The sequence below is a fragment of the Phasianus colchicus genome, chromosome Z (assembly GCF_987193195.1).
Source record: "Phasianus colchicus chromosome Z, bPhaCol1.hap1.1, whole genome shotgun sequence".
NCBI lineage: Eukaryota > Metazoa > Chordata > Aves > Galliformes > Phasianidae > Phasianus > Phasianus colchicus.
This window is the reverse complement of record NC_143476.1, coordinates 34,956,579-35,028,667: the sequence shown is the minus strand read 5'-3', so window position 1 is coordinate 35,028,667 and position 72,089 is coordinate 34,956,579. Positions and strand designations below refer to the sequence as shown.

At 37.5% G+C, this 72,089-nt stretch overlaps 2 long non-coding RNA genes across 2 annotated transcripts; both read left to right on the top strand.

The window, feature by feature from the left end:
- The first annotated feature begins 37,372 nt into the window (after nt 1-37,372).
- Nucleotides 37,373-46,684, top strand: LOC149912847 (uncharacterized). The gene is made up of 4 exons (XR_016462185.1): nt 37,373-37,708; nt 43,255-43,421; nt 45,169-45,238; nt 46,538-46,684. It is a non-coding gene; the product is annotated as an uncharacterized LOC149912847 (long non-coding RNA).
- Nucleotides 40,095-42,091, top strand: LOC149912848 (uncharacterized). Its single transcript, XR_016462263.1, has 3 exons — nt 40,095-40,195; nt 40,292-40,754; nt 41,659-42,091. It is a non-coding gene; the product is annotated as an uncharacterized LOC149912848 (long non-coding RNA).
- Nucleotides 46,685-72,089: the final 25,405 nt, after the last annotated feature.

The following is a 72,089-nucleotide window of genomic DNA, read 5'->3' as shown; positions in this document are numbered from 1 at the left end:
GGTTCCACTTATCTGAAGTGTTTGAAAGTTTCTTTTTTTCTCACTTGCTGGTGTGTCAAGAGACCTGTGAAAGATGTATCCTACCATAAAACAATTCCAGGCTTAATCCCTCTAACTCTGTTTACAAGTGAAGCATGGGTCTTTTCTGCATAGAGCAAGATCTAGAACATGCTTTGATGTTGGACAATGGATCAGTCCTAAATCTAAGTCCTGGCTGTGAATAACCTGAGCAACACAGATTATATTTATAAATAGTTCATTGACATCTATGGTAGTTTTTGCTACTAAGGGCAGATGTCTTTGTGCTTTTGTGTAAGGTTTCAGGCAAAAGCATTCTCTGAGAAGTTAGAGGTATTAGAGGTACTTTATGAAGATACAGTTGGACTGGCAGTCAGAAAACCATCACAGTTCCAGTCATGGATCAGCAGATCTTTCCGTGTTTGAAATTGCATTAGACAGCCCTGCTTGTCACAAAATAATACATTTTAGATTAAGTGTTGAAATTTACTTGAGAAGTTTGTCCTTAGAAATGGAGGACCATGGTGGAGGAGTTGTGATTTTTCACTTGTGGTCACCAACATTGTAAGGGACAAATTGTATCAGCTCATGGGTCCACAGACCTCAATGGGATTTACTCCAGAGTGCAGAATTATAGCTGGATCCCTATCAACAATTTACTAAAATTTTTGGGCAACTGGGGAGATTCCTGCTGATATTAAAAAATTAAGGTACACTTTAGGAAAAAAAGAGCCTTTTTTGTAAGATGAATTACATCACCACAAATCTCTCAGCTGTCTGTCTGGAGTGACTGGGATTTCTGCAGTTCACAGTTCACTGGAAGGTATCATTAAGTCCTTTGCAGTCCTCTGATCAATAGAATTAGATCAGTATGTCTCCATCCAATATTACCTGTGAAGAATGTGCAGCGTCTATTGTGTCTCAGATAAATACTTAATAGGAATCTTGTTATTTCCTCTATACTAACCATGAATAAGCAATTCAAGTGTGGGATTTATTTTCCACTTTTCAAAATGCGTTGTATATACCAGTACTCACAATGGAACAAAATAATATTCATCTTGTGTTGGACCCAAAATGCCTATATTTTAATTAGAAATATTACTCTGCATATGAGAATGAAAAATACTGAGCAGTTATCTTGTTAATCAGTTGTCATATTCACAAAACAAGACAAAAATCCCACATGCACACACACAAAAAAACAAACTAAAACCACAAAGCAAACTGTTCTGTTGTATTGCCTGCAGATTTTTTTTAGTCACTCAGAAATACCAGACAATAGCTTCTGGAGAAAAAATTCTTATCAATTTAACAAGTTATTGCATGTTATCATTGCTCGTGGATGACACCATACTGTTAGCAAAATTTCAGTTCAGATTTCAGAGCTGCAAGAGTGATAGGTGTTAACAGTGTAATGCCTTCTGAAAGATAAAGCACCAAAATGAAATCTGATCAAGAAGCAGAATTTCCATTCTTCCAGAGATTCTGATATTTCAGACTATTATTTTTTGTACCTGTGACACTGAAGTGACTGTTAGACTGCTTAAAGAGTGTAACTGATAATTCATATGAAGTACTGAAAAGTAGCGCTGTGTCAGTTCAATACACATTTGAGCCAATTAGAGCTCCTGTGAAATCTCATGATGCTCAGGAATTCTGGCTCCGGTTATATATATATATAAGGTTATATGCATATATATATATATATATATGTATGTATGCATTTGTGAATTTGTCTTGCAAAGTAAAAAAATCCTCCTGTTGTATCTTATCCGATATGAAATGAAGTGTCTTAAAACTCCAGTAAGTCATGTTTAACACCATCTTAACATTAAACAAATGTCACTCCTATTTCATTTCTGAAGCAATTCCGTTCACTCTCAATGAATAATTAGTGAAGTAAAGATTAGAGTAGCACAGCATCTTGAGTTCTATATTTAAATTTGAGGAGCAGAGAACTTGACATAAATCAGTTGGAGATGCTGTATGCTGCAGCTCAGATAAGTTAAACTCTTCCAGATCCCCTCATTCAGCTTGACCACAAAGCTTTCATATGAAGGAAACACAATACACTGCAATGTCCAAATCATATTACAGCAAAGTTTGCTGCAGACTGCAGTGGACTACAGCATTGCCCTTTGTAGTAATGTGATTATGTGATGAGCTCTCTTATTTTTTTTCATTAAAAAAAAAAAAAAAAAAGAGCACTTCAATCAGAATACAAGCAACAGTTTTGTAAATATTCACACAGGAAGGGAAGGGAACCTGATGAAGACTACTGAAAATTAGAAGACACAAGACAATTTGAGTTGAAACAGAAAATGCACAACATTTAACCTGCCTAAACATTTTATACGAACTGTAATTTTGATATTTAGTGAATCTGGATATGAATAACCAAGGAAGAAAGACATTTTGAAACATAGATCACTAGTAGTTCAACATTTACTGAGAATCTCAGAAGAGAATGTAGAGAGATCCTCTCATCTTCAAGAAAGACAGACTGAAGGAATGACCTTCAGAGATTCTGTAGAGGATAAGGGAAGATGATCTTTAAAATATTATTGCAAATAGAAGCAGTGCTTTTAAAACATTTTTTAATGTTGATAGATTTAGGCATGGTAGATATTCATCATATAAAATTGCCTGATGTGTTTTAGTTTTGAATTAAGCTGCTCAGTTTAGTAAACTTCTTTGCAGTAATGGAGAATAATTTTTTAACATTCTGATTGTGTTCCTTAATTGCAGCAAGGCAAAAGTGACATATGATAAGGCCTTTGTTACTGAAACTTGATCCATGAATAATTACTTGCCAAAACTTTCCTGGGTAATTCAATAGGAGGTGTTTGATTCAAAACTAAAGCCTCATTATCTAGGTAAGGGGCTATTTCCAGAAAATTAATTAGAAAATAATGCTTGTAATTGCAGATTTGGGATTGAATAAAGGCAGCTGTGCACATTTGGCCATAACATCTTTGAAATAGGTGTTAATTTCCCATCATAAAGTGATTGCTCTGCACACAACAGAAATTTCTTTCTTTGTTTTTACTTAGAAAATTCTTTTCCTTATTTCTTTAGAAGAGTTCATGCAGTCCTGTTTGTCATTGTTGTCTGAAGCATATATTAAAAAGGTTTTTTGTTTGTTTGTTTGTTTGGTTTTTTGGTTTTGTTTTGTTTTGTTTTTTGGTAAGCATAATTCATACAAGAGAAATGTGTGGGATTTTTGTTTTGTTTCTTCTTCATGGACCTGTATCCCATAATACTTGAGCCCGAAATCATCCATTTAAAAACCATAGGCACATATCATGAAGTGTATTTAAGTTTCGTTAATGGCAAATTTCTTGAGACAGTCGTATATGTTGGCCATTTTTTACTTAGGGGTTTATACATTGATCAGATAATAGTTTCCAAGCACATAGCTGCTGTATTGCCTCTTGCATGGGAATTTTTTTTCCCCACTATCTTTTCCTGTTACTTTTTCAACTTCTCTGTCTATTTCCAAAATATAATGTATCTTAAATTATGAAGAGATCAGAGGTGGCAAAGGCTTGTCCTTCAATATCAGCTTCTGTGGATGTGAACAGAAGCAGAAAAAAATTGTTGTGCTATATAGGGATTTCCAACCTGTCCTTAAGTTTCATTATGTTTTCATAGCATCATACCACAGACTTGGTATGTGTACAAATCTTGAATAAAGAAACAGAGCGATTGGTGCTAGCTAAAACTCTTCTGTCAGTTCTCATCATGCAGCAGTGAAAGATTTGCAAGCAGCTGCTGCTGAATAAAATACATGCCAGTTAATAAAAATATATCAGTGAATAAAGAAATATAGTGAATAAAATGTGGCACCTAATCAAGTATAGTGAATGAAATATAAGTTCAATGGTCCTTTTCATTTTAGTGGAATCAAGAAATCAATTTTAACTTCTTTTGTGGTACCCACTGTTGAGTTTTGAATTTAGAACATTTGAAAATGATTGGAATACCTTTTGCTTTTGATTATTTTTCAGGTTTTTTTTTTTCTCTACATGCTTAATTTTTGTATTTTCCCTTTAAAAATATCAAGCATTTTCAAATATTTATTATGAGAGACTTAACAGTATCACATATCCAAACTGCACTGATTGATCATTGTGTGATTTCAGTCACAATACCTCTCGCTCTCTCTCACTCAGTGCTGGGCCACTTTCTTTGGAGTTGTGAAGATTGTCTCCACCTCAGGGTGACAAGTAGTGAAAGCTTCTGGCAGCCTTCTGGATGGACAGGGCTGATCTGAACCCAGACATGCTGAGAGTAGTGACAGTTCTGATGTCAGTGCTAGTTTTGTGTCTTTCTTTTACTGCAGAGAACTGCTAGTAATGTATTTTCCCTGTGTTGCCCAGCATTTTGAGAAGGAGTGGTGCCTTCCAACTTGCAGAATCTCTGTGCTCTGGCAGTTCTCCTCAGCATATGAAGCCCCAGTGCATCTCTGATTGTCTCCCTGCAAGACTAAGTAGCTTCAATTGGTGCATATTCCCTCATCTAAAAAGAGGGCTCAACATGTTCCACAAAAGACAATGTGGAACAATATCAATCCACATTTGAAGAATATACTAAATGATGAAATATTTCAAGAAAGAGACCTTAGATTGATTTGTGACCTTTTAAATAAGAAATCAATACTGTGCAATTAGTAGTATTTTAAAATGTCTATCACTAAAACAATCTGACAGTATAATGACTAGTAAATGCATTGTTTTCTTTCCCACAGAAATTGGAGATTGAAAATCTGTGTTTGTAGAATAATTATTTTCTTTGTTACTTGACTAAGGCATAAGGTGACTAAAAACTTATAATAAGGATTGATAAAAGGAAATTGTGCATTTTTGTTTCACGATTAGTTGACAGGTGAACTAAATACGCAGTTTTTGTTCAAACATACCAATTCTCACATCTGAAATTAATATTCACAGGTTAAAGGTCATGAAGTTTAACTCTTGCTTGAACTGAAAGCTAATTTTGTGAAAAGTGTTATTTTACAAACAGCAAAAAGACAATTTGGGTAAAAGGTTTTTTGAGGCAAAAATTGCATTTCTTTGTGAAAATGCATTAATTCTTAAGTATATTTTCTCCTCTGGAACAGGAGACTACTTTTTATTTTTGCATGAATTATGATTTGCAATTTTTTTCCTTTTCAACGCCTTTCTTTCTTGATCTTAATTACATCCTTTCTGATATATCATTAGCATTAAGAAAATGCTAACAGCCCACAGATGAGTTTGACAGAATGTATACATGATTTTAGACCTACATTACACATTACACAGGAATCAGAACAGGCAGGCCCTTCTGGCTAAATTACAGCAGGTCAGGATATTACTCTTGAAATCTGGTCGTGGGCAAGAAAATATATACACTTCCTATGTGAAGCCAAAAAATTATTTTCATTCCAATTCCAAGATTTAGTGGTATGACCAAAATAAATTACGTGATTATAATGAACAGCCCTGTTACAAAGATATTGACAATTGAAGTCTAAATTGTCTAGCTTATAGAAAACAATTATCAATACTGACACTGTGGTAAAAAAATCCTCTTAGAACATAGTCCTGATGATTTACTGTCCATTCGAATGCTCCCCAAGAGTCAGAGGTCTTTGGGTGAACCGTGAAGTGGGAATTGTGATTAGCTGACTGCATCCCAAATTTGTCACGGAGATTTTATAACAGGAATTTCTTTTTCCTTAGTCTTGAATCTACTTGAATTTACACCTGGGTTAATTTTTACAGTTTCTTAATAAGCTTTTTATGTGTGAACACATTCAGTTCTAGGCTTTAGGTTTTTGATACTGCCTCCCACAGCATTCTACTGGAGAAGCTGTCAGCTCATGGTTTGGAAAAAAACTGGCTGGAGGGCCAAGCCCATAGAGTGGTGGTGAATGGAGTTAAATCCAATTAGGGATCAGTCCCTAGAGGTCAATTGTATGAGGTTCAAGACCAAGTGCCATGTCCTGCACTTTGGTCAAAATAACCCTATGAAACGGTGTGTGTTTGGGGCAGAATGTTGTGAAAGGTGCAGAGCAGAAAAACATCTGAGTATGTTAGTCAACTGCCATTTGAAAATGAGCTAGCAGTGTGCCAAGGTTGCCAAGAAAGATAACTGCATCCTAGTTTGTCTCAGAAATAGTGTTGCCATCAGGAGCAGGGAAGCACCCTCTGTACTCAGCACTGGAGAAGCTGCACCTTGAGAGCTGTGTTCAGTTTCGTGCCCTTCACTACTAGAAAGTCGTTGATGCCCTGAAGAATGTACAGAGAAGGGCAATGAAGCTGCTGTGGGGTCTGGAGCGCACGGGGAGATGGTGAGGGAACTGGAAAACATGAGAGATCTTACAGCTCTCCACAACTCCCTGAAAGGAGGTTGCATTGAGGTGGCTGTTGGTCTCTTCTCCCTGGTAAGAGAGATAGGACAAGAGGGAATGGCCTTAAATCATTCCAGGGGTGGTTCAGTTTGGATATTAGGAAAAAATTATTATCTGAAAGAGTGGTAATGCATTGAGGTGGATTGCTCAGAGAGGTGATTGAGTCACATCCCTGGAGCTGTTCAAGAAACATAGATGTAGCACTGAGTGACATGGTTAGTGGGCATGGTGGTAATGGGTTGATAGTTGAACCAGATGATAGCAGTCTTTTCTAACTTTAATGATACTATGATTTTATGAAATTCTTCTTAAATTTTCTTTTTTCTAAAATGTGTACTGCACAGTCCTTGAGTCCTTGTCTACACAGAACAACTACGTGTTATCACTAACCTAAAGTAAAACTAAAGCAAACCTAGAGCATAGATGCCTGACTGTTAGGCAGCTGCTGACACAGCTAAGTAATCTAAAATAATTCGGGCTAACACGAGGCCAAAGATATCTCAAGACTTTGACCTGCCATGCCAACACATGGCTTTGTTGTGCCAAAACTCATGTTTCCTGAGCAACAACAAGAGAAGCAGTGTTGTCTCCATTTTTGCATGCACAACTGAATAGAGACATGGAAATAATATAATGTGATCAGGAAGACACATCTTGCATGAGTCCTGGGTGAGAACCAAGGAGAACAAAATCTTGTGAGTTATCTCTTAGCAGCTCATATGAATCTGCTTTTATTTACAACTGGAAGAAAACAACACACCCCACATCCACAATAAATATACTTTCACATTACATTACTTGTTTTTCTACTACCTGGTGTGAAGCTTAATGACGTCACAAGAAAACACTACACAGTTTACTTCTGAATACAGTGGCAGCTCTGAAGACCAGGGGGAAACTACTGAATGAGATCTTTCAAGATGTGACAAATCTCTGAAATCAAATCTGCCTCCTGCATGATTAACCTGCCCTACTTCTGACAGACTTTCTCACTCTTAAGTAACTTATTTCAATTGAGCTTTTTCTCATTCAGAAGTTATATCCTAGTTTTACTAAAAGTAAACTTATCATTTCTTCCATTTCAAGGAAGAGTTCCATTGTCTTCACTGTAATGGTGGGAGCTTATATTTTCACCTCTATTTTCAGGATTTACCTGAGAATCTGTGGTTTTATTTGAATACTGATGAGAAATGAAATAGTTGCTGTTATAGGGGCTTCCTAATGACAAAGAAAATTTAGCAGTGGGCTTACTTTTTTTCTTTTTTTTCTAGAGAGAAATTAGCAAGGTTACTGATTTTTTAAGCTTTGTCTGTACTGTGATGATGAACCGATTATTTGCTGTAGTCACAGGCTCATAGAATAATTCAGTTTTTATCCTTCTCACAGGAGGCTGAGAGAAGACCCACACACCACAACTGCCCTTTCAGGCTGAAGCCACCCCACTCTTTTTTCCCCTGCTTGCTTCACTGAAAAGCTTGAACCCATTTGCTGTGGCACAGAGGTTATGCAAGCTGTCCCACTGTCTTAAGGTGACCACAGAGGTGATGCATATCTGTAACTTCACAGCAGTTGTTTTTTTCTCTAGCCCTGGGTGTTTTCATACATACCATCAAAATTCTGAGCCCTGTTTCACTGAGCTGGATGTCCTTCATGTTCCTGACTGCTTCTCATACCAATTCAGTGAAGATCAGACATAGGCTTAAGAGCTGGGATATGGTTTAGAATAAGTGATACTTGTGCTGACTTGCCAAGACTTGGTATTAAAAAAGAATGTACTGATGCATTTGTTTTTCTCTTAATAAGAACAGGAAGATGGTATAAAATCAGAGGTTGTTTTTTAAGTCTTTGGCAACAATAGTTTTCTTTCACAGTAATGTCTTCCAACCTCGCTATGAACACTATATATCCTCTGAAAAAATTGTATAACACACTCTGTACATCTCTTTATATCACGTTTTTTTTTTTGTGTGTGTGTGTGTCAAATGATAAAAGGTTCCTCATTTCTTCTAGACATCATGCAATCAGTTAAAACAGCAGAGTCAGAATAAGCAGTCAGTAAATACAAAAAAAGATTATTAGTCTGCTTCATGAGAAATGTAAACTTTAGTGACTCTTTCACTGCAAATTATCCAGATCTAATCACGATCTACATCAACAGGAAGGGATTAGTTGATAGGTAAAACTTTGAAAACAGCTCCTCTGTCATCACTGAGAGGTGCTGGAGAACTTCTTACTACTGCTGTTTATATATGCAGCCCAAAGGCTTTGCTTGTATCTCTGAGACTGAGACCAGCAGAATTACACTCACTGGTCCTTCTGCTTTTGTTAAGAGTTAGTTTTCTTCATTACAGTCATCTCTTTTAAAAGGTTTTTACTGAATGTCTGAAATCAATGTAAGCAAATGGGTTTGTATAGGATAGAGTATCTCAGTGCTCTGATTTTACTCCTATTAAAAACCAGTTCAGCAGATCAATTTTCTGGTTTAAAGAAGTACATTGATCTAATACTTTCACGAAATAATAGTATCTGTACAGAATGAGAGGGATTTTTAAAACCTCAACAAGACCTCAGGCAAAACTATGTCACTATATTGAGGATCTATAGATATTTTATTGTTTGTTATCAGTTAAGCATCCCTGTGTTTATGGTTACTTAGGAAAAAAAAAAAAAAAAAAAAAAAAAAACCAGGCTGGGAGCAGACAACAATAAGCCAGTGAAGAAGGAAAGAAAAGAAGTATCCATTTGGTTGTAGTGTTTCATTTCATATTACAGTTTAAATATTTTCTCCTTTTCTTTTTTGTATTTACATAGATTTCTTTCTTCCTACACTATTCAGTAATTTTTGAATAGCAATTCTAAGCCATTTGAAACTGAAACTGTAGTCTTTGAAACTGAAACTGTAGTCTTTTTACATTATTGGTGAATATTTATCAGTTCAAAGTTAAAGAACAGCTAGCAGTGAAAGTGAAATATATTTTTTCCATTTTATTACATACTATGCTAATGAGCCATTCCAATCAGGAAACATTGCTGACTGTATGTGTGAAGGCACAAAGTACTTGTAATGGCTGTGGGTGAATGATAAAACTGATGGTTGGCCATGAGCCAGCACTGTGTTCTTGTGGCCAAGAAGGCAAGTTGTATCCTGGTGTGAATTAAAAAGAGTGGGACCAACAGGTGGAGGGAAATCATCCTCCCTCTATGTTCTGCAGTGGTGCAAGAGCACTGTGTCCAGTTCTAATCTTCCCAGTTCAAAAAGGACAGGGATCTTCTAGAAGGAGTCCAGTGGAGGGCCACAAAGGTGGTGGGGGGCCTGGATCATCTTCCTTGTGAGGAAAGCCTGAGACACATCAGCCTATTCAACCTGGCACTATTGAACCTGGAGAAGAGAAGACTGAGAGGGTATCTTATCAATGCTTCTATTTATCTAAAGGATGAGAATCAAGCGGGTAGGGCCAGTCCCTTTTTGGTGGTGCTCAGCACCACAAGGGGCAATGGGCACAATTCTTGAAACACAAGACCTTCCTTCTGAATGTGAGAAAGAAGTTCTTTATTGTTTGGGTGACAGAGCACTGGAACAGGCTGCCCAGAAATATCATGGAGTCTCCATCTCTGGAGATACTCAAAACCAGTCTTTCTTGTGCAATCTGCAATAGGGAACTTCTTCAGCAGGAGGAGTTTGAATCTCCGGAGATCTCTTCCAATTCCTATGATTCTGTGATTTTGTGTAATCTTCATTAAGCAATTGCCACAGCACTTGTTGCCTGAGGGTATACTGCTGTTTGACATCTGTTTATCAATAGTCATTGACATTTCAGTGCCAACCTGCATATCCATGTTAATTCATGTTGTATTCCTGTTTTCTTGCTCCAAAAAAGCAATTAATTTCTAGGCAAGGTCCAAACACTTCTTCAGAAATGCCCAGAAGTGTAAGCCCTTGAGAAAGATTTATACCTGCTTCATGTTCATGTTACAATTTTCTCATTAAAAAGTGAGCCTGATTGGTTGAATGTCTTTGTTTTGTGCTACTCAAAGTAAATTGGTGCTCTAAGTAAATTTACCATAAATATGTCACATAGGGATTTCACATATCAAGTTGATTTAAGTTTAAAGTAGAAAAGTAGAAGAGGAAGGAGTAAGAGAGGAAAAAGAAAACACAAATAATGTTCCTGTGTCACTGATAAGGATATTTGCAGTATAAAGCAATTTCATTTTCCAGATCTGGATAAGCTTTCCACACCTGAGCTACACCAGTAATATGATTAACTTCAGTCAGAGGTGCTTTTCTATCTTCTTCCAGATATATTTGCTGTAAGACTATAAAGGTTTTTGTCTTCACACAAACAAAACATTCTTCCATCTTTACTTCTTGGCCATGAAAGAGACACAATACTCATGTAATTAATATTATTAGAAATTCTGGTGCGTTATAGTCACCAAAAGCATTTATATTTCTTTTCCTACCCATCTACTGTTAGAAGCCTATCCCTGAAAGTTTTCTGGTTATGAAAGTTCAAGAATGAACTTACTATATGCACTGAGACTTTATCTCAGTCTCTCCACTGGCATTGACTAAAGTCTCCTTAAGATCAGTTTCATTAGCTCTGCTCATCTGAACTAAGCAACCAAAACAAATGTTCTGCTTGTATTTTAACAGTTTGTTAAACAAAATCAGTTTGAAATACTCTAAAGCTCAGAAGAACAGAGCTAGAGCTCAGTTGTTCAGTCTCTGGGAGTTTAGTTCAAATGGAAACAGATGGGACATTTCTGGAAGTGTTAGAATATTTGGTATTAGTCTCTTCATAGAATGATGTTTCAGTCCTTCTGGTGGAAAAACCTTAAGTCTTAGGTAAGTCAGTTCTATCTAACAAAAGTGAGTCAGACAGTATGTATCAGAGGGGACCCTTTACATAATGGTCTCCTCTGAATCATTTGTTCTGATCTGTCTAGGATGCTGTGTGACATTAGCTGTCCACTAAGAATATTTTGCAGTTCTTCAACTTTAAGCTGGCAAAGAAGCTGCTGTTAGGAAGGCATATAGCACAGAAGAGATCTGCAAAATCATTTGGCATATCTCAGTTTATTTAATCAAAGGGAAATTTAGAGAAGGAAGTTTTGGAGACTTGGAAGGCACATGGTCTTATTTGATGCCTGTCATTCTGTAACAGTCATGCATGTCTGTACTGTCTCAACTAAAAACATTGAAAAGCACCATTTTCAGTAGAATCTGCATAGATCAATTAAAAATGTACCTGAAATTTTCCTTACTGATAATAAAGTCAAGTCTGACAGTAGTAAATCAAAGTTTTCTACTGGAAAGTAGGATTCACATTTATGTAGAATTATGTAGAATTTATCATTTAATGAAGCAGAATTACTGAGACAAGCAATGCTCTCACTCATGGCTAACTTCAATAAAACATCAATATCTGAATGGCACTCCTTATTTGAGGGGCATATGATGACAAAACCTTAAAAAACAGAAAGTGCATGTGTTCCTTCCAGTCAAAGACTCTCTCGGTTGTCTGCATTCTATAGTATCCTTAAAATAGCTTCCCATTAATGCCATATAGCGACTTATTATTTAAATATTTTATACTGTATTAAACAAACAAACAAAAAATTTAATCAATAAAGAATACAACTTAATACTAGGAATTAAAAATAAGGATCTTATAGGTTCAGAATTTGATTGGTACACTGAAAAAGAGTTAAGTAAACATTCTCTTTTAGGGAGTTTTCAACTCCATGAATGCTTGGTGAGATGTGAACACACACAATTAAGTGTATTATCTTAAGAAAGTCATCACTAAGGGCTTAGTGTAATATGAAGTAATTTTAAACTTTATGATACAATTAACTGTGAAACTCATATAGTTATTCATATTGCTCTTATAAAACTAAGGCTTTTTTGTATTTCTTTTGAAAGTTCAAATGGTATCAGAGTTGGTTGGAAGCTGTCGTCAGAGTTGGGCATTGACTGATTGGATCAGTTGTTCAGCTGATGCCTAGGCAATCTTGTTTCTGTATGGCAGGCCAGTAAGATCTGCATCTAGTTTTCCTCTAGAATGTCCAGCTTTCAAATTGATGTAAGTGTGGAAACAGGGTCTGAACTGAGGAAGACCATTTGAAGTGTGGGGAATACAGGTGTATGCTATGAATTAAACTAAATAATTTTCTGTGAGAAGGAGCATAAGAACTGTCTGGATAGGGAGCGGAAGTCAGAAGCCACTTGTATTGGAAAAATATATATCAGTAACTTATACAAATCTCTACCTTATGAGCTTTATAGTAGGCCTGAAATTCAAGTGATAAGAATAACATATTTGAGTGCAGAACATGGGCATGGATTCTTCTAAGAGTGTGCACATACAGGCTTAGGTGCTTAACTTATTTAGGGAAACGGTACGATTGCTACATCAACCACTGCAAGGCAGTATATCATTTCAGTAAGAACATTCCTTGGGGTGTGACTAGGGGAGCCTTATTACCTGTATCCCCTGCACCATCTGTATCATTTATCAACTTATGATGTTTGTGTGAGTATGTCATACATCTAATGCTGTTTTTAAATGCAATTTCTGCCATCTTATACTGTGCAGTGAGTGTCATTGCACAATTTGCAAGGGGATTACTTGTGGAGTTCAAAACCTTGCAGTAATCAAATCAAATATCAAACTTCAAATTATAATAAATGTGTACAGAGGTTTGATAAGGGGGCAGTTAGATGTCAGTAGAATTGAGAAGTGCATTGATAATGAAACACAGCGTGTCACAGTGTAAGCTTCTTACCTCTAGGGAGTCATTTTTTTGTACATTAATGTGATGCAGAGAATGCAAAAGAATAGAAGCATAATTAATAGAATGCAGTCTGTGCTTGGCACCTCTGTCTTGATCAGCTTGAAAGGCAACTACTTATTCTTGAGTATGTGGATGAAATTGCCTTCAGCACTGTTTGGGAATGTTCCTATAAGTGCATTGTTCAGAATAGAAATGTCATGGAGTGTTTCATTTGCTAGATGTCATCTCACTGATACCATTTGTCTCATGGAAATATATGCAGGCTGCTCCAAAAGTAATGCCTCCTGTTCTGTTGGCCCACAGCGTTGTTGGCCACAGGAATGTTGATGGTGTAGTAGAGGTTGAACCTTCACACCAATATTCCGTTACATTTTGTTCCTGTGTGACAAATGGCAGCAGAGGGACAGTCTGACAGAATGGTATCTGGCATGGAAGTGTCTGGAGCAAAAGTAGCTGATTTGCTCCATGCAGAAAAAATTGTACCTGCTGACATTCATTGATTCTTGCTGAATATTGACAGAGACCAAACAGTGGATATCAGCACAATGAGGTAGTGGGTAGTGCACTTCCTTAATGGCAACAACGACATATCTGCTGGTGCAAATATTTATGGACATGGCATTGCAGGCTCTTGTTCATTGCTGGTAAAAATGCATAGGTAATTACTACATTCAAAAAGAGTGTTTTGTTGTTGAGAATTTGTTGCATAAGTGTTATGGTGTCTTTGTATCTGTTGTTATTTCCATGGAAAGAAATAGGAGACATTACTTTCAGAGCAACCTACATATAAAAATTGGTTTGCATGAACTGCTGAGGATCAGGATGAAATTCCTGGTTGCCCAGTCCTACCAGCCCACAGTTATCTGCTGCAGCTGTGGAAGCTGTCCTTGGGAAAGTGCTCAAACTTCCAGAGAGCAAAACTACTTTCTTTGTGGTGGGAGAAGTATTAACAGGAAGTGGGTTGGATCTAACAGATGAGATTGAGATTATAGTTCAGTACTGAAGATGTGAGACCAAATTGAAATGGCTCAATGTTTATGCAACATTGCTGAGTTATCATGTAAAATACGGCATTGTCAGTCATCCCAATGGCTCATCCTGATGGTATTTTTGGTGGCATTCATATGTGGTTTTGGTTTTTCCTAGAAAATATGTTTTGGCCTTTTGTGTAAAGATAAAGACATTATGGGCAAACAGCATTTAACCTCTTTTTCCTGTGGTCATCTTTTCCTCCCTGTTGTTCCTTTTTCAATGGAGATTAAGTGTCTGAGAATCTAACTAGAAAAACAACCGGCAGAAAAAATGTGGCCATTTTTAGATGCTTTCTGTATTATGCTCTTCCAAGTACTTATCTGTAACTTGTCTTCTCACAGTGATTCTGTATGACTTCTACATGCTCTCAATTAGTGACTGCTTTTCAGGCTAGGGCTGGTTGTATTTCAGTAAATATATCACATATTGAAGTTTGTGCACATAAACATAGAGTCCACTCGTAAACTTTAGGTGGTATTGTCCTATGTCAGATTGTTGTGACATTAATCATGTCTCTGAGCATCCAGAGCTGGTGGTTCTCTGGGATTTTTTCTCATACAAACTTGATGCAAAATATCAAAACTATACTTTAGAAATAGACTTTGAATCTGAGTTATGAGATAGCTTTAGGAAAGCTTCATTTCCTAAAAAGTTTGCATTAGTGCCAAAACTTGAGCTCTGATTTTCTGAAGTAAGCAACAAAGAGTTTTACCTGGAGGTCCATAAAGTTAAGGAGGGGGAGAAAGAGATTTTGATTCAGGCTTAATTCCACCAGAAGAACTTTACTAAGTGCATGCAACCAGCTGATTATTCATTATTCATTTATTTTTGTTTTCTATATATCCACTCAGTGTTGGATGCTGAAGCATTTGGACTTATTCCCTCAAATCTATCACGCATTTATTTGCCAAGTAATTCAGAAACTTTTGCACACAGGGTTTTGATGTTCAGACACTGTATATGATATGATGCATTTGTAGCTATGCAAATGTACTACACCAAAGAAATTCCATTTTTGAATATCCCTTTACAAGGAAAGGAGCATCAGAGAGAACTACTACTCTTGCAGTAAAGTAAGAATAACTTTATTATTTTTTATTTTAGCAAAACTTATACAATTACAAATAAACAGAACCTTATTAACAGAACAAATAATTTGCAGAGCTATAAAAATAGTTAGTAGGGATTTCACAAATGATTATCAAAAAAGAGCTATGGCTGTTGTAAACATACTTAATGGAATGTACTGCATAAAAATCAGCTTCTTCATAAAAAAAAAAACCAATGCCATAAATCAGTTGTATGATTTAAATTCTTCAGCCTTGTTAGCTTCCCTCAGTAATGTTTTTCTCTTCATTCTAAAAAATGAATAAATAGTTTTCTAGAAATAGGAAGGGAAAAGGTGGGAATGCTGAGGTATGTTAAGAGCTTGCAGTTGCTAAATATTCCACTGATGTTGTCTTCATGTTCAAGATAACTGTCTCATGCTGAGTCTAGTTCTTAGATTATAACAAGTTTGGCTAGATAAGAAAGGAAGGTCATTCTTCCTTGTTCTAGGGGTTCTTCACTTCCTACTATTTTGGGTTGCATTTTCTGAACAAATATTTTCAATAAGAATGAGAGATATTGATTTTCTCTCATCAAACTTTTCTTTATGAGAATTGTAGGACTCAGGATGTCAATAGTATTGAGAGTGGAGTAAGCATGTTCAGAGATCCACTTCTGTTTGGAGAATAGAATCTAGTGTTGTGTAGATGGGAAAGTTAGTTCAGTAACAGAATACGTCTGTCCTCTCTTACCTTTTTATTCTTCATTTGTTCTTTCTGATCCATATTAGACATGGATTAAAACTTACTTTCCTTTTTTTTTAGATTTCATATGTATTCAGAAACCCTTCTAGTATTTCTTCCCTCAGACTTCTTTCTTCTCTAAGCTAAAAAAAAAGTCCACTTTATTCCTGCTCTCCTCTCATGCAAATCCATCTAGATTAATGATTGATAGATCTTTACGTGAACACTTTCAATCAGGTTAATTGGATATCAGAAATGTGAAATGTGTGGGAGATTTCTTCATTTTGAAGTCCCGAACTTTTTTTACTTCCAGCTGAAACTTTTCTGCATGTACTGCTGATAGACGGCAAGATATCCTTGCAGTGTAGGAAAACAAACTTGTAACTCTCTCTGATTTCTTCACAGTTCTGTCAGTACCTAAACTTTTTCCTCTCAGATGCTTAGACTTACCTTCTCCAATGTCTGTGTCACCAGAATTCCTTAAAGTAATGCTGCATCTGGTGTTCCTATAGCAAATAAACATGTCTTGCTTGCAGGTGTTGATGTTGTGGAAATTGAGTGCTGGTTCAGAATCTCCTTTTCTGATTTTTTTTTCCTTTGTTTTCTCTGTATATATAGCAAAAGGAATTCCAGCCAATATTTGATGTAACTGCCTAACCACTCTGCAATTAATAATAGAAGCTGAAGAGAGAGTTGTACATTTGGTGACCAGTCTACCTGCCAATATATCTAATTCGGGCATATTTCTTGCTTTAGAATGTGAGAATTTTGCAATGTTGTTGTGAATGAAGGCTGAACTTGGAAGTCTAGAACATCACTAAAAAGAGTTATTTCAGAGTAGTATTTCATCCATTTGGGAATGTTCTGTATAGCTGAAGATTATCAGCACGTGTCACATTGTCCATTCTGTAATGGCAGCTCAAGTGTGCAATCTGCTTTTCTTGTAGTAAGCGGCTAGTACATTCAATTTTAAAGAGAGAATTGTTTCATTTTTGGTGAGTGTTTTCAAGTAAAAAGTGATTGTTTCACACAGAATTCCTTTTAGATTTACTTTTATAAACACTTTGCCAAATCTGTACCAAATCTTTCTGAAAATTTTATGACAAATCTGTTCTTCATTGAATTCTGAGTCTGTATTTGAATTTTCATCACTGACTTAATTAAGAAATCTCTGGCAAAGACATTCCCGGCAGACAATAAAAGATCACTGAATTTTGCAGTGATGCAAATTAGACCACAGGTGAAAGAGTGCCGTATTCATTCGTGCTCTTTCTTGTTACAGATGAGACCTTAAGCTAATAAAGGAACATCTAGCTTCCAAATGCCAGTACTAAGGCAAGCTAAAGAAGGAGTCCAGTAGAGAGCCACAAAGATGGTGAAGGGACTGGAGCATCTTCCTTATGAGGAAAAGCTGAGACACCTGGGACACATCAGCATGGAGAAGAGAAGGCTGGGATGTTGCAGTCTCTTTCTATGGAGATATTCAAGACCCTATTGTAGGGTACCTACTCTAGTAGAGAAGTTGGATTCCATGATCTTTTGAGATCCTTTCTAAATCTTGCAATTCTGTAATTCTGTAACAGAATAAGTAACAGAGAATTTATCAGTCTCTTCCTGGATGGCTGTTAAATTAATCTAGTAATGAAAGTAACAAATAAAAAAAGTTGTGCAGAAAATGAAATGTGCAAGGAAAGTGCTAGTTATGAATAAGAACTGTCATATACCACCACAGGAAGGAAAATGGATGTTCCTGAGTGCTTTATGCTTTCCTTGAAAGGATTCCATGCATGCATTTTGTGATACGAAGAATAGATCCTGCTGTGCACCTTTCTTAGATATGTGATAGCCAATTGAAAGGTTGACATTATGATGATTGGCTTTAAAAACCCTTTCAAAAGTGCTATTGCTACAGTTTTATACTGAGCTAAAATGCTTGGCAGAACTCTTTAATTTAGATTATAGCTTTAAAAGAGAAGGTAAAAAATAAAAAGAGAACTTGTCAAGGATTGGAATTTTAATTTTCTGGAACAGTATGACATTGTAAACGTCTTTGCATCAAAGAAACCACAGTCTACAGCTGGTGAAAATCTTATGTATAAAATGCCTATGATATCACTTCCTAATTAATTTGTTTTGATAATTTCATGTGATAGGGCAACTTTTGATTTATTATTTTACAATCTATTTCCAATACCTTTACATCTTTCTAATTGGAAAACCATAATCCATTCAGTTTGTTAAAATAAAAGAATGTACTGGTCTCGTGACACTGGATTTTTATTATTATATAATTGCCAAGAAAGTAAAAAAGCTGTATGTTATGTGGAGCACTATCAGTTCTTATGAGTTGTCCTTTTCTGCTCTACTATAGAAATTTCTTAACCATTTCTAAGCATAATAGTTATTCACTTTTACTGAAGATGAGAAATTCATAAATGTGGATCTTTGTATGCTGTGAAAAGGAACTGTAGGAGCAAAGAAATTTAAAAAAATATAGAAGTTGTAATGAAAATTACCAACTCTGCTTGATTTTATAGTACTGATTTGAGTAGAAGATATTTGCTCATCTTGGCAGATATCGCAGTGTGATTTTTACATTTACCTTTAAAGTTCAGCAAAGTTTTCACTACAGTTCTATCTGAAAAATGGACATTTGAGAATAGAATTATGTCAAAATATCCCAAGAACAGTTTTTTGGTTTGATTTCCTCTCATTTTGTTCAAAGAGAGAAATTAAAATAAATATGCCAAATCACAAATTGCCCACGCCCACACCCTCAAATATTATATATGAAAGTAATTTGTGTTTGAAATATTTCCCACTATGGAAAATAGTTTTTGATTTAGGTCCTATTTTTTTAGCCCTCCCGAGAGTAGATGGTTGCAGCTTACTGTACTGCCAGCCTGATATGTGATAATAGTAGTAGAAATAGGACATCCTCTGGCAGTGGACAGTACAGATACAATCTTAACATCAGATGGTAACATATCTACCTTACCTGCTGACCCTGTACATTAAGATTCTACTTTGAATCCTTACTTGCTTTTTCCCAGTTTAAATTTCTCTTTCTTTAACAAAATAAAAGACAGTAAATACTTTTGTCATCTTAATGTATTTTCCTTGGTTACATTTAATGGCTTACATGCATTTAATGGCTTACATGACATTTTATTTTGCAGCTCTTTGGCTGTTTGAAATATTATCCATTTAAATGCTTTTAAAAAGTCTATTTGTCAACAAATCAAAATAAATGAAGCTTTCAGTCTGCCACCTGACCACGTGAGTCTCTCCAGCAACAAAATGCTACACCTCTGCTGGCTGTACCTGTCATCGGGTGCAGATGTAAACATTTCTTATTACTTAAACTGAGACCCTGAAGACATTGCTCAGTTCTTCAGCTTTCCATGGATTTTCATTATGACCCAGGCTGCTATATCTGTGCTAGAGTAACAGTGCTGCCTTTTGCTGAAAACTCCAGTTCTGTTGTTTTAAAGTAAAGATAGGCATGGGACTAAAACACACTGACTCCTGAACATGTTTCTTAGGTCTGTCAAAATTGCTCTCCTGCAGCAAGTCAGATGAGCTAGAAGAAATGTACCTAGAACAGTTAAGCACTCAGACATCTCAAGCATTAGAAATTCTTATCATCTATGAACATTTAAGATACACTGCAGCTCTTCCAAGACGAAGCAGTGTTTGTTGCCTGAGGCACTCTAGTAAGAGCTAAAACTTGTGGTGAAATCTGTCAGCAGGAGCAGTAGCAAAAGAACAGTACTGTACTTAAAGGAAGAACTTCCAGTAATAATTACATCTTGGTTGACTACTGTCACTTGCATAAAGTAATTCAGAATATGTTTTACAGTACCAGTTCTTGGTGTTCAAATGATACAGGCTTTCTGTCACAGTTTCTCCTATTGGTTGAACTTGAGCAATGACTTGTCAAAAGAAGGACTTAAGAATGCAGAGTATCAATAACATTTGGAGGATTTTCTGGAAAATATCATACTTGACACACCAGAGGGAAGGGATGCCATCCAGAGCGTCCTTGACAGTCAAGAGAGATGAAGCCATGAAGTTCAACAAGGCCAAGTGCAAGCTCCTGCAGCTAGATTGGGCAATTCCAAGCACAAATTAAGGCTGGGCGGAGAAGGCTTGAGAGTTACCCTGTGGATAAGGAGTTGGAATTGTTCATTGATGAGAAACTCAACATAATCCAGCAGGGTGTACTGGCAGCTTAGAAAGCCAACTGCATCCTGTGCTCCATCAAAACAAGAGTGATCAGCAAGGTGAGGTCCACTTTCATGAGACCCCATCTGGATTCATCTATGGAATCCTCAGCACAAGGATGTGGAATTGTTGGAGGGAGTCCAGAAGAAGTCACAAAAATTATTGTAGATCTGGAGCACCTTTCCTGTGAAGACAGGCTGAGAGAGATGAGGTTGATCAGTCTGGAGAAGGCAAGACTCCAGGAAGACCTTACAGCAGCCTTCCTATACCTAAAGGGGGTCAGCCAGAAAGCTGGGGAGGGATTCGTTATCAGGGAGTGTAGTAACAGGAGAAGGAATAATGATTCTAAACTAAAAGAAAATAGGTTTAGAATAAATTCTAAGAAGAAATTATTTACATCATTTTTACAAATTAAAAATTATAAGAATAGCCCAAATGATGTCCTGAATCTCTGTAATAGTGAGTCAAGAGAAAACAGCATATTGTGTCTCTATTTCTTTGTGTAAGTAGAACATAGAAATCTTCTGTCTCTGTCTAGCATATCTATTTATTTTAAAAGTAGTCTTTAATGCCCTTTTCCTAACTGAATTTCATATAATTCTAGACAGTAAGAATAAAGATCTTGAGCTTAATGATGATGAGAAATCCATGGATGTGTTCTTACATTTTCTTCTGTATATCTCTCAATCATCAAAGTTAATGAACAACAATAAGAGGTGAAGATGTAGCTGCAGAAAGCCTTGGAAATTGTAGAAAAGACCTCTTTCAGATGTAGGTGTAGTTCTGCATTCACTGTTGTTATTTGTTTGCTAGTGTATTTTACTGTGAATATAGAAGACATTAGTTTTGAGTTGCTTTTACAAATCCCTAAATGTGGTATATGGGAGTTATACTGAAAAACACCTGGTCTGTTTCAACTTCAGAAGAGAAACAACATTCATAGAGGTGGACAGCAAAAGACTGTGCCAGCCAAGTCAAAGAAAACAAACAAACAAAAAATGTATTTATTGTCAAAATTCAGAATAGAAAAACTGCAAATATTTGCAAAAGGCAAATATTTGAATGTGAAGAATGGAAACAAACAGACGAACAAAAACCCTGTAAGTATTAAAGGTTGCCTTCTGATGGTTTTTGCTTGGCATTTGGTAAAATCTCTGACAAGACAGAGCCACACAGATTTTGCCTTTCTGTATACTATAGTCTCAAGATAAATCCATGAGCAAAATAAATATTTTAAATGCTATTGGTGGATCATCTTATTTCTATAACCTGAGTCTCCTCTGAAATCCTCTCTGGGCTCTGTGGTGTATTAAGTCTTATCTGAATATAAAAGAAATACATACAATTCAGAGAGCAATATTCATTTCTCTCCCAAATAAAAAGGAAGAAGGACATTTCAGGAAGAGATAACATATCTATTATTCCTGGCCAAAGTAGATGGTATTTTCCTTTAAACATCTTTTCCAGGTATGCTGCCACACTTTGTACTAGCACAGCCAGTTAACAGCTCCTTGTGTCCTGAATAGCAGACACTCTATATGAAATCATTGTTTTATCTCACTCTTGTATTTTCATTTGTTCCCTCTGTTAGAACCATCCAGAATAAGAATACTATGTTGCTCAGTACACATCTTGACTAAAACAAGAATAAAGGCTGATTATCAACTTTTTTTTTTGCAAATCAACTCTGAACAAATTACTTATAAAATATACCACAGTTAAACACGTGAATATTTTTCAGTTATCCAGATAATAAAGCTCTCAGAGTCAGGGAAACAAGTTCATCAGTTTTCCAGCTGTCAACATAATTGAATAATATGTGAAATTCCAAATACAAAGAATAATGAAATTAATGAAACGCTATCACCATGGACTTCTGGCACCTTTCTGAGAATTCATTAACTATGAAACAGTTTATGAAACAATTTAAGACTTGCTGAGTGTTTTTAATTGTTTAACTCTATTTGCCACACCTCCTCCAGAAAGGTATTTTTGAGAATCTTGCGTTTTTGGTTTTTTTTTTTCTGAGTTGTGGTTCTGGACTTGTTTGGTACTTGTTTTGATAGGCTTTTGAAAGCATTAGTTCTGACATTTGGTTTATTTGTGCTACAGACCCACAATAATTTGACCTGACAAATCTACTCCTTCGTGCTGATTGTTTTCCTTCTGTAGAGATCAAGCATACAATGTTCAATCATCTTTGAATACACAGTAATCTGTATTAAACAAGCAGTTCAAAGCAAAACTCTTCCTTAGTGAAATCAGATGTGAACATTTAAACAACTTCTCTGGCTGTTGCTTGCATTTATAAGATTTTCTGGATCTCTCTGTATTTATGTGAACAGGGGCTGTTTTTACAGGATTGGGCTGCCTGTCAGAGGAAAACAAACAAAGAAACAAACAAAAGAAGAACAAAATATAGAAGAAACTAAGGTGGAGAGAATCGTATATTGTAAAACATTATAAAGCTTCATTTGGCTAAAACTGCACAACTCGGTTCCAGGCAAAAACGACTTGAGGGAAATTTAACTGAATTTACATACACATAGATATTTAGCATTTAACATAGCACTTAACATTTAATGTAACCAGTTAATTACTGAGGAGGTAATTGAGAAGCAAAGACATCCATGTGAGCGCTCACTCAGGGGAAAGAGTTTTCCTCTCCTTTTCTCAGGCTCAACTTCACTCCTGACATCCTTCCCTATTCCCAGTCCCCATCCCCCTCATTCATCCAGAAGTTATGCTCAGCTAAACTGAAGGGGAAAAAAAGGGTGTAGCTCTTTACAGGATATTTTAATGTGTGGAAATAAATAAGTGGGAAAGATCACAATTCATTTCCTCTTAACTTCCATTGTATTTGGGAAAAAATGCAGACTTGGAGGCCAAACAGTAAGATGTTGCATTTGAGTAGGTAAACTCTGCAGAATCAGAGTCCAAAGTGCACCCAGCACTCCTTGGTAGGAGCTGAAGACTACAGAACTAAAGAATCTTTTTTAAGACTGATCTGCAGAGTAACTCCTCCTATCAGAGCAAACAAATCTTTTAACAATTAGATAAATCTATTGGAATTAACCCATCTTACTTCTAACTGTAACTATAATTATGTATATAGCAAACAGCCCAGCAAATGATGGAAATTACAAGTGCATCAGTTTTAGGTAAACCAGAATGCGAGTTGTCTTATCCTGAAAAGCATGTCTTAATTGTATTACTGCTAAATAAATGCATTGTTGTTCTCTTGTAAGGAGAAAGATGTGAGACTGCTTGAGAAAGGAGCACAAAATATCTCAGCATGATGAAGTGGAATGCTTTGGTTGTTGAGCTGTTACTGTGGCTTAGAAATACTCTACCTCCTGCAACTTTGTCAATGTGTTTTATTTACAATCACAGTGTAGATTAATAACCTTTCTTATATAGAGAAAAGGGAAAATGTATGCTTGGTGGCCTGTTGTTTTAGTAGTCAAACGATAAAAGAAGAAAAAAGATGATGATTTTATCAAGGATTCTGAAGAAGCTAGGAAAAAACAGATGAACTTTGGAGCAAAGTTATTTTTCTCTCATCTGAAATCAATTTATTACTTTTCAAACAATGCTCAAACGTGCTATCACTGACATTCTGGATAGTTTAATTTCTCCTAAACTCTTTAATCTTTTAGTGGCAATGCCTTGACTTAAACCAATTGTTCCAAACATCTATTTAGTCTGAAGGTTTCTGGGTTTGTTTGTTTGTTTTTTTGTTTTTTTTTTTTCCTGTTCGTTTTCCTAGTGGAATAACTTGTATACTAGAGAGCTTGTCTATATTGTTCAGCTTGTTTATTTTCTCTATTACATTAATACCTCTCTTTCTGAGCACTGTCTCTTTCAAATTCTCTGTTTTTAAATTATATGTTATGTGAACTAAGCTGGTGTTTCACTGGGAATCCAGCATGGAAATATGGGTATCGATCTGGGTTGCTCTCACTGCAGAACTGCAGATAATGCCAGTGTTTTTGAAAGTGCCTTAAGGTATATTTACATTGGAGAATCAGAGCTCCAAACATGCTCTCTTTCAAACTCTAAAACCAGAATGGTCTATAACAACAGTATGATTCTAAAATTATCTATAATCTCAAAATATAAAAATGCCTTGTATGCACAGTCTTATTAACCTGTTTATGATGAAATAATATTCACCTATAGAACTGAATTCAACACTAAATGAAGTACAAATATTATTACTCATTTGATGCCTCTTCAGAGAATGAATAAAATGAGTAAAATGTCTCCATTACAAAATATATTAGTTCCACTATACTAATCTGAAAATTAGTACTACGTTTGGCAATAGTTATAGCAACAGAAGGTTGGCTTATTTGTCAATTTCTCATTTATTTGGTGTTTACATTGTTTGAAATGATTGCTTCACTTAACCTATATTCTTTATTTTTTAAAGCTTTCCTCACTGTTTCTTTCTACCTAAATACTTTTCATTGTTGCTTTCATTGCTGTTGGAAAACCTGTGCCCACTGTATTGTGGACTTGAATGACAGATGAGCATTTAATAGGCTTTGCAGTGTTATAATTGCTACTGATTTCTGTGAAACTACTTCCTACACATGCCCCTTAACACTAGACTAAATACTAGATTTTAAAAGCAAGAAGATAAAAATAGAGATTCTTGACAGAACTTGTATCTCCTGACAGCTATCAAAAAGTAATATATATATATATGTAATATATAAGATACCAATTTAGCTAACCTTTTATTAACTGAAATGTGTGAGAAATTTTGCCTGTATACCTAAGAAAAAGCAAAGAAAACAACCAACCAAACAAAAAACCCGACATTTTCCTGTTTAGCTAATTGGTAAAAAAATGTTGCAGTATTTTGGGTCCATCCTTTCTCCCCTATACTTTTTTCTTCATTTTGATTGTAAATAAAGACATCTCAATCAGTCATGAGTTTCACAATGGTATAAATTTGGGCTTTGGAACTTGGAGAGAAGCGATGGTGAAAGAATACATTTTACACTCTTATGAACTTCCATCACTATCCACAGTGACAGTGAAGAAGAAAGTTGAAGGGAGGTGGATAGAGACCCTGGCAGTTCTGCTGTTGCCCATATTTCAGGGTTATTCCTTCATGCTGTCCATGAAGGAATAAAACCTGACTGAGCAATGAGCCGGCAGGAGCAGCTGAGGCTGAAGACAGAAGGCTGCTGAGGAGCCCAGCACGTGCTCCCCCACAGCCAGCTGCCAGTGCCTTACCATCTCCAGGGTGGTGTCCCTCCACCCCACCTGGGAGCAGTCAGTGGCAGAAGATCTTTGTCCCTGTGAGGTGTGTGCTTCCTGTTTTGTGCCCTTGATTACAGGGAAGTCCTAGCCATGTTCAAAGAGTTCAAGATCAGGAGGGCTCTCCGATCCCACGAGTAAAATGCATCTCCAGTTATGTTACGAAGTTTCTGCTTGCTGTCAGCCAGACTCAAAATGTGGAACTTATTTATATGCATTAAAACACCATCAAATGTGATGTTGTTGATACTGTATCTAAACTTCTCTGTCAGATTCATAGCTGAGTTATGACAGCTCTAAAACTGAAAACCTGAGTAAATTTTACCCATTTGAATGAAATCTGAGCATCATTACAATTATGTGGTCCTCCTGGTAAGACAGTTTGTGATCTGGACTAGGAGAGCTTGGTGTAAGCAGTGGGGAGCTCAAGAAGGCTCAGTTACTATTCCTGAAGAGCTGAGGTACCAAAAGGCTGGATGAGATTCAGAGAGAGAGAATCTTATGTTCTGATTTTTGGAGGCCTGCTATTCTTCTAGTAAGTCGGAGCTCTTTTGTGCCTGTAAATTGATTATCCATCTAACTTGCAGGCTATGGCAATCCATATCAGATGATGCTCTATGGCACATTTTAATTCAGTAAGTGGGTATATGATGTTAGCATTCTGGATTATAAAAACAAACTTATTTTATTTTCAAAACTGTAATTTCATAAAAATTAAAATGTTTATTATAAGCATTTTTATATATTGCTTTGCATGTTTACTTTTTCTTAGTCCTATAGAGACACAGAAAAATTAGAAATTTGTAGGATTCTTTTTATCCAGTCTTATTTGATAGTACTGAAAGGAATAAGATATTTTAAAATTGATTTTTAGATGGAGCCATGCAAGTCATATTCACAATAGATAAATTCCTATGTCCAAATAGATGCATTAAGATGTAATGTGTCCAGATAACTCAGGAGAAAAGGACTTTGCTGTTGAAGACTCTACATGGCTGAAATCATGACCTTGCAAACCTACTACTTTTTTTTTGTATTCAAGATCTCTTTTCTATTTTTTACAATCAGAATGTGTGACAGTTCCTTCTTGCCTTTTTTGGGGCAAAAGGTTCCCATTTTCAGACACTATGAACTTCAGAGAGTGTCAAAGCTTAGTATCTTATTTATTGTCATAAGTTCTGCATTATCACTGGATACAGCCCAATTGCAATAGTCCTTCAATGCCCTTTTGGCTCAAGTGGACCAGTTGTTCTTCAGAGCAGTATGACTATTAACTTTTGGTTAATTCTCATGCTGAAATGATTCAGAGTCTCAGGATCAACATCATCTTTAACTCTTCAGTGGTCTTCTCAAAGCTCAGATTTCAGGTCTCTCACCACCAGCCTGAATGAGGACTTGTATCTTCCTATCACTCAATATTGTTATAGATTGTCAGATGACATTTGCATACTTGAGATTCTCTTCTACTAGGATCATGCCAGTGTTTGGTACACTTTAACAGAAACAAGATGAGCTTTGTTTTATGAAAAAAACACAATGTCATATACATCCTGAAACAAAGTAAGCAAGTCCTGGTATGTGCAGTGGATGGGATATTCTTTTTGTTGTGCTGTTCCTTCTGTTTCTTCTTGATCTTTCACGAACACTTCAACACTTCAAGAAATATTTCTGTTTTGCCAATAATGGCATTAAGAACACTGAAGTAATTAACCATCTGCCTCATCCTTTTATCCATCTCCAGTCTTTTTCCATATCGTAGAACCACAGGAGTTGAAAGAGACCCCTGGGGATCATGTCCAAGCTCCCTGAAGACAAAGGCCTAAGCAAAGATCATCAGGCCAAACTGCAACATACAGCTCCAGCCAGTATTGGATGTGAGACCAGTTCTGACAATGCAGGAAAGTTCTTTCCATAGGTTAAACAAAACCAAGAGACAATATAGAGTCATAGAATCATAGAATGGGTTGGGTTAGAAGGTACCATACAGATCATCTAGTTCCAACTCCCTTGCTGTGAGCAGGGACACCTGCTACTTGGTCAGTCTGCCCAAAGCCTCAACCAGCTTGACTTGAACCCTAGGTCTTTTCTCACAGAGGGCATCCTGCAGGCCCACTGCTACCAAAACCTTGCCGCATAAACCCAGTACACCTTGAAAGAAAAAGTGTGGTGACGTACTCTAGTTTCTGGTAGCATATCCCTGCTGCTAAATTGTTTCTCCTGGCCAGTACAGTTTTGCAGGCTGGCTAATGAAAATATCTGGGATTTTTGTTATGTCCTTTCCTTGGTGAAAGCAATTTCTGTTTAAGTCCTTATACAGTAACTGTTTGGCCTTGCTTGTGAATGAGCAAGAGCAGATATATCATGGAGAATGTGAGCATATGACACTGTTGGAATGTTGTTGCTTTTCCAGGAAAGTTAATGTCCTGTGAGACTTGCTGATTGGTTTGAGTTACTCTGCTTGTAGGACATCTGCCTCACAAACTTTGCTTTGGCAGTCTGTAAAATGGCAAATTTTCTTCAGATGGCTCTTTTCCTGAGAAGTTAGTATTGCACTGATGCTTACTGTGCTGTTCCTCAGTCCTCCTCAACCTGAAAGCTGTTTCTACAGAGGGAGGGAATTCTTGCTGTGCAGATATGCTTTTCAAAACCTCCTACCTCTATCCATTATATTATTGCCACCCACAGTGGAGCTATGAAGAAATATTAATGTTTTCAAGGCTCCTTGGTGATGAAAAAATCGTTGTATTTATTAACTGCTGTCACATGAGAAGCTTTATTTGTTATAAATTTAGCACTGAGAATGACAGGAGAACAGGCTGCAATCGACAGATGTTTGGTTGGATGTGTAAGGCCGTGGTCTGTGTTTCAAGAGAAGAATCAACTTTGTCAGAAAAAAACCAAACCAAAACAAAACAAAGTGAGAAGAACACCTGAGAGAATATCTCTGGGTGGCTTGATAAAAAAACTTCTCAGCATGAAGAAACTGATAGCTAATGCTGTATTAGTTTTATTAGTTGTATTGTTTATAGAGTCTACAGAGTGGAAAAACAGTAGAATGAAATATCTCAGAAAATCAAAATAATGCCACAAATAATTAAACCTCCACTACCTCTGAGCTGAGTGTTGACTGAAATCAGCAGCACAAGTCTGGCAGAACTGTGTATTCCCAGAGCTATGACTGCTGAGCAACAGCAGCTGGTCTGGATTTGTGAGCGTTGCTTCAGGGATTATTCCTGGGCATGCTTACAGCATGCACTGTACGGTTACCTCCATCTCCTATAACCACTCCTGTCTGCCAGGTTGGAGCGTTTAACAAAAAATACTGTGATCAGCCCTTGCTTGTATTCTGGAAACTACCCCCATGCTTTTGATTTTCCAGCTGATTAGGTACAGTGTCTAGTCTGGCCTTAAAAAAGCAGTCTCAAAAATTGCAATCTCATCTTGAAAGAAACAAAGAATTCTGACTGCTGACCTTCTTGCCACCTTTTGCACAGTGTATGCAAATAGGTTCTTGAGTTATTTGCAAATAAATCTACTTCTGTTTTTCCCCACACTCACCTCCCCCCATTCCCTCTCTTTTGATTTGAGACCAGTGCACCTGAATTTTAAGGTCAGAGAAGAAAGAACCATCTGTACTTATGGACTATGGATGTGAACACCCCTTACAGCGAGCCCTGGGCTGCAGTTAGGATTTCACTGCAGTGGAGTGGATGCTGTAGGAAATGTGTGTCCTTAGGGTTCACCTCCACATTTTCCACACTGCCTCTCCAGCCCGTGGACCACATTGCCATAAACTGTATCTGATGTTACAAAGAGCCAAAAGGGGTGAGAATGAGGAAGGTGGAAAGGTTCATCTTGTTAATGAACTGAATGATGAATCTATAATATTTTAGCTCTCGCAGAAGACAATAATCACATTTCCAGAGAATGTCTCAGTGGTTTCAATTTAAAATCAATAAATCTGTGCGAATTAAGTTATCAGTGAGTGAATTTGTTCGGTGACCTAATTAAAAAAACCTACCTCATTATCTGATAAATCCAGGAGAAGTTTATTTTCATCAGTCCATAGATTGCCTTTTCATTTTTCCTGTAGTAGCTGTAGTAGAGATGTAATAGTATTCAGTTTGAATGTAATTAAAATATTAGTGCATCTCATGTACTCTTTTTAGTCTCAGAGCAAAGCCATAAGATTGCACAGCAGAATACCTTTTGAATAAAGGGCCCTATTTCTAAGTGTGCTGAAAACTTGGCAGAAATTAGAGTTCCCCAGTGTGAGCAGATGGAGGCTTAGCTCTTTTGAAAACACACTCATGAAGGTTTAAATATCAGATTAACGTTCTCATAGGCTGCAGATAACCACTGGATATTTCCCTATGCATATAGATGAATATACACCTTAGAGACGTTTACAAACCCACAGACACACTGCAGTTTTTTCTGAGTTGTTTTCAAGAAGAGAAGTCTAATATACATAAATCTGTAATTTTGCATTGGTTTTTTTTTCTTTTTTTCTTTTTTCTTTCCTTTTTCTTTTCTTTCCTCCCCCCCCCCCCCCCCCTTTTTTTTTTCTTTTTCATTTTCTTTTTCAAGGAAGTGTGTTTAAAAAAAAATAAAATGGTTTCCTTCTGCTTATTGCTTTTCCTTTGCCTCCTTTGCAAACATTATGGTGTGAAATTATATTCTTTGTAACAACCAAAATATGTTAACTAGTCCAAACTATGATTTCAACAAAACTTTGACATAAAGACATGATCTCTGCAATAATTATTTACAGTTAATTTTTGATGCCTTTCTTTTATGCATTATTTTAAAATACTTATGGAAAGCATAGTGGAAGAATTGCCTCATTTTAAATCCTGGATTAATGCACCCCAACGTGTGGTTTTCTCTCTTGGCTGTCAGGGCACATTGCTGACAGCTAGTGTTAAGCCTGTTTACCAGCAGACTGCAGATCACTCTGCAGAACTGCTTTCCAGTCACTCATAGCATGAACCAGTTTATCTTACAGTTGGAATGTTTGTCTGCTTGGATACTGTGAGGGACAGTATCTAAGGTCTTACTAAAATCCAGAAAATTACATCTACTGTCTTCCCTTTCATCCACTAAGGAGTGACCTTACTGTAGAAAGAGATCAAATTCCTGAGGCAGGATTTTCCTTTTGTGAACCTATTTTGAACATGTTTTCATGACTTAAATTACTTTCAGTGTCCCTAGGGACAGTTTTCTCCCTAGCATTTCCAGATAATAAAGTTACATTAATAGGTAATAATAATAATAATTAATAGGTTCCAGAGACTTCTATTGTGTCCTTCTTGTTGATGATGATAACACTTGATTCATTATGTTTCTGAGAGGGGTCCAGCTATAACATCCTCTGACTCCTTCAGTATTGTGGTTGAATCCCATCAAGCCACATGGACTTAAGAATATAGAGCTGATACAGCTGTTTTCTTAAAACTTTCATAATCGCAAATGTAAAATCACTGTTCCACCAATCAGGTTTTACAACTTACAGGAGTGGATAACTTCAACATGTATCAGTTCAGTGTAAGTAGGGTTGCTACCCTGGACTTGAGGAGAGCTGACTTTGACCTCATCAAAGACCTACTTGGAAGTATTACATGGACTAGAACCTTAGAAGGTAAGGGGGCCCATGAGAGCAGGTTCACACTTAAACATCATGTCTTCTGATCTCAAGGTTGGTGCATCCCTAAAAGTAAAAAATAAAGCAACATTGACAGAAGGACTGTGAGGATGTGCAAGGATCTCATGGATAAACTAAAAGGAAAGAAGATACATGAAATGTGGAAAAAGGGCCTGTTCACCTGGGAAGAATATAGGAACATTCCCAGGCCTGTAGGTGTGTAACAAGGAAGGCTAAGGTCCTCTTGGAATAAAACCTTGCAAATGAAGTAAAGGATAGCGAGGAAGGTTTTTTAAGCATGTCAGCAGTAAAAGGAAGATTAGAGAGAATGTGGGTCCCCTACTAAATGATGTGGGTCCCTGGAAACAGGGGATGTTGAGAAGGTGGAGATTCTGAATGTCTTCTTTGCTTCAGTCTTTAATGCTGAGATTAGTTCTTGGGAAACCCAGGCCCTGGAGGTAAGAGGGAGTCTAGGGAAAGGAAGATCTCTACCTGTGCAGTGCATTGTAGGGTGGCTGCTTTAGGTACCCTAGGGGATTAGGCAGGGGGATTGGACTTGATAATCTCTTGAGGTCCCTTCCAACTCCTGCAATTCTGTGATTCCATTTCCATCTCTCATTGCTGACATACTTTAAAAAGCCTTTTCTGTTGCCATACATGACACTGGCAATTGTCAACTCAGGTTGAGCTTTGGCTTTTTTTTGTTTTGTTCTTACAGATGCCAGCTGCATCTCTGTATTTGCTCTGTGAAGATTGATCTTGCTTCCAAAAGTCATATATTTTCTTTTTTTTTGTCCTAGTTCAAAGAGGAGTTTGCAGTTTAGCCAAGCCAATTATATTCTGCCCTATTTGCTTGGTAGCACAGTGGGATTACATGCTTCTAGGCTTCTAAGTTGTGTTTCTTAAACAGTGTCCAACTCTCACGGACCCCTAAATCCTCTAGAATTTATTTCCACATGAGACTGTTAGCTAATTACAGAGTAGCTTACAGTTTGCTCTCTTAATATTTCTTAAAATGAGGCCCAACTATGAACTGTGCCTACCTTTTTTTCACAATAACTATAAAAAATAAAATGAAGTGGGAGTATAGCAGAATTATTGAGGAGATGGTAAAAAGGTGGCTGTAAATTTTTCAGATATTTGTTAATAAGCTCTTTTGTGGTGTCCATTACCACAGAAACAGAATATTTCATGCAATCATGCCCTCGTTCTTCACTTTTCTAAAGACAGGGAGAAGGAAACTGAAAAGCACAGATTAAAAGATTAAAAATTCAAGTTCAGAGATGTATTTCTGTACCAGTTGTAGTACTGGACTAGAATCTGCATACTACTAGAATATAGATCTCAGTAGTCCAAGTCCATTTTTAAAGAAAGACTTATCCATCCATTTACTGAAAGGTGAAGTGATTAAGTAGCTATTTATCAAATATATTGTAATAATGGTTTCAATTCTTCAATACCTTTCTTGACTGATTCACATAAATCAGGTAAAACGAAGACTTTTGCTATTTGAGAAATGTTGAGGCAGCACTTTAATAACGTTTTCTCAGAGGTCCAAATGAGGAGAAAATTGTGTTTTCTAACCCTAAGCTGAGAAGACAACATAGAGAATAGATAAAATTAAACAAAATTACAGAAGAATAAGTATGGTGCAAATATACTCACAAACTGAGTATCTCTGCTGAAGATAAAAGTCAACCAATCTAATTCTGTTGGAAAAACTCAATATTTTGTAGAATTAATGAATATTACAGATTTCAGCAGCTTCTGCCTTCATCTGCGATATGTTTCCAACCAAAGGTCAGTGACTGCCTTTCCCTTTCTGTTTGAGCAGAGAGATACTGAGCAAGGAAAAAAAATTCATGTGTTAGCTTTCCAACACTGACCAGATGAGACCTGAATTAGTTCTAGAATGTCTTGCCCTTGTACTTTGCTTAATAACAATCCCAGTTCAATTAGATAAACCTCAGCCTAAGGCCTTCTTTTTGAGCAGAGTTTCTCTTCAGTTTAATCCTAAGGCTTTCCTCTGTTCTGGTGTCACTGGGCAAGGCACGCTGTACTGTGTATAAATTAGAGTCCTTAATGGCTCCCTGTACCATTTCCATTAAACTGACATTAGTACTTATTACAATGGTTACATCATTATCACCATTTACCTTTGCACTTCAATCTTCATTTAAACAGATTAAATTAGCAGAAATGTTGTCACATTAGTTTCCTTTTTAATTCATGAATAAAGGCCTTAAAACCATCCTTGCAAACAGACTAACTTGAATATCTAAGCAAAATTTGACTAGGATGAGCAAACCTCATGGTATGGACACCAAGATCTGCTGTTGGTAGCCTCACAGCTTGACCCATCACCCAGCAAAGCTCTGCTTCACCTTCTAGCTTCCTCAGCAGGAGTTCAGACATGAGCCAACTTGGGCTGGGCTCTGCTGGCACCTGAGTGTATGTAGCAAGGGCTGCACAATTACAGTCTATAGGTTGGTGACATCACTGAGAGCCCTTACCCAGGCTTCAGGGGATGATTTATGGAACCAAGGTTGAGATTCATCTTAAAGTAGAATGCCATCCAAATGGCAACCACCATGCTTGTAGCTGGGAAATTATCTTGAGGGATATGAGAGATGAGCTTACTCTCTCATTTCCAGCACTCTCCTGTATCCCACAGAGCTTTGTACATCTCACCCATGAGAAGCCTTAAAAGTTTTTATTCTGTTTTATTGTGTTTATTCTATGTTTAATTCTTACTCTGTTCTGTTAGAAATTTTGTATTTAATTAAACAGACTGTGAAGTGGGGACATGAAGATAGATAACCCATTTGTGAATTGTGAAATTTCAGCTTATTCTGTCAGCCCTTGGCTACCAGTATCAAATATTCAGCTGATCCTCAGTGTGAAGATAGATAACACTTGAAATGCCAAGGCAATGCATGAGATAGAAGTGTCAGACTCTGTTGCTTTTTCATCTCTTCATTTGCATCTGTACATAACCATGAGGAGGGCCAGAGGTGCAAAGGATCAGGGCATATGTGCAATTAGGGTGCTGGGGTCAAGGCAGCATGACAGTAAAACTGATGAGGCTCAGGTCCAGAAAAGCAGCATATTGTTTTGTTTTCTTCCAAATACTCTCTGTATCTGTTGTATTTTCCATGGGAATAAATTGGAGGCATTACTTTTGGAATGGCCTATGTACCTTAAATAGGCATTTTCCATTTATGTGCCAAATGATGATCCACTACAGCCAGAATCATGGAATCACAGAATGGCCAGGGTTGGAAGGGACCTCAAGGATTATGAGTCTCCAACCCCCCTGCCACAGGCAGGGCCACCAACCTCCCCATTTAATACCAGACCAGGCTGCTCAGGGCCCCATCCAATCTGGCCTTGAACAGTTCCAAGGACAGTGCATCCACAACCTCTCTGGGCAGCCTGTTCCAGCAACTCATCACTCTCTCTGTACAGAACTTCCCTCTAATATCCAACCTAAATCTTCCCTCCTTCAACTTAAAACCATTTCCCCTTGTCCTGCAGTTATCTACCCTTTGAAACAGTTGATTCCCCTCCTGTTTGTAGGCTCCCTTTAGGTACAGAAAGGCTGCAATGAGGTCACCCCGCAGCCTTCTTTTCTCCCAGCTCCCTCAGCCTGTCTTTGTAGGGGAGGTGCTCCAGTCCCCTGATCATCTTTGTGGCCCTCCTCTGGACCCTCTCCAACAGCTCCCTGTCTTTCTTGTACTGGGGGCTCCAGACCTGGACACAGAACTCCAGATGCGGTCTCACGAGAGCAGAGTAAAGGGGGACAATCACCTCCCTGTCCCTGCTGGCTACCCCTCTTCTGATGGAGCCCAGGATACCATTTGCCTTCCAAGCCACAAGAGCACACTGCTGGCTCATATTAAGCTTTTCATCCTTCTCCACAGGGCCGCTCTCAAGGACTGCTCCTTCCAGTCTGTATGGATGCCTGGAATTCCTCTGGCCCAAGTGCAAAACCTTGCACTTTGCTGTGTTGAACCTCATTAGGTTCACCTGGGCCCACCTTTCAAGCCTGTTGAGGTCCCTCTGAATGGCATCCCTTCCTTCCACCATGTCAACTGCACCACTCAGTTTGGTGTCATCAACAAACTTGCTGAGGGTGCACTCGATTCCGTCATCAGTGTCACTGATAAAGATGTTAAAGGGACGCCGCTCGTTACCGACCTCCATCTGGACATAGAGCCATTTATCACCACCTTCTGTCTGCAGCCTGTTAACCGATTTCTTATCCATCGAGTGGCCCACACATCAAATCCACATCCCTCCAGTTTGGAGATAAGGATGTGGTGGGGGATCATGTCAAAGGCCTTGCTCAAGTCCAGGTAAATGACATCGGTCTCCTTTCCCTTGTCCACCAATGTGGTCACTCCATCACAAAAGGCCACCAGATTGGGTAAGCATGACCTTCCCCTGGTGAAGCTGTGCTGGCTGTCTCAGATCACATGCTCATTCCTCATGTGATCAAGCATGTTGTCCAGGAGGATCTGTTCCATGATCTTCCCAAGCAATTGCTACCATTTCTTTTAATCTTTTTTTTTTTTTTTTTAATCTTTCTACCCATTCCTTCTGAAATTCTGACTATCATTTAGGAAGTTAGGATGCAGCCCGTTAAACTAAGAATCTTCAAAACTCTAAAAAAATGGATTTCCATTTTCTTGCTTCTTCCGTGTTACAGTACAGTTCAAGCAGTATAATTACTTCTGCCCTGATAACCTTATCATAGCTGCTGGCAAACTTCTCAAAGGTAGCGCTGCAGTCAATAACTAGTCTAGCAAAACTAGCAAATGAATCTTTCTACTCATTTCACTTCACATTGCTGTGGCAAGGAGCCCTACATAATGCCTAATCCATCTTTTCCATGATCGTGATAACTCACAGAGGTCAAGTTTCTCCGTATCTATCCTGAATTCTCACAAATGAGAATGTCTCCCGGTTATGCCTGAAGTTCTCCTTACTCAACTCCCAGAGATAAGTCACGGAACACTTCTCTGCCACAACTAAAACACTGACATGTTATCAATGTTACTGTTATTACATATCCAAATGTCAATGGTTTACGGGCTGGTTCGGCCCAGTTCCATGACTAGCGGGGCGGAGGGATCCGCAGATCCGCGCCTCCGGAAAAAGGGAACAGGGGATCCCAAAATAATTAAGAACAGCGGCAACGATCTGAGGAGAAACAAACTAATTTACTAAATATATTATCGGAATGCAAGATAACACACAATAATACAATATAATTAAATCTGAAGCTAATAAATCAAATATAATGAGAAAGAGAATGTCCGAAAGGTGGGTAGGCCTCACCACAGCGCGGAGAGCTGAGGTGAGATGCGCAGTCCAGTTGAGCAGCAGGGAGAAAAAGGGGAGAGCCGACGAAGAGCAGGCTAAGAAGAGTGCATCAGGTGACCTTGCCAGGAGTTGTATCTCGAGACTCTGTGACCGCAAAGTCCCCTGGGGAATGTAGTTCTTCTTCTCTTCCAGGCAGGTACCCAGAGCTTGAGCACCAACAGTTAAACTCCCACTGCCCCACATGATGTTATGATGTGGAATACCAAAAACCAAAAATCACAAAACCATGACAACTGGGAAGAAATTTATTTCTATCCTGGCTCGCAGCAGAATAAATGAAAATATTTGGAAAACTTCTTCAGCTATTTGGTGTAATTGGTTGGAAGATCACAGCCAGAGGGTTATGGTCCACAGCTCTATGTCCACATGCAGGCTGGTAACAAGCAATGTCCCCCAAGGGTCCGTGTTGGGTTCAGTACTCTTTATGACTTTTATCAGTGACAGAGACGATGGGATTGAATGCACTCTCAGCAAGTTTGCTGATGATACCAAGCTGAGTGGTGCAGTTGATACAGAGAAGGAGGGGATGCCACCGAGAAGGAGTTAAAAAAGTTCAAAAGGTAGGCCCTTGTGGGTTCCTACCTAATGAGGTTCAACAAAACAAAGTACAAGGTTTTGCACTTGGGTCATGGAAATCCCAGATATGAATACAAACTGTGAGAAGAACTTCTTGAGAGCAGCCCTGCTGAGAAAGACTTAGGGGTCCTGGTTGATAAAAAATTTAACATGAGCCAGCAGTGTACCCTTGCAGCTCATAAGGCCAGTGGTATCCTGGGTGCCATCAGAAGAGAAGTGGTGAGCAGGGACAGGGAGGTGATTGTCCCCCTCTATTCTGCCATTGTGAGGCCCCAGCTAGAGTACTGTGTCCAGGTCTAGGGCCTCCAACACAAGAAAGATGTGGAGCTGTTGGAGAAGGCCCAGAGGAGGTCCAAAAGATGATCAGAGGAATGGAGCACCTCTCGTATAAAGACAGACTGAAGGAACTGGGCTTGTTCAGCCTGCAAAAGAGAAGGACTGCAGGGAAACTTCAATGAGGCCTTCCGATATCTAAAGGGAATTTGTGAACATGAAGGAAGTCAACTTTTTATGCCTGTAGATATTGATAGTTCAAGGGGACATGGTTTTAAACTAAAGGTGAGAAGATTTAGATTAGATGTCAGGGGAAAGTTCTTTATCGAGAGAGTGGTGAGGTGCTGGCACAGGCTGCTCAGTGAGGCCCCATCCCTGGAGGTGTTCAAGGCCAGGTTGGATGAGGCCCTGGGCAGTCTGAGCTAGTGTGTGATCCAGCAGATGGCGGTTGGAACTTGATGATCCTTGAGATCCTTTCCGACCCAAGCCATTCTATGTTTCTACGATTCTATGATTGGGCTTTCACATCTTAATGCAGTAGCATTGGAAAAATTTACACCTCAAATTCAGGGACGTTTCATTTCTAGACTTCTAGCAAGGAAAATTGGTCTGAAGAGTAAGTAGTGACTGAGAATGAAGTCTCTCTCTTTTTTTTTTTTTAAATTCACAATATGTGACAGTGAAGTCACATTATCAGTTTATCAATCCTGCTGATACATCATTCATTAATGAATTAAAATTTCTGGTCTTATTTATCCATTAAAAAGTCTTGTAAAAGAACACGATTTTTCTTGTTCTTTTTCTTCATTGATGGAAATTTGATTTACTTAGCTCTTAGTAGGAGGCAATGTAATTTCTAACCTTTGCTCAAATAAACCTACAGCAAAATAGATCTCTCTGCTGCTGAGCGCCTAGAGCCACATTAGTATCTGTCATGTATGCTCATGCTAGATATATGTTTCTTGTTCAGCAATATTATATTCATTTCTTTTTACTACAGGCCCTATCTGTTATATTCTCTGTGGATATTGTATCTACTTCACGCGTAATTTCAGTAAATTCCCTCAAATTGGTCAACTCCAGCCTCTGTGTTAATAAGAAATGAAGAATATTGCTTTATAAAGTGATTTCTCAATATTTAGTAGTGGCTGGAGCCAAAGCTATTACTGTCTCTTTCAGCAGTATTGTTCAAGAACCATAAACCTATATTGGAACAATTTTATTTGTTTGGAAACATAGAGATACAATCACAGTTTAGGATCACGTTTCCTGTGAACCTTGCTTATTTTCTACAATATTTAGCATCTGCTTGGAATAGCAGAAAACCCTCACTATAAGAAAGATACTGAGTTCCTGGAGCTTGTCCAGCGAAGGGCAATGAAGCTGGTGAGGAGTCTGGAGCACAAGTCTTATGGGAAGTGATTGAGGGAATTATTTAATTTGGAGAAGAGGAGACTCAGCAAACACCTTATTGCTCTCTACAACTCCCTGAAAGGAAGTTGTGTCGAGGTGAGAGTTGGCCTCTGCTTCTGGATAACATCAATAGAATGAGAGGTCAAGTTGCAACGGGGAGATTCAGGCTGGATATTAGGAAGAATTTCTTCTCTGAATGAGTGGTCACGCAATGGAACAGGCTGCCCAGGGGCCTGGTAGAGTTATCGTACATGGAGGTATTCAGGAAATGTTTAGATGCTGCACTAAAGGACATGGTATAGTGGGGAAATATGGGTGGACAGTTAGACTAGATGATCTTGGAGATGTTACCCAACATTGGTGATTCTGTGATTCTATGATTCTAAACTTGGGGTGCACAAGGAGCTGGGATAGGACAGAACCAGGACAGCTGACCCAAACTGGACAAGAATATGCTTCATACCACATGATGCCATGCTTACTAAGAAAAGGAGGAAGAGGTACTCATTGTAAATCTGTCTTCTGAAGCAACCACTGATGACCTGCTTCCTGGAAATGATAATTTGCTGATGAAAATAAGACAATAAATCCCAATTTTTACTCTTTTCTTCCAGCTGCAGCCTTGTTGTTTTTTGTTTTGTTTTTAACATTCACATGCCTAATCTTGATCTCATGAGATATTTCATCCTATTTTCTTCTTGCATTTTGCTAAAGAGGGGAATTGTGGACAGATATATTTACCCACAACATGGACATCATATTGCTGTTATATTTGCATTTTTTCTTTTTCATCACAAGATGAGTAACTCTAAGTGTGACACTGACATAAGAGGAGAAACTGAGTGAATAAAAGCAGATAACAGAGACTAGCCAAACCTTCTATGTTCTATTTTGATGCTTCTGCAAATTTGTACTCCAAATGTGGAAGTGAAACACTGAGTTCCTTCTGAGTCCTGTGGTCAACAACACTTTTTGGTGCTCTTCTTCAGTTTATACTGCAAGCAGTAACAAGACAAATAGATCACTGCTTAAAATGCAAACACTAAGTGGTTTTGCATTCTGAAGGATGGGTGCTTGGAGCTTCTCAGAGTTATGAATCCTAAAATATGCCACTGAGGAGTCTCATTGCTCCTTCCTCTGGTGAGAAATCTAAGTATAATATCCCAAGAGACTTTTCAAAGTTCTTTTGCAAGACTATCTTCTTACCACTGTCAAGAGAAATTAGGTGTTCCTTTTCCTGCCTTAGGTATGCTAGGAGAGTGAAAAGCTGCAGGCAAGATCGAGTCAGTATCCCACAGAAAGGAGGATGTTTCTGTAAAAGAGGAGGTATTTCACAAACTGGAAAGCTTGCAGCTCCAGGTAAAGGAGGCTGAGGCAACTGGTGGCATCTGAATACATGCACATTCAAGAAAATGAGTGGCTTACAGATTTGTGGTGCAAATTTTAATATTTCAGGGAGAAGAAAAGGGCATGGAAATAGTTTCCTATTTTTCACCACCAGAATAATAGCAACAATAAGAAAATGTAGTGATGACTGAAAGACAGATGTATCTATTAAATATTTGCCAGTATCTGGGAAGATGGTGAGTGTTCTGAAGGTTGCACTGACGTTTGCTGGAAGGATGATGTGTGGTAGAAGACAGCAGCAAGCTGCAAAGGTAAATGACAAATTCTAGGGATGCCTAATGGTGAGGAAAAGTTTCTGCAATGGAGCGTTGCTAAGTGTCACCGAGATGAGAAATGCTTGTACCACCTGGTACATGGCAACTTAATTTAGACTTCACTATCTACGAGCACTGAAAGCAGACCCCAGGACTGTAAGGTAGTGATACTGAAGGGCAAGAGAAGAAAACTTGATCTTCTAAGTGCCACACTCCTAAACTTGAGGAAGGGACGCTCAAATACCTTTATACTCCAGGTACTGTGTGCATTTCGTTACTTATCTGCCTTGTTGGGGAGTTTTTTTTCCTTCAGACTGATCAACTTGGGAAACAATGCTTTATTAGTATTTCTAAGTGGGAAAGAGAAGCCCAGTGAATGCCATCAGGCTCGTTTTATTTTTCATATTTCTGGATAGGCTTTCAAAACAAGGATGTAGGAGCGATACTGTACCTGCAGTCCAGCTCTTGGCAGAAAATATCATAAATAAATTATATTTAGTATTAGGGGAATGGTAAGAAAGTTTCTGTAACAAAGAAAAGACAGTACTTCTCAAAGCAAATAATTTTCAAACAAAATAAATAACACTGAAGTGTCATATCATCTGCTTAATGTTTGCAATTGCCAATGCAGCAAATAGGCAGATAAGAACTCTTAGAAGCAGAGAATGGTTGGAGCCCACTCACAGATATGTTTGCAAAGTTGTTCCTTTGTATGACAGAAACTCTAAAGAAGCTCTGAGTTACCTTCTTGTTAGGGTACGGTGAAGATCTAAAAGTTTTCAGAATTTGCTGCTTGCCAAAAAGAAGTCCAACTAAAGCAGTTTCAATAGGAATGATCAAATCTAGAAGAAACACAGTCTGCAATTTTTCTGGTTCTCCCTATCCCACCAAAATTTATTCTTTTCCTTCTTTACATTCAATCACAAAACTGAAGGAAGGCAGAGGGGAGGAGAGATTTGTTCATTTCTCTCTGTTGACAATAAACATACTCAGTGTGGAGAGAAAACCTGATTTAATTGGAATACTAAATGTTCAGTTCTAAAAATACATACCCATGTAAATGTGTGTTTTTTTTTTTTCTGATTTGCATCAGAACTGTCTACTCTGAATTAAGACAACTGTCTTTTAAAATTGTTTTTCTATTTCTATCTTCATTTCTAGCAATGCAAAAATAATCTAGTCACTGTGATTCATGCCTTAATAACTGTAAACCGAAATTAAAGAGTCGTCACAAAGGTGAGACCATAGCTAAAATGCTGCTAGGTTTGAATTTCCTAGGTTTGAATAGCTACCTCTTTTGCTTATAAAAACTTCTTTTATTGCTTAGCATGTCTTACAGTACAGCAATTCAACATGGATCAGTTTAATCCCCCAGTCATGATGGCAATATGGCCTCCAGGGCAGTAAGGGAGATGAGCTGGGGAAGCTTTGTGTAGGGTTCAGCTTTTGCTCTGCTTCACTTGGTCTGCTTCAAATGAAAACATTTCTTGTGTTGCTCCTGCAGATGCTGCAAGGCCATCTGTTTCCAGAGTGCTAGTCCAAAGACATTTTTCCCTTCCTTTGACTATGGGTATTTGCTGTGAGTAATTACACACTTAAGCCTCCATGTCAGTAAAATCTACTCAGGTACTTTGGCATTTATTTCCTCAAGCTCCTTAACACTATCAAGTTGTGTTGGAGCTTCAAAAATACATCTGCCTCATTGCTGTGTTTTTTCCTCACTTTACGGAAACTGAAGATTCTCTCCCAGAAAGCAAATAATTGGAGGGTAGAAGGTGGGCTGTTGGAGGGAGAACTGGTAAGTCTCCAATGTGTCTTCAGTAAGATACCAGTGGGGGTGCCTTCAGCCCACCTAATTCTATTTATCTGGTGAGCAGGCAACTGTGTCATTTGTCTGAGGGAGTGTCTGGTTTCAGAGGGCACACCTTATTATATCTTCCTTTGAAGAATGAAAAGTCCTTGAGCCTCAGATACTTCCTCCTCTTTGTGCAGACACTTTGAAACAGTGATCAAATAAATGTCCCTGCTCTAAAATAATCTTGGTAAGGTTTTATTTTCTTTTTTCTCCGTGGACCTCTTATTAGCAAAGAGGATTCTCCCTCCTCCCCCACTCTCATCAAGCTATTTTGCAAGGTTTCTTTATGTCATTTCCGTTTACTTGTACATCTAGAATATATGATTATCCATGTATAATCTTGCTGAAATAATGAACAACATTATGGATATGCATACCTGCAAATTTGCATGTAAAGCTTATTTTACTATTTAGATTGGTGGTAGAATGGATAAAATAGGGTTTTATTTGTATGAAATGCTTTCAATTTTTTTTATATTTTGTTTCAAAAGCGATTTTAACTTCCTGACTCTCCACTTCCCTATCTGAAAATGGCTCAACAGACAATTGATGCAGTCTGGTTTACTCCTATGCTCACACATGCACGAGTTACACAGAATCACAGAACTGTTTGAGTTGATAGGGATTTTTCAAGACCATTCTGTTCCAAGCCCCTACTATGAATAGAGACACCTTCCACTAGACCACTAGACCTAGGGACCCATCCAACCTGGCCTTGAGCACCTCCAGGGACAGGGTTCAGATTCTCTGTTTCAGTGCTGCATTATTATCAGAGTAAACACTTTCTTCCAAATATCCAATCTAAATATCCCCTCTTTTAGGTTAAAAACATTATCCCTTATCCCATTGCTACACTTTAGAGTCCCTCCCCATTTTAATTATATACTCCTCTGTGCTCCTAGATCAATGGAGGCAGAAGCATAAAGCAGCCAGTGGTCTCTTTCTGCACTGAAATTTTAGCCCTGTCTCCAATTGAAGCACGAAAGATATGAGTTAAGATAGAACACATGATTTTAACTGTGGAGCATCACCTCAGGAAGAAGAATCAATGAGTGTACCTCCTTGGGAGGTAAGTTAGGCTGCTACTCCTCCTGTTTTTTATTAATCTCAGTGCTATAATACAATTAAATGTTCCATTTAACTTCTCTGTATTCTCCCCTTTGCCCTCTTTCCAGCATTATAAACTGACTTGAAAAGATAATTTAAAGATTTGAATTTTCTTCTGTACAGTTGCCTATATAAAATAGAATAATATAGAAGTATAGAAATAGAGTAGGGTGGATGAATATGTTGAACCATATACTATGGATTTAATACCATAGTTTGTCTTACCTAACACTGATTTCTTCCAGCTACTCCTTGGGACCTTGGAGTTGATTATTCATAATTCATTTTCTTTAGGTAAGGTGGGCGGAAGCAGTGTAATGTGACATGATTTTTTTGTTAGTTATTAAAAAACAGATTGTTTATTAAAACGTGTTTACCAGCCAAACAATGTCTACGTTCAATTTGAAAATAGGAGCATTTAAATGCAAAATACATTTAGTGTGTGTGTACCATTGACCACTTAAATGGACTGATGATTTTTGAACAAAACTACAAGTTTTCATTTTAATGTATACACAGAAGAAGGAATATAACCAAGATTGTAAGTGTACAGATCACTGCAGAGTTTCAGCTTCTTTATCCACTTAGAAAGCTCATTATAGCATTTACTTTGTTTCTATGATAACAAAATTAGGTGAACTAACCTCATTTGTTAGTATCTGTCACTTGAAATGAGAAGCAGGTCAATTAAGATCATGTATGGAGACACACTTCCCCACTTTTCAGAACAAAAAGATTTTCAAGACAAATGCAGGTGGTTCATAAAAGTCTTACTGTGGACATTCCTATAGCCATAAACCTTAAAAGAGAAGTGTTCCTCAAAGAAATTGATATATCTTAGAAATGAACATGGGCACACTATTCCTCCTCTATGCTAAGTATCATAGGAATTAATTCTGAGAAGTATAAAACCTTCTGTTTGTTTATTTTTATTATACTCTTGTGGGCTCGGTTCACTAGCGAATTTGCAATACAGGATACGTAACCTGATGATGCTACTTCAGAAATGCTATGTGATCCTGACATCTTGACGTTGCTGAGAAGCCTCCTTCTGCAGCTCTGATCTGTGCATTCAAGTTCCTCTGCTGCCAGAGTAATCAGATTTGACTCTAAAACACAATTTATGTGGATGAAGCTGGCTTCTGTCAACCTGGATTTAGTCAAATCTCTCCCTTTGGCTGGAATGCTTAATCTGAAGTTGTGCATGTGGGAAGGGACCCCAAGAAGTCCTTAGTCCAACCTCCAACTCAACACAGGAGCAGCCATGATATGATACCAAGCTGCTGGAGGCTATGTCCAATGTAGTCTTGAAAGCACCAGGGATGGAGAGAGCAAAAGCCTTTCTGAGGATGATGCACAGTTATTTTTAAGCGAGAATTTAGGTAGTTATAGAAAAGTACTGGCCAACTGAATTTAGTCTTCTGCCTTGGTGAAATATGAATGTTATATTATGAACAATGGATGTTGAGAATTGCCTCTCTCACATTTAGATTTCAGACATTTCAAGGTCTGAAGTAAGAATGTTTTTTAAAACTCTGCATTTAGCTGCTTGGAGTTGAATATTTAATAGAATGAAATCCAGCTTTGTAACGTGATTTGTAATGAATAGCATCTTTGGAGTAAAAGAATTTCTACTACATTTTCTACTTTCAAAAGTTCAACAGCAGATCAAGTTAAACATGCCTAACAAATTTTTATATATTTCTTAGGTAAAGTGCCAGTCATTTAAGGAGAGAACACAGGATTTTCCTGATGCCTAGTGTACTTCACAGGAGTTTGGTAAAAGAAAAGCTTTCCACATTTGTCATTATAATTGTCAGAGAGTTGGAAAGAATATTTTTCACTCATTCTATACACGTATATATAAAAGAGAGCATGCAGCTATGAAGAAAACTGTATCATCCATGCTAGGAACAATGCAGTTGCCTCTGTGGTATGAAATGATGAAAAAAGTGCTGCTGGACTGTAACAGTCCCAATTCTGCTCCAATCCAGACCTCATTTTCTTTGCTAGCCTCACATAAAGCCGAAGTGCTGCTACATGACTCAGGAGTTTTAGTTGCCCTAAGCTTTTAATTAATTCCTTTCTGCTACTCTGTTCTTGTCTTTGCTGTTCTTGAATACAGTTCTCAATTTAAATACTAAAAATAAAAAATTTTTAAAAAATCATAGAAATGTATGAATAATTGTTACAGACAAACAAACTGTCATTTAAGCATTTACCCTTCTTTCCTTTATCAGCTCATTACAAGGAAAAGAAATCTATATTACTCTTGGTCATGCAGTAGTGCCTGTGTTACATTCTATCTTTCACCTTTCCAGATGGCTGTTTAACCAGAGGTTCTGAACTTTCCAAAAATTTATAGACCGAACTGAAATTGTCATTGTTCCTGGAGCAAATTAGGACTTAGTGTGCTCATATCTATGAGATGATGGAGTGGGGTGAAGAAATATTCTATAAAGTGAAATATACATGCATGGAGTGTTCAACCAACAATCTCTCCACTTTGCAATAGTCTTGTCTCTTTATAAGAATTTAAAAATTAAAAATACTACTGAAGGAAAAGTTGTTTGTGAATATACCAAAATAATGGCATTATTTTGCTCAAAAGGCAAAACGATGAATAAATTAATTGTAATATTTTCGCAGACACGAATCTAGAAGTTCTGAAATCTTTCATTGTATAGTTTCCTATGCCCAAAGGACTCTCTGTTTTCTAGCTCTGCATGTAACCCAATAGAATGCAGAGTAAAATCATAGAAACATTAAGGTTGAAAATGACCTCTAAGATCATCTGGTCCAACCATTACCCATTCTCAGTATGCCCACTAATAATTTCCCTCAGTGCCACATCTACACATTTTTTTAACACCTCCGAGGATGGTGACTCCACCACTTCCCTGAGTAACCTGTTCCAGTGTCTGACCACTCCTTCTGAGGAGAAATTATCGCTCACTTATATTATATTATTACTATGTTATTGCTCTATTTATTGCTTCATTTAATATATACATTGTGCTGTAGAGTTGAGCAGCTCCACAGATGTGCATGTATTCCAGCTCCAATGTGTTTATCCAGCAGGTTTGCACTGAAAAAGCAATCAAGAGTCTCAGGACACTTTACAGACAGAGATAACTTCTGCAGCTGCTTTTGGGGATGGCTGAGTGTCATTATCCCATCACGCATGGTCACTGCCTAGGTTTGGATGGTGAGCAGCCTTCCCGAAAGTCAGCTACAGGTTGGTGGCTTTTGGTTGTGAGACCATGTACAGTTCCATCCTAAGATAGAGATACTGAGCACAAGAGCCCTGTGCTGCTGCACAGTTTGATCTGTCCAGGTCAAACACTGCAAAGAATGTAATCTGCAGTCAGGGAAGTTTGGTCTCCACCAGCCCTGAAGGGCCCCTGCTTAGTGAGTGAGAGACAGAACTGGGTCACAAATGCATGTAGGTTATTTTCCATCAGTTGCATGGGTTTTACTGCATTAGAACATGAATCAGAACTAAGACAAATACTTCTGCCACAGCATGAGGGAAAATGTATTCACTATTTACTCGATCAGATCCTTTGCATGCTGATAACTTGTGTCTTGATTTAATGTACAACACAGAGCCAGACTGAAAAATGGCTGTGCTTCTTGATAGGCGTAAGAGTTGTCTCCCATCTGCTGCCACATAGACACAAATAATTGGAAACAATAGGACAGCTACCCAGTGTAGAAACAATTCAGTGAAGACATCTGACAACTCAACTTTCAGGTACAAACTCATTTGCTTTTACCACCTGGTCTCTGACAGTTATTCATTTCAACCTCCTTGATCAGTGTCAAAACTTTCAACAAGCCAGGTTTTTCTATCCACTAAATTCTGCACACATCCATTTACCTTCAGATTTCCAGCAAACACTAATTTCACCACTCTCAGCAATAACACATGCCCGCAAATTAATCATGGATTGCAGCTCCAGGCCCTGACACAACTATTTAGTTACCATGTAAAAGTGGCACTTCCCACTGCTCACAGACTGTGGGTGATTATCCATGAGCTGGACTGTCCTGTAGCATATTTTACTGTAAATCCTCTCTTAGGTGTTTTGGATGCTGTCATGAAGCGGTACATTGTTCCAAACTTTCCAAGTACCATTGGCTGGTGTCAGACTCAATATTCAGTCTTGTGGAGACCTGCTCTCTGGAGGAATAAGTGTGTCCAGCCATACTACATTTTTTTCCTCCTTGTGTGAAGCTGCTGATTGAGATGAATGTCAGTGAGAGTTCTGTACAATGAAAATGCCCTGATTTCTGTGTGGTCACCTCATTACCTATCTTGTAAATAATCCCGGCATGGATTAAAGTTTTGCTATCAGCATGGCTTGATAGTTTTCCAATTTTAAATCAGAACTGCAATGCACTGAATATCAGGTTTGAGGGTATTTTTTATGTCAGAAGGAGACAGTGATTTTGGGCACAGGTGCCACATAGGTATCACTCCTGGGCAAATGCTCCCAGCTCAAAATAAAGGATGGTTATTTATTTAGAAGTCTAAGAAATGGAGATCATTAACATACTCCAGGAATCTAAGGAAGTTCTACACAAAAAGATAAAACTCCACACACAAAACTGTTGCAATTTACCATCATTCAATACAACCAGACTCAAGAAACTAATTCCTAATTCAGTTCAACAGGCCACTTCTAATATGCACAACATGTAGATTTGCAGTGTGTGTGAACAAGTTTCTGTCATAGCAAAACATTTACGACTTAACTAAGGAATTGGTAATGCAATGTTTGTTTGCCTGTTTTCATTTTTCCTCCCAGAGATGATGGCTGAGGATGAATGAGAATGAGGATTGGGTAGGAAACCCCATCCTGTTACATTCACAGCTGCAAGTTGCAGATTTAAGCTGCAATTTGAGCTAATAGGGTAAATTCATGTAATGCTTTCTAATGGACAAGAAACAGTAAATTTCAGCCATTAGTATTTGAAATGTTTGAATGATGGAAAAAGGAAAATTGGAAGATTCTAGAGGGTAGAGAAATGCATTTATAACAGCTAACTAAAAGCTACACCAAACTTTATTCTGGATAACGTATTTGAAAGAAATGAACAGTAAGTGTGTAGAAATGGTCTTGTGGAGTTTCCTGTCATTTGCTACTAGAATTTGAAACCATGATCAGAGTTTCACATGCAATTAAGTAATATAGGTAATAAGTCTCTTGGGAGACTGGGCATTTTCGGTTTATGGGAAGCAGTAATTCTCCTATTTAGTTGTTGGCCACTGTTCAGTTTTGCTTTAGGGAAATAATTATACTTGTGTGGTAACCTCACAAGATGTCTTTCAATCATACGAAGATGCTATCGTTGAGTTGGGATGAGGGAAATTCATGATCCTAGTGCTATAATCTGTCTCGGATTTTCTGTTGATTGACTTTATGCTTTCATTATAAGGATTGAAATGGACTCCACAAAGTTTTTCAGTTCCTTCTTAAAGCATCAGAGCCATATTGTTTTGCCATATTTAGCATCCATTCTGTGCAACTTAAAATTAAAAGGCAAAGAGCAAGGAAGTCTGTGACTGTTCTCATGAAGCTTTGTTTCAGCCTTCAGCATGTTTTTATCTTCTGCTCTAATAAACATTAAAGTTAATAGCAAGAAGTACAGCTATTAGATCTACTAATATCGAAATTGCTTTTTTAAAATACTGTTGAATGCTTTTAAAACTGGATAATCTAGACATGTTCATTGAATTCTATGTGAAATGGGTCTTATTGTTCTTGCTTTTTCTTCCAGTAATGGTTATCGTTATTTTATCTGTAATGTCCAATGGTACAAAGTGGGTAACACCTGTGATTAAAGCTAAACTTTTATACCAATAATAGCAGAGTAGAGAAAACAAAATAACTGATTCAATCCTTGTATCCTAAAATCAAGCTAAAAAATTCAAATGAAATACAAATAGAAAGAGGTAAACATTTGTAAGTCTTTAATTAATATCCCACTCCAGTTTCTAAGGATAATCTCTCCATGTGGAGGGACTTTCTGAATAGATCAATCCCTGAAATGATGAGCTTTCCTTGGAGGGAAGAGCACAAGCTGGGACTGACAGGATAGATGTAGTTAATAGGCTTTGTATCATAATGGAAGGAAAAGAAAAATAAAAATGTTTTAAGCAATATCGCATTCACAATGATTACAGTGGCTTGATCTCTGGGACTGGCCTCTCTCTTTACTTACCTGTAGCTTTGTTTTGGCTCTGTCACTGGTTTCTGATAAAAATTGCTATTTATAATTTTCAATTGTATACAGAAAAAAATTGGAGTTAATCATACTAGGTCATGTTGGATAGGGTGGTGTTGAACCAAAAAATTGTTTCCAGTTCGTAAAATGGATAGAGTTGAACTTTGAGAATGAGTCTGGGCAGTTTTCTGAATCCTCTATAGTGTTTCTGGATTGTGAAGTAATGCAAAACACTCTCAAGATCATATCTATGCTCTTTATGGCATCTTTTGATCCATAATGGTATGCTGAAAAGGTTATTACAACTCACAGTTCCCTTCCTAAGACCCACCAGCAACCTCACTCAAAGCGTTTTCTTCTCAGGGTCTCTTTGTGAGTCACTTACCAAGCTGTCACTAGTATTGATTCCTGTCACCAGCAAGGATGCATTGGTGCTTTCTTTCACAATTTGTAGCATATGGTTTTGAAGTGAATTTTATCCAATATCCAGACATAACTTGAACTTTCTGAAGCTCATTTTATCAGGTGCAGTGTAAACCTTGACTATCCTTTAATACAATTTAAATCCTGGCTGCATCTTTATGTGGGATTGCATTTGAGTCTAGTTCTTAAGATGTCTGGGCCAGCAGTATAGACTGCTGTACAAGGGCACTTCTTAATTGGGAATGCCTCCTTTGAAGAATGATGTACACTGAAAGGTTATATTTGACCAACTGTATTCTAGTTCTCAGAGTCAGAGCTTTTTCTTACAGTTGACTCATCTTTGAAAACACAGCCTCTATCTGTTGCATTATTCACCAGCTTAAATTTCAGTAGCCATAAATAGAAAACTACTCTGGTTTGGTTTTCTGAGGTAGTTAGAGGGTGGGAAAAGTAGGTCCATTTCTAGCCAGGTGTGCTGAGGCTTGCAGTGTGCTACCAGTTTTTGGCAGTTTGGATATGATTACTTCTCTTCCTGAGCAGAGGATCAATAAACTGCATTAGGATATGCTGAGTAATGTGCTCCTAAGCAACAATGCAACTGAGCACACTTGATATTCTGTTCCCACAGGCTGAAAGACAAAGCCATACTTCTAAAGGCAGAAAACAGCTATTAATCCAAGTGGTCTGGACTAATTTATTTTAGACTATACATTTGTGTATTGGGTTGTTTTTTTTTCTTTTTTTTTTCCTGCCATCTTGGAGTTGTGATGGCATGATAAAAATCTGCACCATCAGTGCCCTATGAGATATTTAAGATGTTTTTTTATTATTATTAAAGAGAATTAGGGATATTTATACAGAAATTTTGGCTCTGCATGCTCTGAGAACAATGTTTTTACATATTCAGTTCTCTAATAGTTGTTCAAATCTCTAACACTGAAATTCTGTTTATCCAAACCTTATACAACTCACATCCTGAGAAAAAAGGTGTTTGCTAAAATCTAGTCCCATTCTTTTTTTGAATAGAAATCACATTTGTTCAGTGTCTAGATTTATTCAGCAGATATTCATCTTGCAGTACTCTGAAAAAAAAAAGAAAAAAAATTGATGGTATGAAAAAAAAAGTCTTTATGTATATGCATCCGTAATTTCAGAAAAAAAAGCAAATGTCTATTTAATATGCATATATACTTGAGCAAGTGAAATGATACTCCAGAAATGACATTAGAAAGTTTTGCATTGCTAACTTGTCTTTACTCCGAGAACTAAGAGAGAAATATGGCATGTGATTCACCACCGTGGTGCAGAAAAGGCAGGTGTTCATTTTCAGGTTCAGTGCCAAGGTTCTTTGATTTCCAGTAACAAAGTAAAGGCAAAAGTTTAAGAACAGAAAGACTACCTCACTAACCAGCATCAACAGCTTTAAGGTGAACAGCTCCATTGTGCTATTTCAGAGCTTCAAATTCCAGGCAACATGCCTGTTTAATTTGATTAGTACTGCAGTGCCTCACTGGTGTGATATGTGCAGATAAATTACAGGCTGAGTTCCATGATTCATGTAGGTTATCCATGACACCTTGACAAAAACAGGTTTCAAAGTAATTACATATAGATATACATATACAGATTACAAATACTGCCAGGAAATGGTTAGTTTTTGTGAACTTTTCTTTTGGAATTGCAAATAAGCCTTGTGAATTTGCAGCCTAAAACGCTCACTGCTCCGTCTTGAGTATGCAGTAGAAAGAGTTCAGATAAAGTCATGGGCTGTGGAACATAAAACTGCATTCACAATCAACTTTTCTTAAAAGAAAATGTCTTGAATTTTCCAGCCTGGCCTTTTGTATGCTGTTAGAAATAAGATCTATGACCTTTCCTGCAGACCAGATATACCTTTTTTATTGTTCTTGACAGTACACATTCAAGGAGAAGTTTCATGGAATGGATGTTTTTTGACAGTTAGAAGTCTTTCAGACTGCAAGCAAGACTACTGAAAGTGTTTAAGTCTATGGTTTATAGCAATACATCTTTTCCTTTTCAAAGAAAGGTTTTCTACTCATTAAAGAGGAAGTTCATCAGTAAGCAAAGAGGGGTCATGTAAAATAAATATGCCTAATTTATCAGGATAAGAGGGTCAAAAATCTGAGAATAGAGAAATTTTGCTTGCTATTTCCCAAAGGTAATAAAGCAGAAGAAAAAGGACAGAGGTAATGCAGTGAAGGGAATATAGGGAACTGTTTCTTCATAGAATGAAGATGGAATTTTTCATCTCTTTCCTGTGGCTATTTGCAGTTCAAAATTGAACAGCTGATATGAGTAACTGTTCAGACAATACTTCTACATCCCTTAAAAAATTGGAAGCATATTGTTTTGAATGCCCTTAATGGTAAGAATAGCCAAGATTACCATCTGCATTAATTATTTCTCCTCTTTTTCACACTTCATACTGTCTGTTTTTCCACACTTGCTGATTCTAAACCAAAAGCTTCACAGTGGCAGTAGATTTGTAGGTAAACATAAGATTTCAGCCTTGACAGTTGTTAAAATGAGTGCAAATGCAACAATCTAGAGCTACATCACAGGGATGACTATTTGTAAAAATTCACAATCTAGCATTTTTCTTTATGTGAGAAGTATGTGTTTTGTTACTGAGAAATGTGTGGATGTGGCACTATGGGATATATTTAGTGACTGTAGGTCAGGCTTGACATTTGGACTTGATCACCTTGAAAGTCTTCCCAACCTAGAGAGTTCTGTGATTCTATAAAGCAAGGTAGTACACTATATTTAAAACAATGAGCATGGGTTGGTTGTGATGTATTTTGAATGAATGGCATTAAAATTTCATCAGTCAATCACTAGTGATTTCTTTTTTTCTGTTTAATATTGCTCTTCATACCTAAGTTAAATACTAATCCAATGTGTGGCAGGTCAGAAAGTCAGTATATGCTGAAGTATGCTGAGACGTTTATAGAGCCAAACTCTGCTAAAAGCTTTTCTGCTTCATTGTTTGCAGAATTGCTTTTCATCTCTTTTTATTTTTATTTTTTTCAATTCAGGTTGCACTGTTTTTTATATACAGGCAAGGCAAGAAATCTATTCAGACTGGAAAAGGCAGATGGAATTTCATGTACTGGGTTTGCAGGAGATGATTCTGAAGACTGACTGAGAAGCTAATTCACTGCTGGTTTGAAAATAAGTTTGAACTTGCTAAGGTCTGTTCAGTGACTGAGTCAAACTGCTACTAAATTCTGTCATTCTGAATAAATATTTATGTGGCTCATTTCTGCTGTACTAAGACTGCATGCTAAATATGTCTGCATGTCAGTCTAACCAAAATAAAACCATTATCTAGGTCTGAATTTTATTGAACATGTGATAATTTTATTTGACATGAAAAATTAAAAGACTTGGAAGGTCCGACAAAGATCTAGTGTTTAAAACTTATCCTCATCTTCCCAGAGGAATCCTTTCCTGAGCCTTGGAATGCTAGCAGTTTTAACCTACTTTGGCTTTTTGATTCGTAAACATTCATAAGTATCTCTACACACTTTTCTGCAAATCTGCTCAAGAACAGTTTATATAATATTCATTTTTGGTACATATGGGAGAAATTAAGAGCCTTGCCAACACTTCCTAGAATGTGTTGTCCTTTTTTTTTTTTTTTCTGTCAATGAACAAGCTACTCCTATCTTTTGCTAACAGCTCAATGCTTTGTCTTTTATAATAGCCATTCAATTGATCTTGCAATGTGCGTTTTGAGTAAAATATTCCTTAAGGATTACTGCTACTTCACATGATTATCTTTTTATATGAGTGTCAAAAAAAGCTTTTTGTTACATTTACCCATTCCTCCACCCATTTGGATACCTCTCCCTCTCCAATAAATAAACCCTGAATTATCTCTGCAGTTCTTCCCTGGGGCTTTGCTCATGCCCTGAAGTCTTAAAAGAGTCTTGGTCTACACACTGTAACAGTGCGTGGTGGTCAAGACACATTGAGCTTTCCAAGGAATGGAAGTATTAACAGTTGTATTAGCTACAACAGCAATTTGAATCTGATGTTAACAACTTAGTCTTAGTGTTTTGAGTAATAATGCTGAAAAAACAGAATGTTGACACCTAACTGGTTGAACTGTAATATTTCTTGTGTATATTTTTACATTAAGAGCAATTTAGACCAAAATTTACTGTTGAGAGTTGTTGATATGTTTGACCTTATCCAAAATAGCAGTATTAAATTATGTAATCATCTACTACTTTATTTGTGTAAAGATATAAAAGCTATGCTTATGGAAAATTTACAGAAGTTTTAATTTTGTAAGCAGCTTCCCCCGTGCTCCCTCCCCACATACTTATTCGCCTATGTCATATTTTAACTGAAGTACTTATTTATAGTATAGGTTATGTTCAAAGCAGCAGTTGTTTCTTACACAAGAAAGTTGGAAGAAAAAATTTAATTGTACAGCTGGTAGATAATTACTTCATTGGGCTCCGACTTTGTAGAACTTACTTTGTCACTGTTTCTTCAGGTTTTGCCTTACAGAGCCTTCTTTTAGCTTTGTTGACTGAGGACAACGGGAGAGCAATGCAGGTAATCAAATCACTTTGCATTTTGCCTATAACACCATGATATCTTTAGATACAAGGAAGATCTGAGGGTCAGCCCACATATGTTAAAATAACTCACTTAGAGCTCAGAGAAACAGATTGGACTGCCTTACACAGATGGTAGAGATGTAGGAGTGAACCTCTGGCACCTGAATGCTTGCTTATGAACCAGAGCACAGAGACATTGTGAGAAGTTATCTCTAAAAGCATGCAAAATGCAAGAGACCAAGTGGGAGAAAATAGAGAAACAGTCATTGTTTTTTTCAGACTTTCTCCAGTTCAATTGTTCTATCTCTGATAATCTGAAAAAAAACCCACCTCTGAACAACACTGATAATGTGGAGCTCAGCCTCTTTGTTTAAATAGGGCACACAGTGAGGACTTCTCTCCAGCTTGGTGTGTGCCCTTCAGCAGAAGCTGCTGTGATGGATTTTGTGCTGTTGGAGTATTCATGTCAGTTGTTGCCAAGTGATCATTATCCCATCCAGGCAATTATTTTCATTTTTCCCCCTAGTAAAACTGTTCTGATGCAGTTAGTCCTCTGACATTTCCTTGCCTTATTGCAGAGAGGCTGATGGGGAAGGGAGGAGCAAATGATTGTTTTTATGTCAGATTGACATTTCAAGATACTCAAAATACTCATCACTAGTGAAATAAATCTGAGAGCTTAAAAGCCATTCTTGATGAGTAGCCACTTTCTACATTTTCAGCATAATTTCTAAGAGTATTATTTATTCCTAGACAATATTTGGCTGAGAAGATTGCGTCAATTTATTGGCAGAACATTATACCTTTTATCTTGGCTTATATTTCTAATAGATTTATTGTTAGAGATCACAGCTTTATATTAATAATACACAAAAAGTGAACCTAGACTCTATCTGATTTGAAGTGTGGTCTGTTGGAGAACAGATCCTTTTTTTTTTTTTTTTTTTCCTTCTTTTTTTCTTAAAAACAGCTTAAGTTTGTTTAATGCAAAATAATATGATTCTGATATGATACTAAGCTGAAAGCTAAACCAAATCCTATGGGACCAGCAACTCAGATCAATTGAGAAATAGATTCTGTGGTACTTTTCTGGTCACTCTTGGAAGGAAAGAACTCACAGTTTGCCTTTCAGGAATGAGTTCAGGACTGCAAGAGGAAGATATTTTCTATGTCTTAATGAGTCAAGTGCTTACAAACAAAAGGATAGAAGTCTGACATGTCTTCTGCTTTGTGGCAATAGTTTTTAGACAAGATGCTATGCTTTAAGCACATATTTGGTCCTGCTGCATAAAACCGAGGAGAAAAAAGGACAGTTGTTTCTTCTATATTGCCCATCATAAGGTAACAGAAAAAGCAAAGAATGAAAGTTTGCTTGTCTACAGCTCATGCTCATCCTCACAGGCAGATTCACACTGAGTGTCAAGAATTCAGCTTATCTTTGGATAGGAAAATGCATGTAGATTATGTTTTTACACAATCAATTGGAATAATGGGTCATAAGAAAAGATGAGATAATACTCCTCTAATGTTTTTGTATTGGCATCTCTGCTCTGAGAGAGCTTTGAAAATTTAAGAAACAGAAGGGAAAAGCATGTCTAGTAATTTCTGCACGATATTGGTTCTTGGTCAGTACCCACAGGCTGTAAAATAAATCATGTGGACAACAGCTTCCAGATCATGACCACTTGTTCTACATGGTCATTTATGACAGTCAACTCAGTTTGATTTGTCTTTGGTGACATTTGACAGATGCTAGACAAAGACTTAATGAGACACAAATTTACTGCTGTCATTTTCAAGAAATTATGAACCAAACTTCTTTATTTTAATTACATATGATAAACTATGGAATTCTAGTACACTTTCAGTGGAAAATGATTGATGAATATTCAACTGTACTTTGTAGATACAAACAGACCTTAAACTCTGGTGTCTGTTCTTTTGCCGTTATTTCTTTTTCTCCTTTGTAGCAAGTCAGTAGATCTATATAAATAAATAGGATAAAGAGCAGACTGTGGACTTTAAAAGATAATACCTGGTGACTTTTGCTACCACCCCATCCATTGAATTCAGTCCTGAAGAATGAAGTTTCTAGAACTCCCCAGCACATCAGAAATCCTCTATCTTCATCATCCTTCTTGCACAAGCTGTACAAATACAATGGAATGGAATGGAATGGAATGGAATGGAATGGAATGGGATGGGATGGGATGGGATGGAATGGGATGGAATGGAATGGAATGGGATGGGATGGAATAGGATGGGATGGAATGAATGGGATGGGATGGGATGGGATGGAATAGGTTAGGTAGGGTAGGATGGGACGGGACGGGACGGGACGGGACGGGATGGGACAGGACAGGACAGGACAGGACAGGACAGGACAGGACAGGACAGAATAGAATAGAATAGAATAGAATAGAATAGAATAGAATAGAATAGAATAGAATAGAATAGAATAGAATAGAATAGAATAGAATAGAATAGAATAGGAGTAGTTCACTTGGAAGGGATCTTCAAAGACCATGAGGCCCAACAGACAGTGCACATCAGGGCTTACTAAAAGTTAAAGCACATTATCGAGGGCATTCTCCAAATTCCCCTTGGCCACTGACAGATATCGGGCATCAACCAGTTCTCTAGAAAGCTAGTTCCAGTTTTTTACCACACTTTCAGTAAATAAATGTTTCCCAGTGTCCTACTTGAACCCTCTCTGGTGCTGTTTCAAGTGTCCTGTTCATGGCTACTGGGAAGAAGGGATCATTGCCTCTCCATCCTCTTCTTCGGAAAGCTGTAGAGAGCAATGAGATCAGTCTTGGTTTGACTGGACAACACATACGTCCTCGGTCTCTCCTCACAGGACACTCCTTCCAGACATCCCATCAGATTTGCTGTCATCCTCTGAACATTTTCAAGTACTTTGATATCTCTTACATGTTGTCCAGCCCACAGCTGCACACAATACTCAAGGAGAGGCCCCACTCTAATTATAGCAGGAGAATCCCCTCTTTTGACCAAATAACTAATCTGTATTTAATGCATCCAAAATACTGATTGCCCACTTGGCTGCGAAGGCACACTGCTGGCTTGTGTTTAGCCTGATGTCACCAGCACTCCTATTCCCTTTTTACTGAGCTGCACTCCAGCCACTAGTTTCCCTCTCTGTATCTGTGTTTGGGTATATGCAAATCTGCTCACAGTGTCAGTGTCAGTGCTACTGTTGCCGCAGAAGAAGAGTTACAGGTAGGTAATGAATTAAGAGAAAGATAACAAACACTTAACAGGACATTAGTAATTTCAATATGTGCATGCTTTATGCAACCTGTATAATACAACATTAATTTTATAATTTGCCTGTTGTGAATTTACTTTTTCCGAGGAGAAACAACCTTCCTCAAAGACAAGTATCAATACATCAATTATTCTGAAAATTGCAACTCACACTATTCTGTTTTCTTCAGAGGCTTGTTTTTTCTTTATTTCCAGATATCTCCAAGAAAAGAAGAAAAAAAAAAAAAAAGAGAAAGAAATGAAATTCTCAAAGACCAATGTGAGTAATACAATAACTGCCAGAAACTACTAGTGTCTGAGGCTTGGCGAGCATCCTTTATTAGATCATATCAGAGTTCTGGAATTGCAAGGATGATAGTCCATTCCTAGACCCAAGATGTGAAATGCATATCAAATTAGTCTGTTGCCTTTTCCTTTCCATTCTTTATTTCCTCTAATCAGTGCTTGACTAGTCTCATTAAAAGATTAATTAAAAGGTACTTCTCCTCCAAATGTTCTTAATGTTAAGACTGTTTGAAATACAAAATAGTATTTCTTTCTCTTGTGAATTGTGTTTTGCTGAGAGGTGTTGGGGAAAAAATCACCCAAGCAATTGCCACTATTTCTAACCACAATTGTAAAAGTTGTGAGATTTTTTTTTACCAGAAGGCTTTTGTGCTTATGGATGAATCTCTCTGTGGTTTGTGTTGTTTGATGAGAGATTAAGTATGAGCAGGCAGTGTGCACTTGCAGCCAAGATGACCAATGATATCCCGTGTTGCATTGAGTGAAGCATGACCAGCGGGTCAAGGGAGGTGATTCTGCCCCTCTATTCTGCTACCTCACCTGGAGTACTGCACCCAGTTCTGGGGCCCCAACATAAGAAGGACATCGAGCTGTTAGAGTGGTCCGAGGAGGGCCATGAAGATGATCAGAGGGCTGGAGCACCTCCCCTATGAGGACAGGCTGAGAGAGCTGGGGCTCTTCAGTCTGGAGAAGTCTTTGAGGGGACCCTATAACGGCCTTCCAGTACCTGAAGGGCGACTACAGGAAAGCTGGGGAGGGACATTCTAGAAGAGCATGTAGCAACAGCATGAGGGGAAATGGTTTTAAACTGGAAGAGGGTCCATTTAGACTAGATATTAAGGAGAAATTCTCTTTTGTAAGGCTGGTGAGACACTGGAACAAGTTGCCCAGTGATGCTATGAATGCCCCCTCCCTGGAAACATTCAAGGCCGAGTTGGATGGGGTCTGTGATTCTATGGTCTGTGATTCTATGGTACTGTGGAGAGGTGCTTTGATAGCAAGAGGAGCAGATGTGTGAGGCAAGATGACAGATGGCTTCACATCTTCGTTACTGTGAAGAGTGTTCTCAGCTTCCCAAACAGCTTCTACCTGTTTGCAAGGCTGCAATTTCTGCAGAAAATGTGCTCCACACTGTGTCAGTCCACACACCATGCTTTGCCTACCCTAAACAAGCCTCAAATGCTAGGCTGTGAGCACCAGCTTCATGCAAGGAGGTGATGGTATGTGGCCACCTACTTCTTGAAACCACTGGTGCTACTGCAGGGAAGTGGGCAGGTCCAAGTGGCTTGTGGGGTGGAAGAAGATGCTGAGACAGCAACACAGCCACATGACAAGCCCAGCACAACTGGAAGCACTTGTCATACATAGTTTCTGCAGGGGAGGCATAATCACATCCCTTGTTTGCACATCCCAGCTTCAATACTTCTTCTATCAAGATATGGGCCAAAATGCCATTGTATCTGTCAAACATCATTCTTAATGATGTTCATCGACTTTTCTAAGAGCAGAGGTAATCTGAAGTTAAAGCCTATTTTCTTGGAATCACAGAATGGTTTGGGTTGGAAGGGACTTTTAAGATTATCTAGTTCCAACCTTCCTGCTATGGGCATGGACACCTCCCACCAGATCAGGTTGCTCAAAGTCCCACGAAGCCATGTCAGGCAAATCTCAGAAGACAAAGCTATGGAAGTATGCTAATAAAGTAATAATTAGAACTGTGAAATTTAAGATTATCTGGTATATTTTATTCCAAAAGTCCACTTAGACATTAAAGAATTAAGGTCTTTATACAAATTCTGTCATTTTAGTGATAAAATGAATGGACTTTTTCTTTAATTACATGTGCTGATTCTCATAAAATAAATCTATACTATTTTTATTAATACCAACAAAAGTATGTACAGTTCATATACTATCTTTTTATATACATATATCTATGTATATCTATCTTTTTATATACATACGTACGTATACATCTATATGTCCAGACAGCATGTGCAAGTCAACAAAATGAGCTATGTCTCTGCTCTACCTGTAGCTAGGTGAAAACCTCCTTGCTGTTAACTGTATGGGTGCTGCTAAGTTCACATCGATTCAAAACCTGACTGGAAACTGAGCAGAGGAAAGACCAGATCCTGGTTGCCAGTCAAAAAGACTATTTCTCATTTGGGAAGTCCCAGTACTGCAAACTTTCAATGTTTGTGAGAATTTTCCATGTGTCCTTATATTAGTAGCTGACAACGGAAAGCAAATTTCATTGTGTTGTGCCTTCAGAGATAAGATATTCAGACAGTATTACTGTCCAGTAAAGTCCAAGAAGGTAATCTTTGGACCTTTGATAATGACATAACCGAATATCTACCCTACTGCTTCACTCCTTCTTTCTTTCCTAATTTTTCACATTATCTGCTGGTTTATTAAATTTGCAGTCATGATCTACCCAAGGAAAAGGTGCAGCAAGAACTGAATACATCTCATGCAGTGAAAAATGACCTGTGCAGAAATTATAAAGTACGTTGTCCCCTTTCAACTATTTGTACTGTTATTTTCAATAGTCTCCCAAGACCATGGAGTACTGCTGTTACAATTGATAAATTCAACCATTAATAAATACGGAGTGACACCAAAATGTCTTTTATATGATTATACTGGACTGGTAGTAACATAAATGATAGCAGAATTTTTCACCCAGTAACTGGGTTACCAAAAAACATCTCTCATTCTTGAAAGTCAGAGGAAAATATAAACTCTTAAACAACTGAGCTGCATTGAAATGTAAAAAATGAGTATTACAAAGAGCAGAATAAAAATACTCATTTCAAAGAAAAAAAAAAATATTTCCAAGAGCACTGGATTGCACTTAGAAGTGATGCTCAATGTGTATACTTTTTGAAAAGAACATGCAGATATGAAAACAGTCTTGCCTTAGTATTCAAAATAATACCAGAGATTGCAAACAGAATTTTCAGCAATGACCTGAAAATATCTAAGGTTTGGGCTGTCCAGTTTGCAATATAGCAGTACAGCATGACTTCTGTACCCTTCCCTTTAAAAAATAGGAATTACTGACCAAATCAGTCTTCCAAACTTGTCAAGATTTCCTTCCACTTTGTGGATGGTGTCTTGATGAAAAGTTTTTCTCTGGTCACTTTTGAAAATTACTGTCTGTAGTTGAACTTTCAAAATTAATCTCCATCTCTGGTTCTTTCTTTTGCCTGTGAGGATTTCTAATATTTATTTTTCTCCCCACTGTGTGATGTATCAGGCCATCTCTGGATTCATGGACAGAAAATTCATCTAAGTAACGGATGCTGTTCTTAAAGCAACTCAGCTGGTCACTCACTTTATGGCTGTTTATGATTTGGAATCTGTATGTGAAGAAAACTTCATGAGATCAATATTGTATGGATTATTTAAATGTGGAAAAGATCCATATAAACTTCAATCCTGTTGCCATCGATGTGCTCTATCCTGTTGCAATTGATTTATGTTTCAGTACCTTTTGTTAAAACACATATTTAAATGGGCAAGGGCTGCTCCAAAAGTAATGCCTACTGTTTTGTTTTATTGGCCCACAACATGAAAGCTGGATGTTGGTGGTACGGCAGAAGAAGTTTTGTATAATTCTGCACTTGACATCACCTTATTTATCATGTTTCCAGTTGTTTTTTTTTCTGCTTGTATTTTTCAAAGCCCTGAATCGTACACCCATGTCATCAGTCTGTTTTATCTTGTGCTACTTCAGAAAATATTCAGAACACATAAAAATGTGGCATATTCTGGGGTGATGTTCAAAGCTGTTTTGAGCAGCTGTATGTGGTAGCTGTAACCTCCTGTGCGCTCAGGTAGTAGGACTTCATAGTAAAGCAGAAAGCTATACAGAAAGTTCTCTCTCAGTTTTCAGGGCAATAAGTACTGTAAAACTAAACAGAAGTACACACTCACTGGCTAAGACTGAGCTCTGCCTTCAGACAACTTAAGGATGGGGTGGCTTTCAGAGTAATCCACGTGCTGCACAGAAAAGGTCAGAAGAAGAATACCAGCCTTCAAAGTTCCTCTGCAGCTGGCTCATGTAAGGCTTTGAACTGTCATGAAGAAGTGACTATATACAACATTTTGTTTGTATTTGATGCAGAGCCAGAAAATTATCTTTATTCATACCTGATAGAAGAAAAATATTTCATCATTTCTTTGTTGTCATATGGCTAAATTTGTTATTGATGGGAAGCAGAAGAGCTAGCAGTGTTTTTTTTCTTTTTTTTTTTTTTTTGCTGCTGATGCTGCTGGAGATAAGAAAGAGGAAATTGATCAGCCATGCTCTGTATACCACAATGGTAACTTTTGTGTGGACTTTTCTACTTTCATTAGTGTTTATTTATTTATTTATTTATATTAATCACTGAAGGATGCTCCTTTGGGCTTGTGATGGAACTTCTAGGTAATAAATTTCTTAAAAGTAGTGCTTGTACTTCTTTAAGGATTCAAATCAATGTTCTGATGAATTGCTTAACATCAAATGTTACAATCTTAAGAATCCTAATATGCTCACAGAGGTGTTCTATGGACTGTACACATCTTCCACGGAGTTCAGTGTACAAAATCTTCCAGATCTCTTCCTTTAATTTCATTTTCAGCGAGAGTTTTAGTCTCTGCTTTTTGAAGACAGTACTAAACTGTAAAATGACTCTTGAATTTAACTAGGAAATATGTGTAAGTCTTTAACTTGTAGAACTACAGATATTTCCAAGTTTATAACTCATTTTATAAAATCAATAAAGCAATAGTGCTATTAGGGTGGAAAAAGTCTTCTCTGTGGGATTCATGTTCCATCCCTTTTTGTTATAAACAAACAGATGATAAACATTTAAATAGATTTAAATAGATTTATATGCAAAGCAGTTCACTTGGGGCCAAATTTTGTTTAATTTGCATTTTTTTTCTTTATAATCTGAATACAATAAATCAAGATAATGGCTAGAAATTTAAAAACTGAACAACGTAGTTGCAAGAAAGCCTTGCACTGTTTTAATTAACTATTCTAATCTAGATGAAGCAACGGTAATATTTAATTTCATTTCATTTTTATCCAAACCAATGGTGTCATTGTTTTAATATTTGTACTAATGAGAAGATGGTTCAGTTTGGTCGACAATGAAGCATGTAAAGTTAACTTATTTCACTTTTTCTTCAATTATTTTTTTTCCTGTGATCAGCATGAAAATCAAGGACATCTTTTTGACAGTGCTCAGAATTCTGTATTTTCAGCTTGGGTAGCCTTCAAAACTTTTAATGAGTAAGTGAAGGGGTGAGTTCTTTTAGTTACTTTTAAGAGAAAAATGAGATGACAAACAACAACAAAAAAATCCTAAACTATTCTTTTAATCCCCGGAAAATCTGACTTACTTAAGTATGCTTCAGTATTAAATAGATGGAGATATGCAGACCCTCAGCTTATTATTCTTTTACATTCTTGCTAAACTAACCCATAATGCTTGTATTTAGCTGATAGCTGACCAAAATAAGATAATTTGAAATTTTGCTCTTAATGTTTTGAAGATGAACATATCCATTTGGCAGAAAAGCAGTATTCATTTATGCAATTTCACTGTGACTTTTATTTGAGCACACAAATGCTCTCTTTTCCCCGTTTCTTGCCTTAACCACTGATTTGGAAATGCAGCTCAGTTGTAGCTGTTTTTGCCTTTTTCCTCACCTTCTTGCATGATTTGAAATCATAAGTTGCAATATATAAGTTGTACTGTGCTTTATAATGTGCTATGCTTTTTTTAATTGTGAAGTAGAAATTTCTCCCACCAAGAGAAAATATTTAGAATGCTAGTATGAAGATTCTGTAGCAATATTTGTTCTCTTTTATACATAATTTTTTAAATGCATACTTCAGAATAAATTTTACATACCACACTTTCATCTCAATTATAGCACCTGTTTCCCAGCAGGATAACTTTTGTGTAAAACCAGACAGTAAAGGCAATCACTTAGAAAAACGAGTATACCACATACGGATCCAATACTCTCATTCCATCTTCATTCAGAGTGTTAATGAGAAGTTTAATTTTTCAGGACAAGGGAGTGATGTGAACCAGTAAATTACAAAATAATACTTTAGAACTCAGAGCAGGTCATTTTAGACCAAATTGCTTGCAAAATGTTATGGACCAGTATGTTCTTTGCATGGATGTGTTATTCATTGATTGGATTATCTTGAAGAGTCCCAAAAACCAAAGTTTTCTTAGGTATATTGCACAGAGCACATAAAAACAAAGATATGCAACCTAAGCAGCTAAAAATATATGGGCAATGTCATTTTTTTTCTGGGATAATTCTATGTGCAAGCAATCAGACAATGTGAGCTGAAAGTGTTGGAATTTGGAGTACAGAAAGTTTCAGTTTGTATGAGTGCAAAACAGTTAATTCTTTGTAAAAGTTTTCCATGTAATCTTCCACTTCTACTTAATTTCTAACTAAGTACAACATTTCTCATTTGCTACCTTCTGAGACTGCGAAACACAAGAGTTTCCTTTTTCCCCAAAAGAAAGAAGGAAAAACAATGAACATTGAGAAACAGCAAGCAGCTGTCTTCTTCCAGAGGACATATTTAACAAGAGTTCAGAGAAGCTGCTGTAATGTCATTGGGCATATGTGTTTTGGTGGAGGTAAGTGTCTGAGTTCAGTAAAGTCTGACTGGATTCTTTTGGACATTCCAAGAGTAGAGGGTGTATTGTTTAACATCAAATGTACTTATCTGAAAATACTTTATGTTAACACAGGATTTCTGATTAAACAGAGTGATAAAGAATATACAGAAAACACAAAAGAAATATAAGTTGAACTTGGCAAAATGTAGCAATTGCAATATGCAGTTCACTTACAATACCACTGTGATCCCAATAACAAACACTCTAGTGTATCCATCACCACAAGGCTGGGTATGTCCAATTGCCTGAAGGGAAAACAGCTCAAGCCCATTGCTCTTTTTGAAACGTTTTTGCAAGTTGCTTATTTTTTATACTCTGCACTGGGCTAAGCCATATATTCCCTCCCCTAGCTTTTATCTGGCTAAGTCAAGGAGACCTTCACACTCTTTTAATGAACTCAGGGAGAAACATTTACACCATCAGTTGACTCCCTCAGTTGTAACAGAAGTCAGCTGATCCACCCAACTTACAGAGCAGCTTATCTAAAACAAAAGTCAATTTCTCATCCCATTTGTGTTGAGATAAACTCTTTACAACAGCTGTGGTCAGTCACACAGAGCACGATTCTTTGAGCTTTCTGGGCACACTGCCTTTGCCCATCCCCAGAGAACTTTCTTTCATCTTAATAGTTTACTTTTGGTCAATCACAGCAAGTGGAATCCAGTGAGTGGCAGAACACTCAGGTGGTACTACTATGCTTCTACTCACTTCTCTGCAGATCTTGTTGGGCACATTGCAGAGATCCTGAGGCCAGATGTCTGAATAGAGAACAGATATGGGATTGGCCTGGTGTCTGGTTCAAAAGTTTAAGGAGAAGACTTACACAGAGGTGCCCCTGGATGCTACTTACAAACTGGGGAATAATCAGTAAACTCCAAGCCAAAACCTAGGAATAATGGGAAAATAATAGACATTAAATAAAAGGTGTGCATGGGTGGAAAAGAAGGTCAGAGCTTTATTCCTGGTACTTGTAGTTAATGGGAAGAAAAGACTATGAAAAATTTGATACTTTAATAAAGGACATAGGCTACAGATGGATGGAGCTCTGTTAGTTACCTATTTTGGCACTTACCACAGCATTTGGAATTTGGTTCCTACAATCCCCTGTCTGGCTGCATTCTCTAGTGTTTATGTTTCCTGTTTATATTTAGAATAAGAGTCTTGCATTGTTTTTTTTTTTTTGTTTTTGTTTTTTTTTTTCCTTCTCATTTTTACCATCCTTCATCCAATCTGTCTTCACTATAGTTACATGCACTAGTGATTTGTTCTGTGAGCTTGTATGCCCTTGTGCTCTGGAACACATTTGAAAGCCTCAGTGATGCAGCACAAAATAACTGGATTAGTTACTTTTGCTAAATTTCACTAGAAGTTTCTTTAAGGGGAAGGGATTTACTGTTTTTGTTTTACAAAGATGGGAGCTATCTGTCCAACCAATTTCAAAGGTGCCCATATGACACGAGATACTGGTATTTAATGAGCTCTCAGTTGAAATGTGTCTTTAGTCATTCTTGCACAGCTTGCCTAGAGTTTTTCATTATAGTCAAGTTGCCTGACTGTACCCTGTTGGTTTTGGTGGAATCATATAATAAGTTGGAGCAGTATTTTAGAGGTAGTGTGCTTAGACAGTTTCCAGCCTGTCAGCCTATGATGACTTGAGGTTCCCAGTGAGACAGTCAGCTACGGTTTTCTGATTCTTTGCTGTAGAGCAGGGGTATTGAAAATCTCTAAAGCCTCAGTTGTTTCTGGAACAGATATTTTATTTCATGAAAATAATTAGTAGCCATCAGCATTTGCTGCATCATGACTTCAACAGGATGTGTCTACTCAAAGGTACCTATGGGTTGTAGCTCTGGGTAAAAAGTAACACTTTCTGGCATAGTTCTTATCAGGTTGAAAACAAAACAAAAATCTTATATAAATATATTTTATTGTATAAACTACTTTAACTCTGAGCTATGGCTAAGCAGCTATTACCATGTTGGGTTCAGTGGAATCCTGTGTATGTTTGTGCATATGTTTAATCCTATACCTGTCACGAGCAATGAAAATTGACAGCACGTATCTGCACAGTTAAAAATTAAAATCAGGGTTTCCAGTGCCTGGAAACATCTCTGTGCAAGAAAAACTTTAGGAAGAGGAAGGAAGACACAACAGATAACTACTCATCCTTGTGCATTATTCCACCTGAGTTAACAGCTTCTTCCTGTGCAATAATTACCGTGCATATATAACAAAACTATCAGTAAGTGCATTCAATATTAAAAGGTTAATTTACTTCAATTTAACATTATGTTCTTTGTCTACTGCACCACTGCTGTGGGAACTGGGAATATTCTCACTGGTTACTGATACAGTGGAGAAGTACATTTGCTCAAGAGAATTCTGTTCAAACAGGCAGACTAGGCATATCATGAACCATTCTCTGCAAAATAAATTGGGTTTTCATTGTAATCTCAAGCAAATTTTAACAGAAACATCAAAACCAAATCTTCTCACAGTTTAGTGATTGAATGAACCCTTAGCCAACATTGTCAACTACCTATTATTTCTGATTGTACTGTGGGGACCTGAGAAATAAATTAAGTAAGACCAATACAGCTTGTTTTGGTCTTTCAATGAAGTCAAAAGGGAATGACTGCAATTTAAAAAAAATATATTTTTAATAACAGCAATAGGAGAGCAAAGCTGAGAGGTTTTCAAAGTACCACACTTCATTAAAAAATAATATTTCTCAGATGTTTAAATTTCATCCTCCCAATTTACTGGAGATAACAGGTCTAAATACTGACAAATGTAGACTGGAGCCACAGACACTGAGCGTGCCACAGACTTCGGCAGGACATGCTGAGCTCTGAATGCCAGCTGTCACACTGTGTTACTGTAAAGGCCAATCACTATTGCAATTGAAAAAGGTTATGGACAAGAATTAGCACAAGATATTAGGCATATCATTGATTTCTCTGTTTTCTTTACTGTCTGTGTAAGAAGGAAAACGAAATGGAAGAAACTTTCTGCATAAAATGGATCAATATTCTGAAAAATACTTGGAAAATACATGCAGGGTGAAAAAAGAGGCTGGAAAAGTGAGCTGTAGCCATCTGTTGTATTCAGTATATATCTTTCACCAGTGAAGGAATAAGTGACAAAATGGCAAAGCTATCAGTGGAGACATCGGGGCTCACCATATGCAAGTGTCACTATGCACAGTAGGCCTGAGATGTACAGCCCAGAATGTCTCTCAGTCAATTAGCACAATGTATGACTGGCCTGTTAATCCTTGTTAGAATAAAGGAAAGAGGGATTACTGCTTTAAACAGGCAATAACAACTTCTACAAAATAAAGTAAAAGCTCAGAGATATTCTATTCTATTCTATTCTATTCTATTCTATTCTATTCTATTCTATTCTGTTCTGTTCTGTTCTGTTCTGTTCTGTTCTGTTCTATTCTATTATTTTCCCAAGAGTCTTGCACACTTGTGAAAAAGTGAATTCTGTAATTGGAGCGTTTTTCTAAGATGAGTTTATAGATTTCTTCTGTGTTTAGGAGGAAGGAACTTGCATATATTAAGTCAACTGTAGGAATAAAATTCTTCTCTGATTGTTTATTGAAAGTTTACTGTTGAGCAGAAAAACCTCTGCTTGAAATGTCATACACATAGCGTCATGTTGTGATGTTCCACCATTAAACCTTCACACACCAAACAATCAGACATAAAAATTACAGCATAGTAGTACCACAAAACATTCAGGAATGTACACCGGCTTGCAAAGTTGTATTTGAAGCCACTGTTTTGACTTTATGATGGACTTTGTAATTTTATTAGGTCTACGGGGATTTTTATCAGCACATTACTGTGATAGAGTGATAGGAGTGCCACAGCGTAGTATCACTGATTCCCACTGTTCCAATAAATGATAGCTCACTGGGGAAGCCAACTTTTGAAATTAACTTACTGCCTTTGCAGGTGATCCCCCCTGTAGAAATGCTCCCTCCCAGCCTATGTGCAGGGATTTGTCTGGCTGATGGGCTATCCAGGCAGGACCGATGGACATAGTTCATACTGCTCAGTACATCTCAGACAAGTTTTCTCTATTACACTCCTGGGTTCCTGGAGAAAAAAAAGCGATTGAATCATTGGTACCATGAGTAGTCATCAGGCTCTAATTTCCTGTTAATGAAAGCAGTGGCACTGCTTTTGACTTTTAACTTGTTTAGTCTATTAATCTTTCCTCTTACATTGAAAGTGGGGAACAGATCTCCATTATATTTCACATTATTACATCACGCCCCTATACAAGGACAAGTGCAATTTGATCTAAATGGAGAATTTGCTTGCATACCCTCTTCAGGATCTAATGACAAAAGGGAAAATCAATGTACTTTGGACATATGTCACATTTCTGTTTTGCTTTTGTTTCTCTGACTGTTGCATCAAGTATTTCTGAGAGAAAAATAGAATCTATGGTGTAATTGTGATGATCAATCATTACTTTCAGTCACCGTTTCTTGATTAAGTCACTCCATAATGTGTTGTAATTTACTTTAACAGCTCTCAAGTGAATGCAGACTATAAAATATAGCTCTTTGACAGATATTGGAGGGACTTACTCTCTGATATACCCATGACTGATCATTCTATGATGGTTTAAATGACAGTTTTTGACTTCATCTGTTGCTTGAGAAAGAAGAGTCTCACAGTTTTTGCTCCAAATTCCATTGTCAATAAAAATTCCAGATAATTCTGTACAAAAATTGCTTCCATATTTAGAGGTGGAATTTGTACAGTATAATTCAAAACAAATCTGCTAAACACACAGTCTTTCTTTAAGAAAGATTTGTTGAATTTAGTATCTGTATGTATGAATTTTTTCAACAGTAACTGCTCCCTGACTCCTTAGCTAAATGAGCTCAGTCCGCACACATAGAACACTGGATTAAAGCAAAATCTTGAAACAGCCTCTAACATTTATTTGCTAGAAATAGAAAACATTATAAGCAAAGTCTCAGTGTTCCTGGGATTGTTTTTTCTCTTTCACATGCTAGATCATTAGCATTAGTTTGATAAACAGCATATATAAAAATAGAACATGGTTTTAGTTCTTTGAGAAAAAAAGTGATTAAACAAAGTGCAATTGATCAAACTTAATTACTTTTTTTTTCTTTTAAGGAAAACTCATTATAATATCAATTATGATTACCCATGTGATGTGATGTGTCAGCAAGTGCTGATATTTGGCTTCTAAGAGCTTTCTAGGAAATATATGGCACCATACACAGGAAACAGTAGGCATATTGTTGAAAGAAAACCCTTAAGTTAAACAGCAAATCTTGTTCAATAGCCAGGAGATGGATGCTTCCTCTCTAAATGAACTAATAAAACCCTGACGGAGTTTGTCATCTATAACTACAAAAGGAAAGATAATTATACAAATGAAAACAGAGAATGTTTAGGAATCAGGATGTTTAACAGAAGGTAAACTGGGTTTTGAGATCATGTCTATCCTTTAGAAAGCTTTCCCTGAAAACGACCTCTTAGTATATGAAAATGGGAATAATCAAGTGTTTGGGACTAACCAGCATCTTGGTGTCTTCTGCATGCTGTCAGTAAATAGGCTAAAAAGTAAAAATGACAATGAAACTCATATTAACCCTTAGCTGTGATATTGGCAAGTGACCATTTTAACCTTAAACTGCACTTCAACTTCTTCTCAATTCAATAATCAGTTTCAAAGGTGGCATTAGCAACATGTTTTTTGCTTCTTTGACCATGAGACCCTCTATAAGGATTGATGTCTGCTTGGAAGGAATGGGATACACCTCATTAAGTGGAGAATAAAGCATCTTTGCCAGCAGGATCACTGACCTGGTAAGAACAACTTTAAATGAGGAACAATGGGAGAGGGAGAGAATTAACAGCAGCCCTGTAGGGGAGTTATAACGCTGACAAAGCAAAGAGTCTGTGGTTATGTGAACAAAACAGAACATATAACCCACAAAACAGGGCTTAGACAGGGTCACCTCAAGTGCTTTCATGTGTGTAAGTGCTTCCCAGGCATTACTATAGTGATAGTTCCAGAATACCCAGAAGCTCTTTCTGGGAAATGAACAAATCGACATGCCTCTCTGAAGTGCGTGTATAATTGAGCATGGTGATAAAACAAAGAATTACATGTCTGTATGCAGTTTTTGAGTGGTGAAGTAGATGAACATAGGATTTTTAGGAAGGATAGACTGAGAATACTAGGAGGTGAAGTTGCCTGGGCTGGGTGACAAGCCAATAGTTTACTAGTAAGAATTGAAGAGCAGACTGGTGTGAGTGACAATGTTGTAGGTGTGTGCTATAGGCCATTGGATCAGGAAGAAAAAGCAGATGGGGTGTTCTACAGATATCTAAAAGTAACCTAATGTTCACAGGCCCTCATACTCGTGGGGGTCTTGAGCCATGCAAAAATCTGCTGAAAAGAAATCCATGTGGATTGCTAACTCTTTGACACAGGTGACAGAGGAGCCAATAATGAGATATCCTCTGCTAGATCTCTTACAAATGAAGAATGGCTGGTTAATGTAATGTCTGGCTAAACTGACCGTGAGCTGGTATACTACTGAGTTCTAAAAGGAGTGAGAAAGGCATATAGCAAAAGTACAAACCTGGACTTCAGGAGAGCAGACTTTGGCCTCTTTAGAGACGTAGTTAAGAGAGTCACAGGAACTTGGATGGAAGAGGAGTCAAAAGAGTTGGGTAAAATTTAAAGATTACCTCCCCCAAACTGTAGAACACTCCACTCCAATCAACAGGAAGTCAGGGAAAGATGCCAGGCTGCTAGAATAGATGAAGAAATAGTTCCTGGCAACATTCAACTCTAAAAAAAAGTATACAGAAGCTGAAAACAGGAGTGAGTAATGTGGGTGGAATAGAGATATTTTGTGAGCATACAGAGATGTGTCTAGGAAAGGCAAAACCATCTGGAGTTGAATCTGACAAAGGACGTGAAGGGCAGTAGTAAGACTTCTATAGGTGCATAAACAGCAAAAAGAAAACGAAGGAAAATGTAGACCCACAACTGCATGGGACAGTGATCCTT